Consider the following 72,089-nt stretch of genomic DNA (forward strand, 5'->3'; position numbering starts at 1 on the left):
TCCCATAATAATCATCTCATTATTAATGGCTGTTAAATTTTGCAATAATCTCCTTTTACTAGATTTCTTTTTGATGACAAAAATGGGAGTATTATGGGGAGATATGGAAGGTTGTATATGTCCCTCCACTAATTGTTGTTTGACCAGGTCATGGGCTGCTTGTATCTTTTCTTTAGTCAGGGGCCACTGAGGAACCTTTCTGATTTTTAAGTAATTTTTATTGTCTCGGTAACCCCTCCTGAAACCCAATCCATGTCTGTTTTTTGATCTATTTGTATTGGTGCCATTATACCTTGTCCTTGTTCTCCTAATCCTTTTTCTTTCTTAAAACCTTGTCTAGCCATAATAGTGGGCACATTTGAATTGATGTTATTTGTTAATGTTAGACCTAATTGATCTAGAACATCTCATCCCCATAAATTTATAGGAAGATGATCCAATACATATGGTTGTATAGTTCCTTCACTTCCTTCAGGATCCTTCCAATCTAATACCATAGCACTTCTATGGGGATTAGTTGCCACTCCTAGGCCTCGAATTGTTTGAGCACATGTCCTCACACTGAGAAAAAAAAAAATTCTTATTCAGATAAGCCGCTAACTATGTACAAACCTGTTCAAAAGTGAAAGCACATGATTAACCTATATTGTTTTACGTGTTAGTGCTTTGGCTCAAAAAAAAAAATCTACACATGTTGATTTAAATTGACTGGAATATGTAAATGTTGCAATCTAAAGATCAATTTTAGGGATAAGAAAACCAAGGTAATTGTAATGATGTTTTTGTGATCCTTGAGTTTCGGTTTCAGATATGGAGGTACCATGGCCATTCTTTTTCTTCCAGGGGTCATGCCTGTACCTTTCCTCTTGTATTCATTCCATGTCATTTCACACAGGATAACTTAGTTCTGAGGAGTCATTTTTTTTCTATGGAAAGTGTATATTGTAATTTGGATATCACTGGGGAGCTTTTGCATTTTTCAATTTTCAGTCTCACATTAAGATGTGTTGTGGGGAGCCACACTGAATGACCAGGACTTCCAGTCCTGAAGCAGGAGGCTCTGATCAGTCACTACATCTGTGGTGACTCGTGGGCCATTACTTCCATACCACAGGCCTAATTTTGGTATGAAACAATTAAAAACAATTTAAGCATTTTAAAAACGGAATTCAGGTACTGCCGGGAGTGATTGATTCAAATTTTTGAGAAGAGATTAAAATTGCTGTGCAATCAGAACATGCCATCCAGCTCTCTACAAGAGACTATCATGTTATTCAAGGGACTTAATTAAGGGTTTACTTCTAGGGAAATTGAGGGAGATTTATAGGAAGAGTACCTGCCTGTAACCCAATATCTCCAACAGAGATTAACTAATGCACCCAGCCCAAATTTCTGGAAGGGGCCCTAACCTTATCCTTAACCCAGAGAACAGGAAAAAAAATTAATTGGCTCACAGAAGAGACAATCTGTGTTTGTCGGTGACGCCTAACAGGGGAAAAGTTAAAATAGCCCACTTTTTAGTTGAGGAACAATTTCAGGCTGGTCATTTAGAGCCTACGCTCAGCCCTTGGAACACCCCCATCTTTGTAATTAGGAAAAAAATCTGATAACTGGAGGTTATTATAAGACCTAAGATCTATTAATTGTGTTATAGATCCCATTGGAGCATTACAATCTGGGCTTCCTTCTCCTACAGCTATTCCTTTAGATTATTATTTGATAATAATAGATCTGAAAGATTGCTTCTTCTCTATACCTTTGCACCCAGATAACTGTAAAAGGTTTGTCTTTAGTGTCCCAGCAATTAATTTTAAAGAACCAGTTAAAAGGTATTGCTGGAAAGTGTTGCCTCAGAGAATGTGTAACAGTCCTACCCTATGTCAAAGTGTTGTGACACAGGCTATCACGCCTGTGAGAGAAATTCCCTGATGCATATATTATTCATGTTATGAAAGACATACTTTTGTCTCATGCTAACCCAGATGTACTCTTAAAACTTTTTGCCCAATTAGGGATGTCACTCACAGCAATGGGTTTGTGCATTGCACCTCAAAATGTGTTAAAGACATCTCCTTTTCAATATCTAAGTCATGTGATTAAAGGACATACAATCCGTCCTCTAAACTTACAAATGAGAAAGGTCGATCTATTGTAGAATGAGCTCATTTATCTATTAAGCTACAATTACAAAAGCTACAAGGGGGAGATAGGATTAAGACTCCACAAAATAACCTCAATTATTCTCTGTTTTTAAAATTTTATAAGTTGTGACTCAGAAGGTCACACTGCAGCTGAGTGACCCGTCTTCCACAGCAACAGGCCCTTTAAGCTGAGTTTGCTGGAAGGACTTGCAGACAGGCCAATGGAGAGGACCAGATCCAGTGATCATGTGAAGCAGAGTTCATGCTTGTATTTTCCCAAAAGGTGCTTTTCCTCCTATTTGGGTACCTGAATGCATCATCAGGCATGGAGGACCTAGAACCAAGATTCAAATGACTGAATAGCAACCCACAGATGCCAGACCTGACTCCCTCCAACAAGTGGAACTCAAAAAAAAAAGAGAGGAAGAAAAATGGCCCAGAGAGACCCAATGGTGAAGCCACTATCATGGAAGGATCTGAAGGACTTGACACTGCAGTTGAACAAATGATTAGACAGCAAGGAAAAGTTAAATCTCCAACTATGATGCTCACTGCAGTAATAGCTCTATTGGGCCATCAGGTAAAGGGGAATCAGGAAGAAACTTACTGGACATATTTTCCAGATCCACCTCTAGTATACTGAGCAGTGTGGACTGGAGAATCCATCCCAGTGTTTCCTAATGACTCATTCATGATGGGAGGATTTACAGACACCCCTCTTACTCCCAACCATGTGACTGGATTTAATTATTCTGGCTATAGTGCCCAAATACCCTTCTGTTGGTCCCACAATAAATTGGTGGCTGTCCAAAAGTGTCATTTGAGGAAAAGTCAGCAGTTGGGGGATCAACTAATCATACTATTAATGGAGACTCAAAACCTTAGATCAGTTATTAAAATGGGACTTTCTCATAACCACTTATCTCAGAAGAACATCCACGAATACCTCAATCTCCTAACACTTCTGCAATAAAAATAGTCACCTTTCCTAAGTGGATAGATTATATAAGTACTTTTCCAGTACAGCATAAGGTGTGTAGAAATGGTGGGTATATTTTGGACTGGTCTCCTAAAATTGACAAAAGGCAGTTATGCAAGGGTAATGCCGTGAATCCTGGAGGATTTGTTAGTAACATCCTGACCTTCAGCAAAGGTGGTATTCAGAAAGATGTTTGGCACTTAATTGCTGCCTCAGAATTCTTACATTTTACTGACAAACTTTTACCAGACTTTGTAGGCAAGAACTGTAACAGGAAGGTTCTTGCTATAGCTTATGGGCCTGATTTCAATCTCCATATGTTTTAATTACAGGAAATGTAAAAGTTAAAAGGGAAGATGATTGATATGTTGTAACATGTAGTAAATGTAATTTAACTAATTGTATCACCAGAAATAATAGAGAAAAAGAAACGATGATGCTCCATCAGCCCTCGTTTGCCTTATTACCAGGAAATATTTCAGAGCCTTGGTAGGCTGATGCTAGTTTTCAAGTCTTACAAGAAATACACGCCCAGCTAGTGATACTTAAATTTGCTCTTGGACTCATAATAGTGGGAATTGTTGCCTTGGTTTCTTTTATTGCTTCCATGGTGGCCATATCTCAAATATTCAACATGCAAATTTTCTTAATAATTTGGCTCAGAACACTTCCAAGACTCTTCACAATCAAATAAATGTTGATGAAAGTATTGAGACTAAGCTAAATGCCTTAGAGGCTGCTGTCATGAATATAAATAATGAACTTTCTGCTTTGAAATTCAAGGAAAGACTTAAATGTCATGCTAGCTATAAGTATGTGTGTGTCACTGCTGCCAAATGCAATGTTTCTTAATGGTATTGGAAGAAGGTTCAAAACCATTTGTTGGATATTTGGTAGAATAATGATAACAGCTTGGATCTTTTGGAGCTACTTCATCAGATTCAAGATATACAAAAAAGCAAGTTTGATTTTTCAGATCCTACTTTTATAGCTGATCAAATACTTAAAGAATTAAACAGCTTTAACCCTGGAAAGATTCTTAAACACTCTGCATGTTTATCTTTGTATTGTTCTCATTGCTACTAATTCTCTCTTGTGTTGTAATTGTAGAATGTCGTGCCCCCAGAACAAGAATTTGGGGACTTGAAATAATGACCCATCACCTGCTTTTTCAAAGAAAGAAGGTGGGATATGTTAAGAGCCACTCTGAATGACCCACACCTTCCAGTCCTGAAGCAGGAGATTCTGACCAATCACTACATTTGTGGTGAGTTCGGCGTTTTCCCAGCTCAGATAGAGGTGGGTCTTCAGGTGTGGGTGTTACATGTGAGGGTTGAGTTACACTCACCTGTCCCTTGTAACCCTGCCTCTTCTGGCCTTTTTGAATAGAACTTTCTAAGAACAAGAGTCCTTCCAATAAAATCTCTCTTCTAAACGTGATCACTCTCTCTCACCAGGCTCTCATGACTTTCTCTTGCCTTCCCTTATGGGGAGCCTGAGGCTGAGAGTGGAGAAGCCATCCTGAAGCTTGGGGGTAAAGTGTGTCTGTGTTTTTTTTTTTGGTGTCCCTGGAAATTGACATGAGTGGTCTTAAGTTCAGCTGACTGTGAAGATTGGGGATGGCAATTTGTAACTGGGGTTCAGAGGGATTACGCGTGCACGTGCACACACACACACACTTGTGGCTTATATATATATTTTTTTAGTTGTTCAGTATTTTATTTTATTTTATTTTTTATTTTTTATTTTTTTTATTGTTGGTTGTTCAAAACATTACATAGTTCTTAATATACCATATTTCACAGATTGATTCAAGTGGGTTATGAACTCCCATTTTTACCCCATATACAGATTGCTGTGTCACATCAGTTATATTTCCATTGATTTACAAATTGCCTTTCTAGTGACTGATGTATTCTGCTGTCTATCCCATTTTCCACTATCCCCCCTCCCCTCCCCTCCCCTCCCCTTCTCTCTCTCCACCCCCTCTACTATAAATCGTTTCTTCCACTTATATAATTTTTCTCCTACCCCTCCTTTCCTCTTATATGTAATTGTGTATAACCCTGAGGGTCACCTTCCAATTCCATGCAATTTCCCTTCTCTCTCCCTTTCCCTCCCGCCTATCATCCCTGTTTAATGTTAATCTTCTTCTCAAGCTCTTCGTCTCTACCCTGTTCTTGGTTACTCCCCTTATATCAAAGAAGACATTTGGCATTTGGTTTTTAAGGATTGGCTAGATTCGCTTAGCATAATCTGCTCTAATGCCATCCATTTCCCTCCAAATTCTATGATTTTGTCATGTCTTATTGCAGAGTAATACTCCATTGTATATAAATGCCACATTTTTTTAATCCATTCATCTATTGAAGGGCTTCTAGGTTGGTTCCACAATATTGCTATCGTGAATTGTGCTGCTATAAACATCGATGTAGCAATGTCCCTGTAGCATGCTCTTGTTAGGTCTTTAGGGAATAGACCGAGAAGGGGAATAGCTGGGTCAAATGGTGGTTCCATTCCCAGCTTTCCAAGAAATCTCCATACTGCTTTCCAAATTGGCTGCACCAATTTGCAGTCCCACCAACAATGAACAAGTGTACCCTTTTCCCCGCATCCTCACCAGCACTTGTTGTTGTTGGACTTACTGGAGTGAGATGGCATCTTAGGGTGGTTTTGATTTGCATTTCTCTGACTGCTAGCGATGTTGAGCATTTTTTCATGTACTTGTTAATTGATTGTATGTCCTCCTCTGAGAAGTGTCTGTTCAGGTCCTTGGCCCATTTGTTGATTGGGTTATTTGTTATCTTATTATCTAATTTTTTGAGTTCTTTGTATACTCTGGATATTAGGGCTCTATCTGAAGTGTGTGGAGTAAAGATTTGTTCCCAGGATGTAGGCTCCCTGTTTATCTCTCTTATTGTTTCTTTTGTTGAGAGAAAACTTTTTAGTTTGAGTAAGACCCATTTGTTGATTCTAGTTGTTAACTCTTGCACTATGGGTGTCCTATTGAGGAATTTGGAGCCCGACCCCACAGTATGTAGATCATAGCCGACTTTTTCTTCTATCAGATGCCGTGTCTCTGATTTAATATCGAGCTCCTTGATCCAATTTGAGTTAACTTTTGTGCATGGCGAGAGAAAGGGATTCAGTTTCATTTTGATGCAAATGGATTTCCAGTTTTCCCAGCACCATTTGTTGAAGATGCTATCCTTCCTCCATTGCATGCTTTTAGCCCCTTTATCAAATATAAGATAGTTGTAGTTTTGTGGATTGGTTACTGTGTCTTCTATTCTGTACCATTGGTCCACTTGCCTGTTTTGGTACCAGTACCATGCTGTTTTTGTTACTATTGCTCTGTAGTATAGTTTGAAGTCTGGTATCGCTATACTGCCTGATTCACACTTCCTGCTTAGCATTGTTTTTGCTATTCTGGGTCTTTTATTATTCCATATGAATTTCCTGATTGTTTTATCTATTTCTACAAGAAATGCTGTTCGGATTTTGATTGGGATAGCATTGAACTTATAGAGAACTTTTGGTAATATCGCCATTTTGATGTTAGTTCTGCCTATCCATGAACAGGGTATATTTTTCCATCTTCTGAGGTCTTCTTCTATATCTCTCTTTAGGGTTCTGTAGTTTTCATTGTATAGGTCTTTCACCTCTTTTGTTAGGTTGATTCCCAAGTATTTAATTTTTTGGGGGGATATTGTGAATGAAGTACTTGTCCTCATTTCCGTTTCAGAGGATTTGTCGCTGATAGACAGGAATGCATTTGATTTATGCGTGTTGATTTTATATCCTGCCACTTTGCTGAATTCATTTATTAACTCTAATAGTTTCTTTGTAGACCCTTTTGGGACTGTTAGGTATAGAATCATATCGTCTGCAAATAGTGATAATTTAAGTTCTTCTTTTCCTATTTTTATGCCTTTAATTTCTTTCGTCTGTCTAATTGCTCTGGCCAGTGTTTCGAGGACTATGTTGAACAGAAGTGGTGAGAGAGGGCATCCCTGTCTTGTACCAGATCTTAGAGGGAATGCCTTCAATTTTTCTCCATTCAGAATGATGCTGGCCTGTGGCTTATCATAGATTGCTTTTACAATGTTGAGGTATGATCCTGTTATCCCTAATTTTTCTAGAGTTTTGAACATAAAGGGATGCTGTACTTTGTCGAATGCTTTTTCTGCATCTATCGAGATGATCATATGGTTCTTATTTTTAAGTCTATTGATGTGGTGAATAACATTTATTGATTTCCGTATATTGAACCAGCCTTGCATCCCAGGGATGAATCTTACTTGATCATGGTGTATAATTTTTTTGATATGATTTTGAATCCAATTCGCCAGAATTTTATTGAGGATTTTTGCATCTAGGTTCATTAGAGATATTGGTCTGTAGTTTTCTTTCTTTGAAGTGTCTCTGTCTGTTTTAGGTATCAGGGTGATGTTGGCCTCGTAGAATGTCTTTGGAAGTTCTCCCTCTTTTTCTATTTCCTGAAATAGCTTGAAAAGTATTGGTGTTAGTTCCTCTTTAAAGGTTTTGTAAAACTCTGCTGTATACCCGTCCGGTCCTGGGCTTTTCTTAGTTGGTAGTCTTTTGATGGTTTCTTCTATTTCCTCTATTGTTATTGGTCTGTTTAGGCTGTCTATATCTTCCTGACTCAATCTGGGCAGATCATATGACTTAAGAAATTTATCGATGCCTTCACTATCTTCTATTTTATTGGAGTATAAGGATTCAAAATAATTTCTGATTATCTTCTGTATTTCTGAAGTGTCTGTTGTGATATTGCCTTTTTCATCCCGTATGCTAGTAATTTGGGTTCTCTCTCTTCTTCTCTTCGTTAGCATGGCTAAGGGTCTGTCGATTTTATTTATTTTTTCAAAGAACCAACTTTTGGTTTTGTCAATTTTTTCAATTGTTTCTTTTGTTTCGATTTCATTAATTTCAGCTCTGATTTTAATTATTTCTTGCCTTTTACTTCTTTTGCTGTTGTTTTGCTCTTCTTTTTCTAGGATTTTGAGATGATATATGAGATCGTTTATTTGTTGGTTTTTTCTTTTTTTAAGGAATGCACTCCAAGCAATGAATTTTCCTCTTAAAACTGCTTTCAGTGTGTCCCATAGATTCCGATATGTTGTGTCTGTGATTTCATTTAACTCTAAGAAGTTTTTAATTTCCTCCTTAATGTCTTCTATAACCCATTGATCATTCAGTAACCTATTGTTCATTCTCCAAGTGATGCATGATTTTTTCTTCCTTCTTTTATCGTTGATTTTCAGTTTCATTCCACTATGATCAGAGAAGATGCATAGTATAATTTCTACTCCTTTATATTGTCTAAGAGTTGCCCTGTGACATAATATATGATCTATTTTTGTGAAGGATCCATGTGCTGCTGAGAAAAAAGTGTAACTACTTGATGTTGGGTGGTATATTCTATATATGTCAATTAAGTCTAGGTTGTTAATTGTGTTGTTGAGTTCTATAGTTTCCTTATTTAACTTTTGTTTGGAAGATCTGTCCAGTGGTGAGAGAGGTGTGTTGAAGTCTCCCATGATTATTGTATGGTGGTCTATTAGACTCTTGTACTTGAGAAGAGTTTGCTCAATGAACGTAGCTGCACCATTGTTTGGGGCATATATATTTATGATTGTTATGTCTTGTTGGTGTATGGTTCCCTTGAGCAGTATGCAGTGTCCCTCTTTATCCTTTTTGATTAACTTTGGCTTGAAATCTATTTTGTTTGATATGAGTATGGACACTCCTGCTTGTTTCCGCAGTCCATATTAGTGGAATGATTTTTCCCAGCCTTTCACCTTCAGTCTATGTATATCTTTTCCTATCAAATGCGTCTCCTGTAGGCAACATATTGTTGGATATTGTTTTGTGATCCATTCGACTAGCCTGTGTCTCTTAATTGGTGAGTTTAAGCCATTAACATTTAGGGTTATTATTGAGATTTGGTTTGTTTCTCCAGTCCAGGCCTCTGATTTCTTGGGACTGGCTTATTTCGCTTAGCATGATATTCTCCATTTCCATCTATTTGCTGGTAAATGTCATCATTTTGTTTTTCTTTTAGGCTGCATAATATTCCATTCCGTATATATACCAAAATTTCTTTATCCATTCATCTGTTGAAGGGCACAGAGATCCCCCAACCTTTGTTACAAAAATGCCATTGAGTCTGAAAAACCAGTCTGTACCTGAGAGCAAAGCCTGTCCAAGGAAGGGGCATGTCCCTTGTACTTTAAAAGACACACAGAGCACTCCTAGGCATAAATGCACCCTGCTGAGTTGTTTTTCTGCAAATAACAGGAGATATCTGCTGTGCCAGGTGTCCCTGACTCAGTTTAGGTGGGGACCCATAGCAACCCCCTAGCAGCCACCAATCAGCATGAGATAGGGAAATACCTGGGATGCCAGATGACCCTCCCAGTAGTTTATGGTGGTTGATAACATGTTGGGAAACCATGTAGTTCAGCACATACAATCCTCGTGGCCTAAACCAACCAGTTCAAATGAATCCCCCTCTGTACTAATAAATCACCCCTACCCAACTTGTTCCCACCAGTGAATGTGCTAATCTTGTTTCAGATTGTTTTATGATTTTCCCGCGGTGTGAGATGATTTGCCAAGAGATGCTATGACGTATGTGAAGTCCCTGCCTTCCCCAGAGAGTGTATAAAACTGCTGCCAACCCTGGGCTAGGGGCCTCTCAGCATCACAAGTTGCTGGATGCACATGGAGGACCAAGCTCGCTCCCAGTAAACAATTCTTTGCTGCTTACAAGGATCTTGGTCTCTGGTGGTCTTTGGGTGGTCCTGGATTTGAGCCTAACAAGTCTAGGAAAGATTATTGTAATAAACTTCAATTGGGCTTGAATTTTGTTAAATCTTTGTGAATTCTATTATTGTTTTGTAAAAGTCACATAAGTTTTTATAAATATATTTTTGAAATTTCCAAAAAAGTAAAAGAAAACAGTGCACCACAAATTGACATAAGGATTCAGTGTATTCTCCAAACTTAGAGAGAAATTGACAAGTTCCCTAAAACCCACACCAATTTGTGAAGAAAACCAAAACTATGACCCACTCTTTCAAATACATGACAAAACTCTGTGGTTCAGCACAGTGACATCAATTCTTACTGAAAAACTACAGTGAACAAACCACAAAGTTCTAGCCTGAGATTGGATTCTTATAAACCACTGGGAGTATTTGAAGATGGAATGATGCACACAACTGTGAACAATTCATTATAGTAAATGGACCAAGAATTTCAATGAGGACAGAAGTGTTTCTAAAATGATTCTAGAAAATTCAAAAGTTGTCCTGCAGAATTATGAAGCTGCAGCCCCAGCACCAGTCACACACTAAACATACAGTCATCCATGGTTAACAAATATATGAAAAAAAGTTCAATATCTCTAGTATTAGAGAAATGCAAGTTAAAACTATTTCCTCTCACTCCAGTCAGGAGGGCCATTCTCGGAAATACAAGTATCATTAAATATTGGCAAGTAGGTGGGGAAAAGGTTCACTCACCCATTGTGGGTGGGACTGCAGATTGGTGCAACCACTCTGGAAAGCAGTATGGAGATTCCTTGGAAAACTTGAAATGGAACCTCCATTTGATCCAGCTATGCCACTTCTCGATTTATATCCAAAGGACTTAAAAATCAGCACACTACAGTGACTCAGCCACAAAACTGTTTACAGCAACTCAATTCACAATAGCTCAACTATGCAATCAGCCTAGTTGCCCTTCAACAGATGAATGGATAAAGAAAATGTGATACACACACACACACACACACACACACACACACACGGGGAGGTTGAGGAGGGAAAAAATAAAAGTGTATTGGATTAGATAAAGGGAACTTATGGAAAGGGAGGGGAATGGTATAGGAAAGAGAGTAAACTGAATGGGACACATTTTTTATGTTCATTTATAACTACAGACCAGGGTAACTCCACATCATGTACAACTAAAAGACTGGGATCCTAAGCAGAATAAGTTACACTCCATGTATGTATAATGTGTCCAAATATACTCTGGTGTCATGGAACACACAGATATGCAAATACTGAAATTACTCGAATTATCAAGGCAAAAAACAAGAGGGAATTTTGGGGATCTTGAGAGAGGATAGATGTCTTAGAATCATAGTGAAGGTACAATCAGAAACCACATTTAAAAAATTTTTATTTTTTATTTGTTTTTCTTGGTATGGAGGATTGAACCTATGGGCACTTAACCACTGATCCACATGCCCAGCTCTTCTTTATATTTTATTTAGAGAGAAGATCTCACTGAGTTGCTTCAGGCCTCACTAAGTTGCCAAGGCTGGTTGGAAACTCGCAGTCCTCCTGCGCCAGCCTCCTGAGCTGCTGGGATGACAGGCATGAACCACTACACCAGCAAGAAGAGAAAATTTGATAAAGTTTACCTCATCAAATTGATAAGAATTTTCTCTTCAAACACAATAAAGAATGTGAAAATAGTCTCTAGACTGAAGCATTCCAAAATCTATGCATATTTCAGTATAACATGATTTTACTAATGAATGTTTTCCAAAGGTTATTGATATGCTCTGTGCAAATACCCCCATCTCTGAAATCTGGGGGATCTTAGAGTAGGTCTCCACTTGCTGCTCAGGTGACACAATCTGAGGCTAACAGGGACCCTAAGAACTCTGCAGCCGCGTGTCCCTGCAAGAGCCCGGCAGGGGGCGCCCTTCCCACAACTCCACCCTTCTCCTGCAGGATTTTTTTAATTGGAGGAGGAATGATGGGGTCTGACTCTCATTCATGCTTTCCCTGCAAGTGAGGATACAGAACAACTCCAAAGCTGAAACCAAGCCTCTTGTGGACAAGACATCAGGAAGCTAGACTCAGCCCCCTGAAACCTGACCCCTGGCCTCATTTGAATGGCTTCTCCTCAATAAAAGGGTTCAGCCTGTGTGTGTGTGTGTGTGTGTGTGTGTGTGTGTGTGTGTGTGTGTGTGTGTATTTTCTGAATCTCCTACTAGATCAGATGGCTGTAACTCGGGGATGCATTTGCTTATCGCAGAAACAAAGCCATCTATGTTCCTGGGATGGCCCCCCCAAATCCCTCTTCTTGTTCCTGACTATATAATTACAAGAAATAAATAGATGTATACACAAGGATCATCAGCTACATCACGTGACGTCACATGAAAGCGTTCACTCCTAGTTAAAACAAATTGAAATGAATCCAAAATATCTAAAGAACCACGTGGTTACATAAAGTTAATCAATTCTACTGTATTAATTATAGGTTATGCCTTATCTACAGAAATATCCAAGGACTTTAACTATATTTACATTGATATTTCTTTTCTTTTTTAAATATATATATATATATATATATATATATATATATATATATATATATATATATATATTTTAAGTTGTTGATGGGCCTTTTCCTTTTTTATTTATTTGTATGCATTGCCAAGAATCGAACCAAGTGCCTCATGCATGCCAGGCAAGTGTGCTACCACTGAACCCCAACCCCAGCCCTCATTGATATTTCTTTTTTATCAAGGTACAAGGATAATTATTTTTCAGAAATTATTTTCAGAAATCATTTCAAAGTGTAACCAGGAAAAATTCTAAAAGGAATTTCAACAGAGGAGAAGCACACATTGGAGGTCCTAAGAAGAAAGAAATCATTTTTGGGTAAACCAAGATCTTTATATTCTAGATTTTTATGATAAAAATATTTTCCTAAATAGAAATATATTTATATTATTAATTAGACAGATAATATAGAAATGTAAAAAAAAAAGATTTGTATGTACTGGAGTGACTAAAAGTTTTAACTGATTAATTCAAGGATATTTCAGGCTATTTCCCTGATTTTACTCTCTATGCTGATACTGAGCTAATATTTTTTGTTCATATTTTGACATGATAAAGACCTATTAAAATATTAAGTTTAATTCTGTTAAGCAAAGTCTTTATTGCCTAATGATTCTTATTGTTTAAGGCAAGGATTAATTTGGGTGAATAAATTCACATCCTTGATTAAACACTAAATACATTAAACTGCTGACTTAGATTCTAATTTTTACAATTCTCCTTGGAGACTAAATTTGATTGATTCAAAGACTGTCTATTCTTGCATATTTTGTTTGTTGAATCATTTTGAGATCTGGGAATTTTATTAGGACTGAGGTTCTCCAAATTAAAGTTGTACGTTAGTTTTGAGCAATAAAAGTTGCAAACCTTGTTGAAAATTCATGGACATGATAGAAGTTCTCTGACTGGACCTATTATCCATAAAAATATGGTAGGATTTATATAATGCTTAATGACATTTTTAAAAAGACAATCGAGAGACACCTATTTAAAGGATAATATTCTGAGACATGAAGATATTTTGAGACCTTCTCTCAGAAAGAGATTGAGGATTCCTTTTAAATTGTTAGAATGGATCAACTAGTATATATATATTGGGAAATTACAATAATCAATACAAGGTAAATCTGATCATTTAAATACTTGTACTACTATCCATAACTTAAACTGATGATACTATGGCTTATGCCAAGTCTTTACTCAATTTTATTAAATAAAGAAAAGGGGGAACACAGGACCCCAGAGGCACACACTAGATCTTACAAAATATTTAATTTTTTTCTTAATTGTAACATTGGGAATCTCAGGGCATATAGCTCAGTTGTTAGGGTGCTTTCCTCACATGCACAAGGCCCTGGGTTCAAACCCAGCACCATCCCCCCCCAAAAAAAATTTGAGACTGCTGCTGAATTTACTGAATCATGTTGACTGCTGCTGAATATGATTCAGTAAATTAAATCAGATTTGAAAAGATAGAATTTAAACCTGTCATCATGAAAATGACTGAAAAACCTGACACAGGAAGGTAAATCTTCCAACTGCAGATTTTCCAACCATGCAGCATCATGAGCTTGTCAGGTAAGCAAAAATTATGAAGAGACTTCTATGGACCCATTTCTCAGATCTATTTTTTAATTAATTTTTTTAGTTGTAGATGGAAACAATACCTTTATTTTGTTTATTTTCTCATGTGGTGCTGAGGATCAAACCCAGGGCCTCGCAAGTGCTAGGTGAGCGCTCCACCACCGAGCCACCACCCCAGCACTCAGATCCATTTTTAATGTACATTGTAGTGTGGACTGGAAATCCCACCCATGAAACTAGATTAATCCTACTGACTGTAGTGGCCAGTTATATGTCGATCCTATGGCAAACAAGTTGTCTGGGATTATATTTGAGGAAAAGAAACCATACGAGAAACCTAAACTAGACAATCATGCTGGCCCTTGGAAATTAAGACTCCTTATCTGGACCATTGTCCTAAGAGAAGGATTGTTGAAATAGAATTTTTCTCTACAAGCCAGTTATTTACATAAGGTATCCACCGAAGTAGGTTTGCCCTGATAATTCTACAATGGAAACTGGCATGTTTCCTACGTATTATTCCTGAGTATTATGCAAATGTCTAGTCAGGACCACACAAGAGGTCTAGAAATAGTGGATGCATTTAGGCTGGTCTCCTAGAATGGACAAGAACAATTACAGGAGGATGCCTGTCACCTGGAGGTTTTACTGGTAATACCCTAACCCTCATGAGATGGCACCCAAAAGGATGTTAGGATGTTTGTCTTCTGCCGTCAGAATATCTACATCACTGACAGACCTAACAGATTCCTTAAATGTGAGAATTAAGAGAAAGGATGATGACTATCCTGTAGCCTGTATGAATACAACTCATCTTAGTTATTCCCAGCTGATATTTCAGAGCTACACTCTGCTGAAGTTAAGATTCAGGTCTGAAACAGGTGCATGCCAGTTATCCAGACCTAGGCCATCTCCTGGTCTCATGAAGTGACCACTTTAAATATTATCCCTTGCTTCCATGATACAGTCTTTATGGCTCTCTTTCAAACTTACAACATAGGGATTCTCTTAACATCGGACTTAAATTCCTTCCAAGAGCTTTCATAGTCAGATAAATGCTGTTGGTAAAACTAGAACTGAGTTAAAATGCTCTAAAAGGCCACTGTGATAAATATTGTGACTGAGCCCTCTGTTCCATGGTTTGTGGAGAGGCTGAAGCGCCATGCCAAATGAAAATATCTATGTTACCATTGCAAAGTGCAAGGCTTCCCAATAAAATCAAGAAAAGATGAAGAATATTCTGATGAGTGTTTGGCAGAATACTACTACTACTACTACTACTACTACTACTACTACTACTACTACTACTACTACTAACCTGGATCTTCCAAGTTGGCTATGTCCCAGAGATAGTATGTTTTCTACTAATGCCTTTTGTGTTTCAATAGTAGATCATGATGACCTCGGACCAAGAATCCAGTGACAGAAAGATACAATTTCCCAATTGCCTTCAAATATTAAGGAAGAGGAGATATGTGGGGAGCCACTCTGAATGACTCCCCGCCTTCCAGTCCTGAAGCAAGAGGCTCTGACAGATCACTACATCAACCCCTGAAACTCTCTCTCTCTCTCTCTCTCTCTCTCTCTCTCTCTCTCTCTCTCTCTCTCTCTCTCTCTTTCTTGTTCTCTCTTTCTGTGAACCCTTACGGTCAGAGGAGACATCATAGAACCCAAAGAAAAAGGAATCAGGTAGCCAGGAGGGAGATCTGGGGCAAAGATGGGACTAGTTTGCTCATTACATTTCCTGATCTGGGTCTCAGGTGCGTAGAATTGGACATTGTTTTTATTTTTATTTTTCTAATGACCTCTACCTTTGGATAGGATCGCTCAGTCAATTCCCATATAATGTTACTGTTGATGTCGTTAGTTTTATATCTGCCCTTTTACATTCTATTTTCTTATGTCTTTTTGGAGGGAGGGTGGGGACTGGGGATTGAACGCAGGGGCACTCAACCACTGAGCCCCATCCACAGCCCTATTTTGTATTTTATTTAGAGAAAGGGTCTCACCAAATTGCTTAGGCCCTCACCATGGCTGACTCTGGCTTTGAACTCACGGTCCTCCTGCCTCAGCCTCACAAGCTGCTGTGACTTGAAGTGTGCACCACCAAGCCCGGCCCTCTGAACTACATGCCCTGAACTACATCTCTATTGCAAGTTTTATTCTGAGACAGAGTGAAGCTAAATTGCGGAGGCTGCTCTAGCAGGTTACTGATCTATTTTTGTTGTTGTTTGTTTTGTTTTGCTGTTTGTTAATGAAGGTTTCTGATTTTTTTTTTTTTTTTTAGAGAGAGAATGAACTCATTATAGAGCTGGGACCTCCTGAGAAACTGAGGCAGTGAAAAGACCCCCTTGAACCCGTGATTTTTGCAATCACATCAGAAAGTTTTGAGACATGTCACCCTGTAACAGGCATGAACTTCTTGAAGGGGAAGGGGACATTCTCAAGGGCGAGAGTGGGTCCTATCAGAAAGCAGACGGACCCTGTGCCTCTTCTGCACTCTAGTTTTATTGGAGTCCCTGGGAAATTTCCAGAGACTCCTGCCCAGGTGCACTTTTGACTTTTGACAGCAGGGTGACATCATACTTTCAAGACTCAACAGTCATGGCAACTCTGTCACCTTGGCCCACGCTGAGCCATTCTAATTGGATTCTTATCCAAAGAATTATCCTTTCTTCCAAAATCTGGTCTGTGGAAAGAGTCACAAAGTCTGTCCCCGCATAGTCACTTGGGTTCCTCTTAAGGGTTTCCTGCCTGCATTTCTCATGCAGATCACAGGTAGTTGGCTGAGGAATGTGACATCTCCTGTCCACTTGGGCCAGGCAGAGTTGCAGGTAAATTGCTTTTTGGAAAAGAATGCACATGCAGGTCAGCACGGTGGGCCCATTTTATAGGATTATTCTCTTAACCGTCTGTTCCCACCATTCTTGTGTGTGTCCCCTAAAAGACTAAGAGACACAGGTACAGAAAAAGCACAGCTTTCGCTGACAGTGTTTCAGGATGGAACATGTGGGCGAGCAGGCAAGTTGCAGTCAGCATTCTATCCTCTGGTTCACAAGGTCCCTGTTTCCCACCCCAGTTCCTCTTTGGCAAAGTACTATGGGGTGCACCAACTTCCAGATCTTCACCTTGGTTTCACTGTGTCCCACTGGGCTGTTTAAAGAAGCATGCTGCAGGGCAGAGTGGCACATGCCTGAAATCCCACTGGTTTGGGAGGTTAATGCAGGAAAGTTGTAAGTTTGAAGCAGCCTCTGCAGCTTAGGGAGGCCCTAAGCCACTTAGCCAGACCCTGTGTAAAAGTAAAAAAAGAGCTGGAACTTTGGCTCAGTGGCTAGGCAGCACTCAGTTAAATCCCTGGTATCAAAAACCCCACATATTTGTATATAAAGCAACACACCCTTAGTTGTCCCCGACTCCCTTTGTCCTTTTGTGCCGGGAAAGTCTTCTTGGGTTGAGTGCATCTTGGACCTAGACACTTTTGACTTTACCTAAATCAACAATGTTTCTTTCGCTCTTGGTCAGGGTGACCCCTCCTCTACCTCCTGTGGGTCCAGAGTGGTTCAGGTGCATGGACTCGGGATCTGCCACATCCACAGTCTGAGGCTGTACACGTGACTCTCCATTTTGCTCTCCTTGCCCTCAGGCTGCCTTTCTTATGTCTCAATTCTACATTTAAAGCAAAATACTGTATTCTCATACCCATCCATGTTTGGTATTTTATTTAGAGTCGGGCTCTCATTGAGTTGCTTAGCACCTCATTTTTGCTGATGGCTAGATTTGAACAGGCAATCCTCCTGTCTCGGCCTCCTGAGCCTCTGGGAGTACAGGCATGATCAATTATGCTTGTTCTCACCCTCTTATTTGTCAACTTCTTCATTGGATTGATTGTAGCTTGGAGTCACCATTTGGAGTTATTCTCTCGGGCCTATTACAGTTATGCTCACACCCACCTTTTTGAACCACAATAAAAGCAATGCTCAGTGGCAAAGTGCCTTGCCCTCCATTCAGTCTCTACCATGGGGGACAATAAAGGCACCTGGAATTCAATTCTCAGCCCTGGGCAACTATGTGTCCACTTTTCCACACCTGTAGAAATATGACTTTTTACCCAATAAGCCCCCCTAGTCCATGGGCAATATTGATAGGTAGAATGAACTTGGGCCAGTGAGCAGGATGTGAAAGACTTCACAAAGCCCAACTTAAGAGTAGAGAAAAAAATTGTACTTAATTTCCAAGAGGGGGATAGACATGACAGGCAGTATTGGCCCCAAGTGGCAATTTTTTATGGTTTATATGCAGGGTTAATGGGCCCAGCTGAGCAGGGTTTTGATTTCTTTCTGGTTAAAGTATCAGTTGAAACCCAGGATGCTGAGAGTGCTGGGTCAGCGCCTGGGGGTATGTTGCTTCCTAGGGCTTGTGGCTTTTCTTGAAAACCTTGACATGGAAAGAATACACTGGAGGGGGACTTCCTCCTGACAAAGTGAGGTCAGTCTTTGCAATAGACTGACATGCTTCCAGGGGGCAAGTGAGCGTGAACTCACAGACAAGTTATAAGACCACAGATGCCTGAAGCTTAAATCCTACAGATAATACTAAATCCTAGACTCAATTTCCCCTATCCATACATGCCTATGATTACCCATTCTACAAAAACCTCAAAGTCCTTGTCAGCATGTGAAGACAGGGTAAGGACAGGGTTTCCTTGTCTTCCTGGTGTAGCTGCACTGGTCAAAGTTTCTTTCCTGCTTTGCATCATAACCTTTTCTGTTTGGTTTTGGGTGAACACCTGACCAGACCTGTGGGGTCACCAGAGTCACGTCTCTGCAGAAGACTTCCTAACAGTCGAAGTAGAACATCGACACTAAGCACAAAGCACCCATTTTATTTCCAACGCACATTGCTGACCTAAAGGATTGCCTTCCTTCCTCCCCCACCCTTTCTGCTGGGAGGGAGCTTTGGGCATCAGAGCCAACCCCAGTTCCTTCCTTTCATAGATCAGGAGCCTCATCAAAGCAACAGAGGCCAGGAGGTGAGGAGAATTACTGAATAGTTTTCAAATTGTTTTCATTTTTAGATATTATATATGGGTCATATATATGATATCTTTAAAAAGTGTTTCAAAAATTTGGAGACTGTGTCTTTCTAAGTCACTTGAGGTCGCATCAGCTGGGGGAAAAAAAAAATATATATATATATATATATATATATATATATATAATATATATAATATATTATAGATAATATTCTGATTAGATGTACTTGGTGTGAGAAATATATATATTATATATATATATTATATATACATATAAATATATTATATATATATAAACCATATTATATAAAATATCTATTTTATATATAGAATATATTATATAAAATACATATTTTATATATAAAAATATATAATATATTATATGTATTTTATAAAAATATATGATATATATTTTATATATACAAAATATATAAAATATATGTATTATATATAATATATAATAAAATATCATTCTTTCTTTTTTAAGGCACTGGGGAATAAACCCAATGGGGCTTGACCCCGACCTTTGAGCTCCATCCCCACCCTTTTCATTTTATTTGAAGACATGGTGTCACTGTTTGCAGGTGCTGACCTGACCTTGGGCTTCTCCAGCCTCAGCCTCCAGGAGAAGCTGTGCTTTGTTTTTGTGTTGAGGTTAAACCCAGGGCCTCGCCATGTTCGGAAAGCACTCTATGGCTGAAGCCTAGCTCAGCGGCCTGTGTCACCTCTGTGGCAGAGGCTAAGCCAAGGTTTCCCACCTGGATTAGTTCCCAGCACAGCCTGGAAGCTACTCCTGAAAAGGGCTGGGGCCAGAATCTGTCACTCTACCCAATTTCAGCCTGTGATTGGATGATGTTAGCTGTCAGTCACGATCCAGAGGCGGGCCTGGAGGCCATCCATCTGGGTCGCTGGGGGGAACTGTCCAATCAGTGCGCAGAGGGAGGGGAAGGGCGGGCTTCTTCAAGCTTGCGGGCTTTTCTTCCTCACCAACTGGGCTACTCCTGCTCCAGGCCCCGCGTTCTCTGCTCCAGGGACTCAGGTGACTGTGCTGCCAGTGTTCTCGGGGATCTCGGGTGCCCGGAGGTTCCTCCAGAGGACGCCAGGTCACCAGAGAAGCCAAAAATGGTGAGTTCACTGAAGGTAGGCGGTCAGCACTTGCCTTGGAGCCCGGCGGGAGGGTGAGCAGCTGAGTGGCGCGCGGAGTTGCTGCTGTAGGGTGGCCCTGGGCCCTGTCCCCTGTCCCCTGGTTCCCTGGGTTTGAAAGGGAGGCTCAGGTCCCAGGTGTCCCCTTTGATCCCTACCTGTGGCCCACACTCACTTTTCCCAACGTGTAGGAAGCAGGACCATAAATGCACCTTCCTTCTTTCAGTGGAGCTTCACCCAGTGGAGGTCCTCCATATTGCAGGCGCCTCCTGCCTTCTAAAAGGCCACCTTCCCTCCACCTCACAGCTCAGCCAGACATTCCTTCTTCCCACGCGTTTCAAATAGACACAGTCTGCTAATTGTCATTATCGCTTGGTGAAATATTGGAAAGAATTAATCAATCTTCCTTCCCCCCTCCCTTCCCCCCTCCCTTCCCCCCTCCCTTCCTCCCTTCACCTTCTGTTGGAATCTGGGCTGGCCTCCAATTTGTGATCCTCCTGCTTCAGCCTCCCGCTTAACTGGGGTTACAGGCCTGTGCCAATGTCCCTGGCAAGAACAACACTTTTGAAAGCATTTGTTTTCTATTTGTGAATATTATCCTTGAGGGGCAAGAATAATCACTTAACACTTCCTTGTGTTTGGTCAGAATAACTGCTTTAAAGGGAATAAGGGGGTTGTTTATAGATCCCAGGGATATGGAATCCTGGGCTACATCAATACAGTATAACTGCTCCCTTTTCTGAGAGTCCATGATGTAGAGTCACACCAGTCCTATAGTTAGGTAAGCACACAGGGTAATAATGATGTAGGGACAAAGGAGGCAGGGCACTGAAGGTAGCTGTAAACAGTTTTATCTGGCTGCAGCCAGTCTCAGAGGGCACTGTTTTTGCTGTAATCAATCCATCCATCCCCTGAACCCCGAGTTCAGGTGGTTTCAGAATTTTATACCCACCATGTAAGGGGAGGGGCTCAGATTTCACATTGTAATACCGGGACCCCCAAATAACTCTCAGACCACACAGTCTCATTCCAGTTAAGCCTTTATTGCTGGCCAGTGTCAGACACTCTGCTCTTGAAAGAATGAGATGGTCAGAGTGGTGCCCCTGCCTTCAGTTGGCTCCATATTTAAGCACAAAAACCACAAAAGGGAAGTTTGGGGGTTCAGGCAACATAAGCAAGCCTGAAAGTTGTGGTTAGTTAGTCTCCAGTTGGCCCCATAGATCATTCTGTGTTCTTGGGGAATTTTCATGAACAAAAGATTACAAACTGCCCCACTCATGAGCTTTTTGAGTGTCATGGCTGAGTTCACAAAGTGGAGTCACCATAGTCAAGTTGTCACATCACACACATAAAAGCAGCTTTTTCTTTCTCTGTTCTGGCCAAGTTAACCCTTCAATGACAGCACCTGAGGAGGGGAGAGCTTCTCCCCTTTCTTTCCTCCCCCACCAGCTGTTACCATGGAGCCCAGTTGGTGACTTCTCTGAAACCCAGCTCAAGGCCAGAGGCCTTGTTTGCACATTTCTACAAACTACTATACTGGATACAAGTGTGTAAAAACTAGTAAGGGGGAGTCCAGCACCTGGAGTGCTGATTTCTTCCAGACTAGCAGCCCAGTAAAATAGGGCAACACAAAAATAGGAAGTTTATCTACACTGAACTTTTTTGTGGACACTCTTTTGTTGACAGTCCTAAAATTAGCCATGGTGAAGATTTCTGGAGAAACCCAGTTAAAATTTTCTGTGAAAAAAGGGGATGCCACTATAATAATGTCTGATTCCTTGACTGTCCTTCATCCCCAGCTCTTTTCAGTATGATTTTCAGAAAGGATCTGGCTATGGTGCCCAGCCTGGCCTGAAAGTTGTGATCCTCCTGCCTCAGCTTCCCAATCTATTGGGTTTAAAGGCATCGACAACCCCAGCTACAGAAAATAGTTCATTTTAACCCAAATATTAATTATCATACTAAGGAACATGGATTCAAGTTACCCTGAATGATGTGTGTGTCCCTCCCTGGAAGAGATTAAATCACTTTTTTTTCTTTCTTTTTCTTCTTTATGTTCCTTCCTTCCTTCCTTCCTTCCTTCCTTCCTTCCTTCCTTCCTTCCCCTTCCTCCCTTCCTCCCTCCCTTCCTTCCTTAATTCCTTCCTTCCTTCCTTCCTCATACCAGGGATTGAACCCAGGGGCACTTAAACACTGAGCCACATCCCCAGCCCTTTTTATATTATATCTTCTGACATGATCTCACTAAGTTGCTGAGTTTGGCTTTGAATTTAGCAATCCTCCTATCTTAGCCTCTCAAGCTGCTGGGATTACAGTTGTGTGCCACTGTGCCTGGCCTCCATGAACTTTTATAAAAGAAACTGTGTATCAGTGCATTAACCAATTGCATTGGTAGGAACATCAGATTGGTGGGGTACAGAAAAAACAAAGAAAATATCTTCTGTATGTCTGTTACTGCATTGTGAGCTTTGGTAGATTTTGGAGACGTCTGGTAAGGCGAGTGATATATTCTGAGAAGTTTTGAGATTGTGGTCCGATACAGAAATTAAGATGATTGGCTATTAAAGGGCTTAAGATAGCCCAAGATAATGTTTGCTCTCCATACAGAACCCTGCCTTTCCACCCTCATGGTGGTCTAGTTAGCCAAAGTCAAGTACTTTGAAGATTCTTTGATGTAGATGCAACTGTATAGAGAACTTGAGTTCACAGCTGTAAAAATCTTGTGCTTTTTCTTTGATCTTCCTTAGGTGTAGACACCATGTCAGATTTCTTTGGCAGAGGTTCCTTTTGGACACCTCCCAGAGTCCCATGTCCTTAGCCACTGTCCTCTCCTGGAGCTGCCACAGAGTGCCCACAACTGCCCTGTGTCTTGCAGGGTGAACAGAATTTCAGGCCCTGGGTCAGCTCCCCCTAGAGGGCAGCCTGATGTGTGGGGGGCAGGCTCTCAGGGAAGCTGCTAGGGCCCCTGGGCTAAGTAATCTCCTGGAAAAGGCCTCATCTAAACAGCTACTTCCTTGGGACCTTGTTTTTCCCAAGCTCTATTCCCATTGTTTGGAGACAGGTGGACAGTCGGCCTGTGGATGCTGGTGCTGAGGGTCAAGGTGAGCAGTGACTCCTGCCCTTTTAGTCTCTCATGGTGTGAAGGAGCAAAATCTCTCCTGGAGCATGAGGACCACCCACCCCAGTGCAGAGCTGTGCAAACCAGAAAAGCCTCATAGACTGGAGTCATGGTCCAGGTGCCTGGGAGGGTGATCCTGGATGCTTTCCATGAGCAAGACCAGGAGGAAGCATGTCCCAGCTGTCAGGGACCTTCCCTGCCCCTTTAGCCTGACACATCTGTGCTCCCTCAGCACCAAAGCTTTCTGTGTATCACTTTGAAATGATATGCTCACTTATCTGAGGCCCTGGTTAATTTATTCAGAGCCAAATGGGATGGACTATTATTAAAGAAGCAAGAGAGAGTTGGGTTAAAATCCACCTTTTTTTTTGTTAAAAATCCCAGCTTACAGCCAGATACAGTGGTGCACACCTGTGATCCTTCCTGCTCCAGAGGCTGAGACAGGAGTGTTGCAAATTTGAGGACAGCCTTAGCAACTTAGCGAGGCCTTATGCAACCTGGTAAGACTGTGTCTCAAAATAAAATATAAAAATGACTGGGGATGTGGCTCAGTAGTAATATCTCTGGGTTTAATCTCGGGGGCATCAAACAAAAAAGAAAAATAGAAAAAGGAAACATCTAATTGCCTAATTTACCTTTTGCTACATCTGAGCATGTGTAGAAAGTTTGTAAGATTCAGATTTGTCTTTTCAGTGGTTTCAAATTGAAATCCAACCCTCGATTCCAAAATACCACGTAAGATACAGAGAAACTCTGTCTTGCATTATTGCTGCAGAATTTGAGTCCAATTCTACAAAAATAGTTGCGGATAAATTTATGAATGTGATTTCATGGAAACTTGTGTCTGTCCTTCACAAGGTGATGAATTTGACAAAGGACAACAGTTTTTCACTGTTGTTGTCTGAACTTGGCAGGTTCATGCTAACTGTGTGGTTTTTGTTATCAGAGGTGCTTAACCACCAGCCCCTTTTAGATTCTTTGTTTTGAGACAGAGTCTTGCTACATCTTCTAGGGCCTCAGACTCCTGAACCACTGGGGTTACAGGTATGCACCACCACACCCGTCTTCATTGTAAATTTTAAGGACAATTTTGGCAATAGCTTGAATACCCAACTGTAATCATTTAATCACTGAATATCAGTGAAAGAGTAAATGACACCTGTTTTCTGCAAAGGAGAGATCTATGTGTCTAAATAATGGTGCTGATCCCCTCACCATGTCACCTAATTCCTGTTCCCTCCCAACTGCCTCCTCATAGGGCCAACCCTTTGGGAGCTAGCCTTTTAGCTTACGAAATTTGGGAGTAACACAAATGCTCTCTCTATTCTCTCTGTCTTGTACAACATTTTGTCTGGTCTTAGATACAGTTTACTATTTCCAATTTTTTGAAGAGTATTTTTTGTTGTGGCTGTAGTTGGACACCATACCTATTTATTTATTTTTATGTGGTGCTGAGGATCAAACCTAGGGCCTCTCATGTGCTAGGCAAGCAGTCTACTGCTGAGCCAGAATCCCAACCCAACTATTTAAATTTTTAGATGTAGTTTGTCTTAAGTTTACCTCCAAAATACAGTAAACCGGGCCCTAAATTTCACAGAATTTACTGAAACACTCAGTGTTTTTTCAGAGAGTTTAGATCATGGGAACATTCAGTCTTCTTTGTGAGAAAGTGTGGTGTCTTTCCACTGATTTTGTTGTGTTTTTATGCCTCTAATTGTGTGCCTTTTGTATTATAATAATTTTTATCTCTCATTACATGTATTTTACCAAGCACTACTCTCTAGCCCAAGAGAATTAGTATTGTAGACTGTTGTTTATTTATTTGCTTACTTATTGAGTGCTGGGAATTGATGCCATGGACTTGCTCATGCTTAGTTAGCTCCCAGAAATGAATTTCAATTTCTGAGCAACGTTCTGGAGGTGGGCACGTGTTTTACTGGGGAATAAACCTACAGGCACTTGACCACTGAGCATATCCTCAGCCCTTCTTATTTATTTATTTTTTCTTTTTCTTTTTTTTTTTTATTTTGTATAGTTGCAGATGGATAGAATACCTTTATTTTATTTATTTTTATGTGGTGCTGAGGATCATACCCAGTGCCTCACACATGTTAGCAAGTGGTGTGCCACTCAGCTACAGTCCCAGACCCCCTTGTTATTTTTGATGAAGACCAGTCTCACTAAATTTCTGAGTGTCTTGCTATGTTGCTGAGACAGGCCTCAAACTTTTGCCATTTCCGTGCCTTGACCTCCCTAGAGGCTGAAATTACAGGTGCACACCACTACACCAGCAGTTGGAATGAGTTTTGAAGACTTACCATCCAATTTCTTTCCAGATGAAAATAGTATTGAAAATCAGTTTTCTTGCTTTTGTTCATATTTTGAAATTTGTAACTATGACTCTTCCTCTTTGCTTTATTTTTTGCATTATTATGAAAAAAGGTATTTAGCATATCATATTGTTTCTTATGTATACATTTTTTAAACTTCATGGCTTGGTAGTTTATTTACTTCTTTATTAGATAAACTTTGTTTTTATGAGCAATTTTAGGCTTACATAGTTTTAGTCAGTGTTCTCTAGAGGAAAAGTATCAAGAGGAAGTATGATTATCAAAGGGGATTCATTAGATTGGCCTACTTGACCCGAAGGTGGATGTCCACAGTGGCCATCTGCAGGCTGGAGAGCTTGAGAAGTAGAAGCTGCAGAGTCCCAGAGGCTGAAGCCTCAGAACAAGGGGGATCAATGGTGCTGCCTTAGTCCAGACCAAAGATTCTGGAAACTCACTAGAGAATCACTGGCAGAGTCCACTTTGGGAGAGTGAAGAATTTTGTTCCACCCAAGACATCATCCTATTGGATGGTGCTGCCTAGCTTAAGGAGGTTCTCCAGTTTGGCTCACTATCCCATATGCCCATCATTTGTAGACACACCCTCATGGACATACCCAGAATCTCATTAATCATCGGCATCCTTTAATCCAAACAAGGAGACAATTAAATATGCCATTACACATAGTATCAAATACGCCTTCTCTCCAGCTGATAGTCTCCACTGTTTTCAACATATTGCATTGGTGTAGGGTGTTTGTTAGTTACGAGACCCGTGTTGAACATTTGATAAAGAGAATGGATGATGCAACATTTAGGATAAGCCAAAGTTCATCCTTTACTTTAGGGTTCCTCTTCCTTGTGATGTGATTGTGTGTGTCACGTCGTATACAAGATAATGTCATACAGAAGAGTTTCACTGCTCTGGGAATCCTGTGTTCCACCTGTTCATCACTCCTCCTCATTCCTTCCTCCCTCTCTGCTCCCTAAGTCCCTGGCACCCATCAGTTCTGCTAGTGCATCTATAATGTTGTCTTTTCCAGAATGTTCTTGACTTGGAATCTTACTGCACTTGGCCATTTCAAACTGGCTTCTCTCACTTACCAGTCTGCCCTTAAGGGTGCTGTATCTTTTCAGGCTGCAGAGCTCATTTTCTGGGTGATGCTCTTTGGTGTGGTTAAACTTCAGCTTGTCCATTCAGTATTGAAAGGTGCATCTTCCTTGCATCTAGTTTTGGGCCGTTGTGGATATGGCTGCTGTAGTCACTGCAGTAAGTGTTCCAGTGCCCATAATTTTCACATCATTTGCATAGACATTTGGAGTGTGATGACTTAATTGTACAGTTTTTTGCATTTATGATTAAGTTTTGCATTTATGATTATGAGCACCATTCATAGTTTTCTTTTCTATTTAATACTTTTCTTCATCCCTTTAATTTGGATAATATGGTAACTTATGCGTCAGGAAGACTTAGGAGGTGTTAACTCAGCTTCTATGTTCTGGAAACAAAGTAGAAAATTGGTAGCAGTTCTTATGTGTCTCATGGAAGCCTGTTTGAGATGTCAGAGCCTTGCCTTGCCTTTTTGGGAAGTAATTAGTTACTGAGTCTGTTTTTCTCAGCAGCCATGGGCTCATCTGTTTTGTGTATTTCCCCTTGTGTATAAGTTGTAGGAGATTGTCTCTCTCAAAGAAATGGTCCAGTTTCTGTAAGTTGTCTAATTTGTGTCAAGCACATATATGATAATCTGAAGTCCCAATGCATTGTTGACGATGACACTTTTAAATCTGTTTGTAGGTTTTCAGTCCTCATTGTTTTCTTTAATATTATTGTATATTTTACACTTTTAATTTCTTTCTTTTTATGTGGCAGTGAGGATTGAACCCAGTTTCTCCCAAGCACTAGGCAAACTGTCTTCCACTGAGCCACAACCCCAGTCCCTGTCTTCTGTATTCTTAGCCTTTTGTCAGTTAATCAGTGATGCTGACCTTCATGAAGAACTTGATTTGTAGACTGCGGATTTCCTGAGTGTTGTTTCATCAACACTTTCTCTGTTACCTACTGTTGAGAGCCACAGCCGAAGAGGCCCCAGCAAACTTTCAGACTGCTAGCTGATGATTGGCTCATAGCGGCCCCAGCAACTTCTAGCTGATTGGCTCCTCTGCGTTGATGCTCATTGGGCTGTTTGCCCGCCCTTTCAGTCTACGGAGCTGCTCATTCAGGGACTTTTTTGGCTCCGCCCATGTGACCCAGCCAATCAGCCTCAAGAGCAGGAGGAGTGCGGGAGGTTGAGACGCTTGTGGGAAGTCGGTGGAGGCAGTTGGACTCTGAATGTTTTTCCTGAGGAGCTTTTTTTGTTTGGCCTTTGTGGTTATAAAAATAAAGTTTGTTTCTTTAGACAAGTGGCTCCTGAATTGTGCACAGCCAGACTGCGGCATTTGGTGGGCCACACGGGGAATGACTGAGGGTAAGTGATAAGGTAAACTGCTTCCCCTGAGGGCAGGGTGAGAGGATGGGTAGCCATTTTAAGACTCTTCTTTTATTTTGCTTCACTTTTGTTTTAAGTTGCCTGTCCCTGGAGTTGAGTGAGATGGAAGAAAAACCGCTCACATCTGAGGAAAAACTATTTACGTCTGAGGAACAGATAGGGAGAAAGGACGGATGCACATGTCAGGAGGATAGAAAGGCTATAATGATTTGTTGTTGTTCCATTTTTATTTCATTCTATCTTGGTTTTGTTTGGCGTCATCTTGTTGGGTTGTATTATAGTAGAAATATGGGATCAGAAATTAGTAAAAAACAAACCGAAAGAGTGTTAAGTAAATTGTTAGAGGAAGGAGGCATCCCAGTAAAATCAAGAGCAGTCAGGGCATACATTGATACAATACAAAAATGTAGCCCATGGCTTTTTAAGGAGGAGTTGTTGAATATATCACAATGGAACCATCATGGTGAAGATTTAAAAAGAATAGAAAAGAAAAGCCCAGGGACTCTGCCAGTTGACACATTGCCATTGTGGATGTTCATATCTTGTTTGCTTAGTCCAAAGGCCTCTTAAGCTAGTCAGAGAAAGAAAGTGTAAAGCAGAAAAAGCCATCAGGGGAAAGTTACAACAGGAGACTGCTAATAACAACTTTCTATCACCAGAGGGTGTAAGTGTCCAACCAACAGCACCACCTCTACAGGAGACTGCTACTAACACCTTTCTATCACCAGAGGACATAAGTGACCAACCATCAAGGCCAATTCCATATGCTGGGAGGAACCCAATCCCCGCAATAGATAGTTGGGATCCTGAGACAGGATCTCAAATATTAACATGCTCTGTATTTGAGGCAGGAGGGCAGTGAATTCACCACACATTAAATTTCAAAAAAGCGAAGCAGCTAAAAGAGGCTGTAACAACCTATGGTCCTCAAGCCCCCTTCACTGTAAACATGGTTGAATCCGTTACCAACTTGAACATGACGCCAGCAGATTGGGCTAATATGTGTAAAGCTGTGCTAAATGGAGGACAATACCTGTTATGGAAGGTTGCCAATGAGGAATTTTGCAAGGAGATGGCTAGGCAAAATGGAGCAGCTGGTTATCCTCAGAGAAATCTAGATATGTTGTTAGGAAAGGGACCTTATGAGGATCAGCAGCAACAAATTGCATATGATCCTGTTGTATATGCACAAATTTCTGCAGATGTGGTTAGGGCATGGAAGACATTACAAGGGCATGGAGGTTTACAAGGTCAATTATCTAAGGTAATACAAGGAGCTAATGAACCTTATGCTGAATTTGTAGATAGGCTTATTCAAACAGCTACCAGAGTTTTGGGGAATAAAGAACAAGCAATGCCATTCATAAAACAACTGGCTTATGAGCAAGCTAATCATTGATGCAGAGAAGTCATTAGACCATGGAAACATGAAGATTTAAACACATATATTAAATTATGTAGAGACATTAATGAACAAGGGCAAGTCGTGGCAGCTGCAGTAAAACAGGCTTTAGATGCCAGAGACATTAATGAACAAGGGCAAATCGTGGCAGCTGCAGTAAAACAGGCTTTAGATGGCAGGCCAAGAACATGCTACAATTGTGAACAAACAGGACATTTTAAAAGGAATTGCCCCATAGGAGGAGGGTTTAACAAAACTAGGTATCAAAGGAGTAGAATACTGGGTATTTGCCCACAATGCCATAGAGGGAAACATTGGGCTAATGAATGCCGTTCTCAAAACACCATACATGGTACTCCATTATCAAAAAATGAACAAGGACCAGGTGTTTATCCATGATATCATGGAGAAAGGCATCGGGCTCCATTGCCAAAAAATGGACAGGGGGACCCAATGCTCCGCGGCCCAAAACCACAAATATACGGAGCACTGGAGGAACCCAGCAACCCCATCAGGGTAGTGCCCAGGACACATTGTCCATCAGATCCCTCATCAGACAAACCAGAGGGAGCGCAGGGTTGGATATCTGCGCCTGCCAGATCCGTACTAACTTCAGAGATGGGAGTTCAAATCATTCCCATAGGGGTAAAAGGACCTCTTTCCAAAGAAACAGTAGGCTTATTATTGGGATGCAGCTCTTCTTCTCTAAAAGGATTTATGATAAGTCCTGGGGTAATTGATCCTGATTATGAAGGCGAAATAAATATTATAGCCAGTCCTCCAAAGGGTATATCAATAATTTCACCAGGAGATAGAATAGCACAGTTACTAATAATACCCAGCCTACATGATAAATTTTCCAGTCATACTGTAGAAAGAGGTTCCAAGGGATTAGGCTCCACAGGTGTAGATTGGGCTATGCTTTCTTTAAATTTAGATTCTCGCCCCATGCTAAAACTAAATATTCAAGGACATGAATTTAATGGGCTACTGGATACAGGTGCAGACCTTAGCATCATCTGTCGTCAAGAATGGCCAAAACATTGGCCATTACAACAAGCCACTCAAATGCTTCGAGGCCTAGGAGTGGTGACTAATCCCCATAGAAGTGCAATTGTATTAGATTGGAAGAATCCTGAAGGATGTGAAGGAACTATACAGCCCTATGTATTGGATCATCTTCCCATAAATTTATGGGGACGAGGTGTCCTAGATCAATTAGGTTTGACATTAACAAATAACATCAACAAAAATTCACCCACTATTTTGACTAGACAAGGTTTTAGGAAAGGAAAAATATTAGAAAAACAAGAACAAGGTATAGCAGCACCAATACAAATAGATCAAGGAATGGACAGACATGGGTTGGATTTTTCAGAAAAGGCCACTGAGACAATAAAAATTACTTGGAAATCAGAAAGACCAGTATGGGTTCCTCAGTGGTCCCTGACTAAAGAAAAGATACAAGCAGCCCATGACCTGGTCAAACAAAAATTAGCAGAAGGACATATAGAAGCTTCTGTATCTCCACAAAATACTCCCATTTTTGTCATTAAAAAGAAATCTGGTAAATGGAGATTATTGCAAGATTTAAGAGCCATTAATAATGAGATGGTTATTATGGAACCTGCTCAATCGGGGATTCCTCAATTGTCTGCTTTGCCAAAAACTTGGTATGTTTTAGTTATAGATATTAAAGATTGTTTTTTTTTTCAATTCCAATTCATCCTGAGGATAGTCCAGGTTTTGCATTTACTATCCCTGCACTAAATCATGAAGGTCCTGATCAGAGATATGAATGGAAAGTACTCCCTCAAGGGATGGCTAACAGCCCAACTATGTGTCAAATTTATGTTAACAATGTAATCCAGCCACTTAGAAATCAAAATCCTGAACTACAAATATTTCACTATATGGATGATGTATTATTAGCACACAAAGCTAAAAACACATTGCTAGAATGTTATGCCACACTTACAAATTTATTAAAAAATTATAATCTAGAGATAGCAATAGATAAAGTACAATTAAATTTTCCAATTAATTATTTAGGAGTTCTATTATCCTCAACCATGGTCCGTCCACCAAAAATTCAAATAGGAGTAGATCAACTGAAATCACTTAATGACTTTCAAAAGTTATTAGGAGACATAAATTGGATAAGGCCTTATCTAGGTATTCCAACAGGAGAACTGGGACCTTTATTTGATATCCTAAAAGGTCCATCAGATCCAAATTCACCCCGAATGTTAATGCCTGAAGCAAGAAAGGCATTAAAAATCATTGAAACATATATGGAAAATATGCATTTGGATAGAATTGATATAAGTTTGCCTTTATTATTTATTGTACTACCAACAAAAAATATTCCTACAGGAGTATTTTGGCAAGAAGGTCCATTATTATGGATACATTTATCTTATTCTCCTAACACTATTCTTACTAGGTATCCTGAGGCTGTAGGACAATTAATACTCAAAGGAATAAAAGCAGCAAAGGGAGTGTTTGGAATTTCTCCCAATAAAATTATTACTCCATATACTATGAATCAAATTGATGAGTTAGCTAATGAGTTAAATACTTGGGCAATAATCATGTGCAAATCTAATGTTTCATTTGATAACCACTTACCATCTAATCCTTTATTGTCCTTTGGTCATTGCATCCTGTAATTTTTCCAAAAATGACAAGGAAAACACCTATCATGAATGCTCCAAATATATTCACTGATGGGTCAAATAATGGTACAGCAGCAATAGTTACACCTGATCAAACTTTTACATTTTTAGTACCCAAACAATCAGCTCAAAAGGTAGAGCTGAATGCAGTATTACAAGCTTTTGTGATGTTTAGAGATTCTGTATTTAATTTATTTTCCGATAGTCAGTATATAGTTAATGCTATAGTATCCCTTGAAGATGCTGGTAGGATTTCCCCTTCCTCTACTGTTTTCTCTTTGCTTTCCACTATACAAAGTCTAATCTGGGACAGAAAAGATCCATTCAGGGCACATACAGGATTGCCTGGAGCCCTTAGTTTGGGCAATGATTTAGCAGATAAAACTACAAATGACATACATATTTTCTCTACATTAGAAGAAGCTATAAATGTTCATAAAAGGTTCCATGTCAATGCTAATACTTTACAAAAGCATTTTAAAATAACTAAGGAACAAGCTAGACAAATAATAAAACAATGTCAAAATTGTGTGACCTTTTTACCACAAGTAAATCTTGGAGTCAATCCTAGAGGACTGATACCTAACCATATTTGGCAGATGGACATCACACACTTGCCAGAATTTGAAAAATTAAAATATTTGCATGTTACAGTTGATACTTCTTCTGGATTTTTGGTGGGATCCCTTCATGCCGGAGAAAAAACTAAAGATGTTATAGCTCATTGCTTACAAAATTTTGCCACTGTGGGCGTTCCAAAACAGTTAAAACCAGATAATGCTCCTGGTTATATTTCTACCTCTTTTAAACAATTTTGCTCAACATTTAGCATTACTCATATAACAGGAATCCCATACAATCCACAGGGACAAGGCATAGTTGAAAGAGCTCATCAAACTATTAAAATCTACTGATTAAAGCAAAAAGAAGGAATTGGGAAGGGGTATATATTCCCCAAAGTTAAACTTAAAATAACCCTTTTTACTCTAAACTTTTAAAATTTGGATTCATCAGGGCTTAGTGCTGTAGAAAGGTATATGTGTCCAAAAAATGTACATAAGCCCAAGGTACTTTGGAAAGATATTCTAACAGGACAATGGAAAGGTCCTGACCCAGTAATTGTCTGGAGTCGGGGGGTCTGTTTATGTGTTTCCACAGGGAGAACAGCAGCTGATTTGGATTCCAGAGAGATTATCTAAAGCGATTTCTTTTCTTTTTTTTTTTTTAGAGAGAGAGAGTGAGAGAGAATTTTTTAATATTTTTTTTTAGTTCTTGGCAGACATAACATCTTTTGTTTTTGTATGTGGTGCTGAGGATCAAACCCGGGCCACACGCATGCCAGGCGAGCGTGCTACCGCTTGAGCCACATCCCCAGCCCTAACTAAAGCGATTTCTACAGACCAAAAAGAAGATGATTTGGCTCAAATCCATAACAGCTGATATCCAGAACTCCAGTTTTGCTACCCTTACATCTGCGACAGAACCAGGATGCTTTTTTCAATATCTATTTTAGTATTGCCCTTTCCCACATCATGAAGTTCTATTTTGTTTTTCTGAGCTCATACAGACCTAGGTTAATGTTTTGCTGATCAGTTTTATTTTTTGACTATAGAGTTTTTAAACATTACAATGGAGATTTCACCTGTAAAAAGTTATAAGGCCTTTATTATTATGTTATTAGTTGTGTGCACACTTGTGTTTTATGTTGTATGTTTGTATGTACGTATGTCCATATATCATATATGATGAGCGCTCATGAAAAAATGGATCCAAATATTCTTTTTTTCTTAACGTGATTTAAATGGTTTATTTTAGATTGGGTAAACAACTGTTGAGAATTGTTTTAATATGTGAACAAAAAAGGAGGTTAACAGATCTGTTTGTTTACTTTCACCTTTCCTTTTCATTATATTTAATAATTCTCTTCAAGATAATGTAAATTGTTAAGAAAATTGTTTTCTTTTAGTGTCTTCTGGAATGTTACATAATTTTTTCTTTAGCCATTATTGCCAGAATTCCTGTCTTCATCCCAGTGCCAGTGAAGACAACGTAAATTGTTAAGAAAATTGTTTTATTTTAGTACCTTCTGGAATGTTACGTGATTTTTTCTTTAGCCATTATTGCCAGAATTCCTATCTTCATCCCAGTGCCAGTGAAGACAAAGATAAAACCAATCTACAGCTTCTGCAATAGCCATCACTGAACTGCTTGCAGAACTTGCCTGGACTATGTATCACTTGTATGCATTGTGAACTCACCTGTATGCATTGTGAACTATCTGTTGGTGCAGCGACTTGTGGTAGTGTTGGGGTATTTTTGCTGATGATGTTATCGGTGGTACAATTTTTCCAAAAGGAGCCGTCAATTGGCTTGGTGTATCTTCCTCCCTTCTGCTTGTCATGATCGTTCAGCTAAAATTTGGGTGCCAACAGAGTTGAGGAAAAGAACCTCACCCCCCCGCTGGTACAAAGACCTATCCACAGGTGTGGCTGTATACTGGACCGGTAGTCAGTGACGTGTAAGATCCAATTGCAATGGTACCAACCTAAGATAACGGGTAAGGACCATATGTACTATTTGACAACCTAAGGCAGGCACGGTCCCTAAGCCACATGCTTGTTGTTTAAACAGAGAGGGGGAGATGTTGAGAGCCACAGCCGAAGGGGCCCCAGCAAACTTTCAGACTGCCAGCTGATGATTGGCTCACAGCGGCCCCAGCAACTTCTAGCTGATTGGCTCCTCTGCGGTGATGCTCATTGGGCTGTTTTCCCACCCTTTCAGACTATGGAGCTGCTCATTGGTGGACTTTTTTGCTCCACCCATGCGACCTAGCCAATCGGCCTCAAGAGCAGGAGGAGTGGGGGAGGTTGAGAGGCTTGTGGGAAGCTGGTGGTGGCAGTTGGTCTCTGAAGGTTTTTCCTGAGGAGCTTTTTTGTTTGGCATGTGTGGTTCTATAAATGAAGTTCGTTTCTTTTGACACGTGGCTCCTGAATTGTGCCCAGCCAGACTGCGGCAACCTACCTGTGGTTAATTTAGGTTTACCTTGCTCTTCTTTCTCTGGTTTTCTTAAGCAGCAGTTTTATTGGTTGCTTTTATCTGTTCTTTTCTGAAATGTGTGTGGGATGACTTAGATACCAATACAGCGCCACCTCTGGTGTTCTCTATGAATTTCCTATGATGGACTTTTACATTTTTTTATTTCAAAATGGTCACCTTTTCTCTTGAGTCACCTCTTTGTCCTGTATCTTTTCAGAGCCCTGTGTTTCATGTCCCTTTCCCTGGAGGCTTTTCAGTTTCTTCTGATCTGATTTCTGCTTTATCTCTCATGTTCTTTGAGATTTCACTGGTGGTGCATGGGATTTCACTGGTGGTGCACTTGTAGGGGTGTGTTTTATGTCCTGTAGAATGTTGCTGTGACCCTGAGACCTCAGTGTGCTTCCCATTTGGTTGAAGGTTTATGAAGCCCTCCTGTCTGCATCATTTTCCTGACAGAGTTGGGCTGATGTCTTTGAGGGTAATTGTGGGTTCTTCATTGTTTGGGGTGGTTCTGTATGGTTTCAGTCCTTGAGTATGCCTCTGTGTAAGTGGCAGGGACATTTTCTTTTTGTCTGTTCCATCACTGTGCAGACATCATAGCATGCTTACAGATGTGAATGGTGGCCTCTTTCACACGCAGACTGTGTGGGATAGTTCAGAATTCTGGGCTACAAACGTGTTGCTTTACCACACACTGGAAGAGCTTCTGCCTTAGGTTTGTTTGCACCACCATTGCTACAGGCACAATGAATCTCTTTCACCAGACAGCCATTGCATATGTGGCCCAACCTTGATCAAAATGTTCTTGAGCACAACATTGGTATGTGTCTCATGACTGTACATTATGGTAGTGAACTGGCTCCCGTTAAGAAGAGTTTGACAATCATTGGACATTCATTGTTGCTGTGAGACTTAGAAAAATAGTGCCTGCTGTTTATTAAGAAGATTGTTTTGAGAGTTATAAAACTTTGTAAGGCTGTTGTTTGGACTAGGTGACATTTTTTTTTTTTTTTTTTTTTTTTTAGAGGGAGAGAAGAGAATTTTTTTACATATTTTTTAGTATTCGGCAGACACAACATCTTTGTATGTAGTGCAGAGGATCGAACCCGGGCCGCACGCATGCCAGGCAAGCGCTCCCGCTTGAGCCACATCTCCAGCCCATGGTGACATTTTTGGGTTATAATGTTATTTCTACGACACGTGCCAGCTTTCCACTTACCCCATTCTGCTTTGACAGTAACCACAAGAAATTATCAAATTGCTGTGTTTATTAATAAATAAATTAAATTAATAAAATAGAGAACTCATGTTTGTTTTGGTCATATAATAGTAAGCTAGTTGACTAAATTTGTTCTGGAGTAAAGTACCTGCAAACTTCTAGTTGTTCTTAGTGTAATCACACAGAATGAGTTAATCTCCAGTTAACACATTGTGACCACCTGTGTGAAATGTTGTCTAAATGTTGTCTATGAAGGAATCTCCTTAGTGACCCCATGCCCAGAGGGTGGGAGTGGGGGCTGGTTCTAGGCATTTCTTTAAGTATGGAACAATAGACTTTCAGAGGAAACAAGACATCAGTAAATACCATGTTGCCTATATTAACTTTGTAGGTATAGAGAGCCACTGTAGTTGGCAGAATCTCTCTCAAATGCTTAGTTTCATGATTCCTGCATTTTTCTACTCATCACCTTTCATTTCTAAATATAAGTACTATCAGAAGTGCTTATATTAGCTCTGTACCACACAGGACATTTCTAGGACATGTATTTGAGGTGAAACCCTTAAAGAAGTTAGGAGTCATCTGGGAGCCTGTCTTACTTCCTGTGAACTCACCAAAGGAAGGGTATGATGTTTGCCTTCTGAGTAGCCAATTTCTAGTGTTGGAATGGGTGTAAGAAATTGAGTGCAGTAAAGATTTGATGGACCAAATCATGGAATTAATCAGGAGGCCAGGGAATCATGTGAACATCATGCATGTTGAGTGCAGATTTCTCATGCTGTCATTCTCTCCTGGCCTCCACTATACATTTGTGGGATATTTTAGATCTCAGTGACCTTTGAGGATGTGGCTGTGAACTTCACCAAGGAGGAGTGGGCTTTTCTGGATACTTCCCAGAAGAACTTTTACAGAGATGTGATGCTGGAAGTCCTCAGAAACCTGGCTTCTATAGGTAATAATGTTGGTTTTAAAATTAATCAAATAGAGAACTCATGTTTATTTTGGTCATTTATGTAGAAGGTGAAAAGGAAATCAGTTGGTTAATTATTGAAGCATAAATGTCACCTACAATTTGGCAAAGCATTTCTAGCTCCTAAATATTCATAAAGATTGTTATGTTCTCTCATTTTAGGAAACAAGTGGGAAGACAAGACCACTGAAGATCAGATTGAAAACTCTGGAAGCAACCTAAGGTAACTGTACTCACAAGAGGAATTCGTGAGGGAATGTGAGAACTGTCATATAATTTTTAAAGCAAACCAACCGAAGAAGTATGCATAGGGCTGGGGATGTGGCTCAAGTGGTAGCGTGCTCGCCTGGCATGCGGGCGGCCCGGGTTTGATCCTCAGCACCACATACCAACAAAGATGTTGTGTCCACCAAGAACTAAAAAATAAATATTAAAAATTCTCTCTCTCTCTCTCACTCTCTCTCCTCTCTCACTCTCTCTTTAAAAAAGAAAAAAAAGAAAAAAAAGAAGTATGCATGATTTGAAATGTATTTATTCTTATAATATTTTTTACCAGAAATATATACTTATCTGTAACAGGTATTCAGTCTTTTCAAAGTATTTGACATGCAAAAAGTACTATGAAATTGCCTATGTGAATATGACTATGTGAATAATAGCCATAGAGAAGCTGTGTTGCAAAGGATTGTTTCCTTTCAATCTCTTTATTTTCAGGCAACTTTAACAAGTCAGAAAATCTAGCCTTTACCTGATGTTAGTAGAAATGTAAAGACCTATAAATAAATAGAAAACTGTGAATGAGTTAGGTATCAATTATGTGCTGGTCACTTATTCTTCAAAGAAGTCCTATGGTAAACTTCAAACTTTCCCCACAGAATAGTGTGGGGAAACCTTCAAATCGATTCCAATTCTTAATCAAACAAAGAAAAATTTTAATAGAGTAAATCCATGTGACTTCATTATGTGTGCAAAAGATTTCATATGTCCTTCATTCCTTCATAGGCACATCACATCTCACTCTGGACACAAATACTACAAGCATGAGGAATGTGAAGAGAAGCCATGTGAATTTAAACAATATAGGAAATCTCTGGTTTCTCTCAAAAGTGTTCACACACAAATGTTGTTGCAAACTGGAGATAGACCATATGAAAGTACAGTATGTGGGAAAGTCATCAGTTGTTCCAATGACATTCAAAGACATGAAGAAACTCATACTGGGTTGCAACCCTATGAATGTCAACAATGTGGTGAAGCCTCTTCTTCTCTCCCAGGTGTTCAAAGACACATGATAACACACAGTGGAGGTAAACCTTTGCAATGTGAAGTATGTGGGAAAGCCTTTCATTTCTCCTCTTTATTTAGAAGACATGAAAGAACTCATTCTGGAGAGAAACTCTATGAATGTAAACAAGATGGACAAAACTTTATCTCACACACAAGTCTTCAAAAGCACAGGATCACACACACAGGGAATGCACATTTCAAATGTAAGGTATGTCGGAAAGACTTTGCTTATCCCAGATTACTTAGAATACATCAGAAAACTCACACTGGAGAGAAGCCCTATGAATGTAAGCAGTGTGGCAAAGCCTTTGCTACATCTCGTCAGCTTCATAAACATGGAAGAATACATACTGGAGAGAAGCCCTATGAATGCAAACAATGTGGAAAAGCCTTTGCTACATCCTATGAGCTTAAAGGACATGGAAGAACACACACTGGAGAGAAGCCCTATGAATGTAAGCAGTGTGGAAAAGCCTTTGCTAGATCTGGTGACCTTCACTCACATGGAAGAACTCATACTGGAGAGAAGCCCTATGTATGTAAGCAGTGTGGAAAAGCCTTTGCTAGATCTGGTGACCTTCACACACATGGAAGAACTCATACTGGAGAGAAGCCCTATGTATGTAAGCAGTGTGGAAAAGCCTTTCCTACATCCCCTCAGCTTCATGCACATGGAAGAACACATACTGGAGAGAAGCCTTATGAATGCAAACAATGCGGAAAAGCCTTTGCTACATCCCCTCAGCTTCGTGCACATGGAAGAACACATACTGGAGAGAAGCCTTATGAATGCAAACAATGCAGAAAAACCTTTGCTACATCCTCTCAGCTTCGTGCACATGGAAGAATACATACTGGAGAGAGGCCTTATGAATGCAAACAATGTGGAAAAGCCTTTGCTAGGTCCCATCATCTTAAAGGACATGGAAGAACACACACTGGAGAGAAGCCCTATGAATGTAAGCAGTGTGGAAAAGCCTTTGCTAGATCTAGTTACCTTCAGATTCATGGAAGAACACATACTAGAAAGAAACCCTTTGGATGTCAACAATGTGGAAAAACATTTGCTTCATCCCGTCATCTTCACATACATGGAAGAATGCATACCGGAGAAAAGCCCTATGAATGTGAACAATGTGGAAAAGCCTTTACTTCTGCCTCTTACCTTCAGATACATGGACGAACTCATACTGGAGAGAAGCCCTATGAATGTAAGTGGTGTGGGAAAGCCTTTACTCATTCCTCTCACCTTCACTCACATGAACAAACTCATACTGGAGAGAAGCCCTATGAATGTAAGCAGTGTGGCAAAGCCTTTGCTAGAACTGGTGACCTTCACAGACATGAAAGAACTCATACTGGAGAGAAGCCCTATGAATGTAAGCAGTGTGGCAAAGCCTTTGCTAGAACTGGTGACCTTCACATACATGAAAGAACTCATACTGGAGAGAAGCCCTATGTATGTAAGCAGTGTGGCAAAGCCTTTGCTACATCCCGTCAGCTTCATAAGCATGGAAGAACACATACTGGATAGAAGCCCTATGAATGCAAACAATGTGGAAAAGCCTTTGCTACATCCTATCAGCTTAACAGACATGGAAGAACACACACTGGAGAGAAGCCCTATGAATGTCAACAATGTGGAAAAGCCTACACTACTGCCTTTTACCTTCAGATGCATAAACACACTCATACTGGAGAGAAGCCCTATAAATGTAAGCAGTGTGGCAAAGCCTTCACTCAGTCCTCTTACCTTCACTTACATGAACAAACTCATACTGGAGAGAAGCCCTAAGAATGTAAGCAGTGTGGCAAAGCCTTTGCTAGATCCAGTGACCTTCACAGACATGGAAGAATGTATACTGGAGAGAAGCCCAATGAATGTCAACAACATGGAGAAGCCTTTGCCACATCTTGTCTGCTTCACACATGTGAAAGAACACATACTGCATAGAAGTTGTATGCATGAAAACAATTGGTAAACTCTTCTGTTATTACTGTTTCACGCATATACATGTAGGAAGTTTACTGGAGAAAAACCCTTTGAATGTGAAATATGGTAAATCAATATTTCATGTCATCCTCAAAGACAAGAGAGGCTCACACTGCTGAAAATGTGTGTGTGTGTTTGTGTGTATGTGTGTGTGTGTGTTTGAGAGAGAGATCGATCAATCAATCAATCCACTGGGGATTTAGTCTGGTGGTGCTCTACCACTGAGCTACATTCCAGTTCCTGTTTACTTTTTATTTTGAGACAGGGACTTGCTGAGTTTCTTAGGGTCTTCCTAAGGTCCTGAGGCTAGCCTCCAACATTGATTATTCAAAATCAGCCTCTTGAGTCTCAGGAATTAAAGGCATACACCACCACATCCAACTGAATAACTCTTTAAATGTGAAAAATATCACAAATCATTCCATTTTCCCTGTTGCCTTCAAAGCCATTTCACTCACATTGAAAAACAAACCCTCTGAATTTGGGGGATTTGCAACATTCTGTCAGCTTTGTTTCCTTTCTTATATATGAAAACACTCATGCAGAGAAGCCCTGTGAATGTGAGAAATGTGGGAAATCTTCTAGTTTTCTCATTTTTTCCTAAGGCCTGGGAATATTGTTTTGGAATAAAAAGAATAAATCCTATGCAAGTAAGAAATATAAAGGGTTCAGCCATTCTAGTTTTGTTCAGTTGTATGAAAGGACTCATACTGTAGAAAATGCTGAGGATAAGCCATGTGGGGCAGTATTAAGCTTTCGGAGTTTTCTCCAAAGGTATAAAAGAATTCACATCTGTGAAAATCCTTTTTCTATCTTTAAAAATTGCAGTAACACTTTCAACTTTCCAGGTCCCTTTGAACAGCATTTAAGAAATCACACTGGAGAAAAGCTCTGTATGTAGAAATGTGGTGAGAACGTTGCTTGTTTCAGATCCATTTGAACTTGTTCACACTTGAGGAAAATTTTATTTTATTTCATTTTATTTATTTATTTTTCGATAACCACTGTAGGTGTGTGAAAATGGTGTGTGTGTCTTCATTTATTTTTTCTTTCTTTCTTTTTTTTAATCTATTCAGAGGTAACAAAATTGCACCCTGGGTTTGAGAGGAGCATTGCATCAGCATGAAGATTTGAAAGCTACATGTTTTTCTGGGTTAAGTCTCTCTTATTGTTAGATTCCATTTTCCTGGGTTAAATCTCTCTTATTGTTAGATTCCATTTTCCTGGGTTAAATCTCTCTTATTGTTAGATTCCATTTTCCTGTATTTTAAGTCTTTTGTGTCTAATGTTTCATTACATATTGAGTAGGTTAGTTTAGGCCTCTCCACTCCAGCCTTTGGTACAGATTGGTGAAACAGCTCTTCTGAACTTCTTTCCTCTCTTTCTTTGTTCAGATTTCACCCAGGAGTGCGCTACCACTGAGTTTCTCCACGGTCTTTTTAATTGTTATTTTTTGAGATGGGGTGATGCTGGCAGCTGGGACCATAGGAATGTGTCTGTGTACCCTGCGGCTGGCCTCTTCCTTTTCCTTGATTGCTTATTGATCTGTTGATGATTCTGGGACCACCACTCTTGTCACTTGTGCTTGTTCTAAGGCTCATGTATTGTGCTGTATGGAGGCACATTAAAGAGCATTATAAAATAATGTCATTTGTGTATATTGTTTAGAGAGGCACTTTCTCAAAATATATTTTGCCCTATACTTGAGTTGCTTTCTCTTTTCTTTTCCCAGTTCTGGGGACCGAATCCTGCCTTGTGCATGCTAGGCAGGCATTCTAGCACTGAACGCTCCGTAGCTCAGGCGGTGAGTTTGCTGCTGCTGTGAGTGTTTACCCCACTGATAACCACATCAGCAGATGTAGCTCTGCAGGTGTTTCCTCCACAATTGCAGCTAATCTCTTCCTTCTTAAAGGTCTTTTATACCGGTGAATTTTTTTTCAAAAAAAAATTACATCCAACTTAGGTTTTCTCCCCATGAATAATACTTAGGTGGAATATGCCAGAAAACCCAGGCTTGATTTCTCTCTGTGTTTTGGAGTACCTCAGTAGCCCTGGAAAAAAATTGTGTGATGGTTTTCTTAATACACACTACATTACCAAAGGCTTGGTAAGGAGCATCCGTCTGATGTCCTAATATAGTGACACTCCCTTCTCCACAAAATAATCTTAAATAAGCTTATCAAGAGACCTTCACCATAATTTTCTTTCAACAGAATGTCAGGAAAAGATTTTGCAAAGATCTCAATGTGGGTTATAACACAGACTTCTGCTTTTGTGGCAAAGCTTGGAAGACCTCTGACCAATCTTTCAATTGGTACACAAAGCACTTTCTGTGAACTAATCAAAACAGCAACAACAACAAAAACACACCTTTTTGTATACCCCTACAAAAAATATAAACCTCCATCCCTGTCCCACTGGATGTAAATGAAGATCAATGAAATTCCAAGCAGTGATCCAAAAAATATTAAGTGATACCCCTCAGAACCCTGCAGCTAATCAATGTGCTCCTGGAACATTCCTTGGGTGTCTAGCCTTATGTGTCCTACATCACTAATAAAGCTGCAGCCTCCAGTCAGGTGATATTGTGCAGTACTTGCTGTGGAGAGGGCTGTTTCTGCTCAGGCTAAAGGATTTAGTTACTTGTCCTAAGGATTCAAAGACTCCTGAGCAAAACCTCACCCACAACCTATTCAGGTATCATGGATCTTGTGTGATCATTGGTAAGAGTTCCTTACATACTTGTGGCCAAATATTGAAGTTTGCCACCATGCCAAAGATGGGTTGATTGTCACTACTATCTCTGTTCCAGCCTTTTGCTGTGTCTCGGTGTTCATTTGGAGTGGAAGGCCAAAAGAGTGCACTGTGGCCCTTCTGTTTTTGATAAATACAGCCTAAGCCATCCAGAAAAACTTCTTCTTTAAAAAATAGTTTTGAATGCTTCCCAAGATTTCCAAAACCTTTCTTTGCAGCTAATGAGTCAGTGTGGCAATTTCCTAGTTTTACGTTTTTGATTTAGTAGAAATATTGCATAGAGGTGTGTGAGCACTTGACGCAGTCTGGATTTTTTTGTAATAAATTCAAAGGCAGTAGTTGCAGGCTTGCTCCTGGGCAGTGTGAGGGACTGGAGTGAATGCAGCTGTCGTGGGATGTGGGCATTCTTTGTAGGAGTTCAGTCTTGGTGAGGACATCAGTGCAGGAATCAACACTTTTAGGAGGGCTCCAGAATCTCCTGACAGGACCTGCCTGTCCCTTTTGGACAATAGTGTTGGCATGTGAGCTGGCAGGTGGATGGCTACCTTCTGATGGATTTGGGTTTGTAGCTGAGCAAATAGTGAGAATGTACAATGATTAAATGAGAATTAAAATATTCTTTGTCATTCCAAAGACATAATTTGGGGGCCAAACATAATAACAAGTAACCTCTTGGACCTTGAAGCACATATTTTCCTTCATGAATGCATTTTCTCACAGACTTTTATAGTGTGATGCTTATGTGAAACAAACTGAGATAAACATGGAGAGGTTTATTTAATGGTACAGTGTACTAGAAGTTTTAAAGACTTGCAGCAGGCTTAGATTCCACTATTGTTAAAATTTTATGAAAGACTCTGAAATTCGCAAAATTCTTGAGAATCCCCACATGCTGTGGCATACACCTGAAATACCAGTGGCTCAAGATTCTGAGGCAGGAGGATGGTGTTTTTTTATCACTTTTTTTTTAAAGAGAGAAAGAATTTTTTAATATTTATTTATTTATTTTAGTTTTCAGTGGACACAACATCTTTATTTTATTTTTAATGTGGTGCTGAGGATTAAACCCAGCACTCCACGCATGCCAGGTGAGCACACTACTATTTGAGTCACATCCCCAGCCCATCTTTTAATTTTTCTTAAAAATTTATATATATATATATATATATATATATATATATATATATATATATATAATTTTTTTTTCTAAGGATCAAACCCAGTGCCTCACACATGCTAGGCACATTGTCAACCACTGAACCACAACCTTAGCCCAAGGGTTGTGATTTGTAAGGTGGCCTCCCTGGAAAACAAGTAGTAAAGAACTCAGTGATACCGTCTCTAAGAAGTAACTCAAATAATAAATAAAAAAGAAGGCTGGGAGGTGGCTGAGTGGTTGAGTGCCATTGAGTTCAATTCCCAGTACCTCCAAGAAAAATGCATTAGGAACCAAGTTTTAATAAACCATATTATGGGTGGATGGTCTTGTCCATTATATTGTTTTCTTCTTTGGATTCTCAGGCATGATTTATTAATTCAGGAACTCTGTAAAATTCACCATTTCAATAAAAATCAATTGTATGGTTTTAAAAAATAATAATATAGCAAGGTCCATGAGGAGAAGCTTCCTGCTCTAGGAACCCTCAGTAATTGATAGTCATCACAAGTGGCCATAATGTCCTTATCATAAAGAGTTTGTGAAAGCTTTTTTTGTGCAGGAGTCTATGAAGGTGCTAAACGTGCCTGTCTTTTCAGAGACTTTTGGTGGAGGAATTCCTGTTTTATAGATGATGTCATTGGGGAGCTCAAGTGAAACTGATAAGTGAAGAACACGTTACCACCTGGTCCAGGGCAGTCTAAAAGGTGTCAGATTTTCTTGTCTTTAAGGAGTGTGTCAAACAACCTTGGAGGAGGATGTCAGCAATTTATGATGTGCTCCTGCAAAAAACGTGATGCTGTGAGTCTCTGCTCAGGTCATTTGTGAAAAGCTGATGAGTAGTCTGAAAATTTATTTGATCCTGTTAGTGATAAGGACAATTTGCATTAGAATGCTATTGAAATAGAGAAAACAGAAAATATTGGCCAAATCTGAGGCCAAAATATATACCAGTTGTTGATTAGATAGGATTAGTAATTTTCATTATATTTGGTATTGGGTATTGATACTTACAGACAGGTTCACCATTGGAACTGGTGAACCATGCGGTTGACTTAGCAAGGAACTTTGTGCCTGAGAATAAGATCAAAGCTGAAAAGTCTCCCACAACAGAGTCTCCCCCATGGAGAGCATTGCCATAGCAACCAGGCATCCTATACATTCGCATAGAAACTTTTCCAGTCACCAAGTATGCCACTGCCATTACATCATTAGAATCCTCCATCTCAGACACTTGTCTCCCAATCACTGTCACTGGTCTCCTCAGGGGATTGAACCCAAGGCTGCTTTACCACTGAGCTACACCCTCACCAAGCCCCCCCCACTCTTTTTTCTTTCTTGAGACAGTGGTGGACTTGGTTGCCCAGGCTGACCTCACAATCATCTAAAACTGGAGCAATGTGGTCTCTGAACCGTTACCCCAATGGCAGTCACATTTGCTGGGAACTCAGCTGAAGTGTGTTGAGAGCCACAGCCAAAGGGGCCCCAGCAAACTTCCAGCTGCCAGCAAACTTCCAGCTGCCGGCTGATGATTGGCTCACAGCAGCCCAAGCAACATCTAGCTGATTGGCTCCTCTGCAGTGATGTTCATTGGGTTGTTTCCCTGCCCTTCAGACTGCCAGCTGATGATTGGCTCACAGCAGCCCCAGCAACATCAAGCTGATTGGCTCTTCTGTGGTGATGTTCATTGGGCTGTTTGCCTGCCCTTCAGACTGCCAGCTGATGATTGGCTCACAGCGGCCCCAGCAACATCTAGCTGATTGGCTCCTCCACGGAGCTGCTCATTGGGGGACTTCTTTGGCTCCGCCCATGTGACCCAGCCAATCAGCCTCAAGAACAGGAGGATTGTGGGAGGTGGTGAGGGTTGTGTGGGGGTGAGAGGCTTGTGGGGGAGAGGCTTGTGGGAAGCCGGTGGTGGCAGTTGGGCTCTGAGGGTTTTTTCCTGAGGAGTTGTTTTGTTTGGCGTTTGTAGTTCTAAAAATAAAGTTAGTTTCTTTTGACAAGTGGCTCCTGAATTGTGCCCAGCCAGACTGCGGCAGAAGTGGTTCAATTAAAGTAACGACTTTGTAATTCTATAGGATGTGACTACTGTTTCCAACCCATTCTACCAGGCCTGGTAGAAATTTGCAAGTCCATTTCTAAGTCTCCAGATCATAAGAAAAAATTTTTTTTTTCAAATTTTCACAGATGGACCAATATCACACAGACCCTAAGTACTTGGTAATGAGGGTAGGGATTATGGGAAACTTTTTGGAATTGTGTGGATCCATCCTGCCTTCTGATTTGTCTTCCCTATTTTCTCTCTCACTCATTATAGTACAAGGGGTTCTTAACCACTAAGCCACATCCCCAGACCCTCTTTCATCCCCATGACAGTAGAATGCAGGTATATACACTTTGGTATATTATACTTGGATCAGATATCATTTCTCATTTTTCTGAGTGTACATGTTGCAGAATCATATTAGTCATGTAGTCAAATATATACATACAGTAATGATGTCTGTTTCAATCTACTACTATCTTTCCTATTCCCACATCCCTCTCCCCTCCCTCCCATCACTTCCCCCAACCTAATGTAAGGTAAAGCTATTCTGCCCCAGTGCCCCCTCCCTCCTGAATTAGCATCAGCATAATAGAGAAAACATTTGTCTTTGATTTTGCGAGACTGGCTTATTTCACTTAGCATGATATTCTCCAACTCCAACCATTTACTAGAAAATGCCATAATTTTAGCCTACTTTCCACCTGACTAATATTCCATTGATTGTATATACCACATTTGCTTTATCCATTCATCTTTCGAGAACCACCTAGGTTTGTCCATAGTCCAGCTATTGCAAATTGAGCTGCTATAAACATTCATGTGGCTGCTGAGGAGGTCATACATGTGAAATTATTTTTTAAAACAACAAGTTGCTGAGTAGGAGAAAATATTTTACATTACATATTTAATTATTTCATAGTATTCAGACTATAAAAGGAACTCTAGTGACTCCATAATAAAATGATCAACAAATTAAAAAATGAATTCCGAATTGTGAACCCCTCAGATATTTCTGCTACTCTTTATGGTGTTTTCTGAGAATGATTTTCAAAATGCTAATTGTTACTTTTTGCTCCCAGTCATCTGGAAGTTTCTAGAGAAAGTTTCTAGTCATCTGCACTAGGCCTAAGTTCCAGTGGTTTTGCTAACTTCTGTTTCTGGAAGAATTGTTTCTCTCTCAACTCAATTATAGGTACCAAAGAGGAAAACAAAACAAACTACCAATAGACTCAATCATATTTGAGCACTTTCTGAGCCCTGACCTACCCTTGTTCACCCCAATAATAATTCCAGGCCTTCCAGTTGTTTTCAGAAGTAGTTTCTCCGTGTACTGAGCATCTAAAATTAGTGACTTCTGTCCAGGGAGTATATCCTAAACATCGAATTTCTATAAGCAACAGAGACTGAGCATGTGCAAATATCCATACATTACAAATAGTTGGATTTGCATTGTTTGTAACTACTTCCAAAAACTAAAATTTGCAGCAGTAGTGTTAAAAATGTGTTAGGAATCACAGATTCCTGTTTCACCACAGAAAATACAGTACACTCTTCTTCTAGCTACTTGACAGCCTGGAATATAACACACTTGCCTCAGAAATTTAATGCATCAGTCAAATGAAAACTTTCCTTCACCCTAAGCAGTCTTGTCAGAATGCCTATGATAAAAATCTGAAAGATAGGGGCTGGGGTTCTGGCTCAGTTATAGAGTGCTTTCCTAGCACATGGGAGGCACTGTGTTCAAGCATCAGAACCACATAAAAAACAAATAAATAAAATAAAAGTTATTTGTCTATATGACTAGTAAGTAAATAAATAAGATATTTAGAAGTAAAAAATAAAAATCTGAAAGATAGTAGGTAATCCAGAGCATATGAGCATGGATATAAAGATTCACTTGTAAAAATGCTGGTGAGAATATAAATTGAATAAAGCTATTTTTGAAAATGGTATTAAGGTTCTTCAATAAGTTAAAATAAAAATGTCATATGATTCAGTAGTAGTAATTCTGGGTATGTATCTAAAAAAAATTGGAGTCATTAGATAATAGAAAAGACTATATTTTCATTGTAGTATTTTTCACAGAACCTGGTAAAAGAACTGAAGTACCTTTAAGGTAAATGGTAGGTTGTTCATGGTGCCATATACCTGTATTCCAAGCAGCTTGGGAGGGTGAGACAGGAGAATCATGAATTTAGAGCCAGTCTCAGCAACATATCAGCCAGCCACTAAGCAAATCAATGAGATCTTGTCTGTAAATAAAATATAAAAAAGGAGCTGGTGATGTAGCTCAGTGGTCTACTAGCTCTGATTTCAACACACAGCATAATAAATAAATAAATAGTCTCAACACATTGACACTATGCTTTATTTTCCAAGAAGCAATTTACTTGCACCCTTTTTGGATTAACTGGACAAGATGTGTTACATTCTTTAACAACCTATTATCTGCAGGAGAAATGCAGGTTCAAAATAATGTTTGTAAGAGGAACGCAAGTTACACTAAAGGGGAGACTTTCATGATCTTGTTAAAGACCAGATTCTGGAACTCAGGGAAATAAAGATAATTCCTACTAACCATAAAATCTGCAAGAGTTTATGATTAAGAATTCAATTATAAATCATGAACATGAGGCTAGTTAACCTAAAGTTTTCATGGCACTGGATACTTGAGAGTTTGATATTATCCTGTTGTCAGTCCAAAGTCCAGAAGTTTACCTTGGCAGGATTCTTTAGAATCTTTTCTTGGATCTCTAATAAAATTGGAGAGAAAGAGAGCCATGCTCTTCTCTTTACAGAGAGGGCACATTCTCTCTCTTTAAAGTGTCACCTTTTTTCTTCACATCACTTCTAATAAACTCATTGTGTCTGCTTTTTTCTCATGTGAAATGTTCTCAAAGAGAAAGCAAAATCTATAAACTGTCATCCAGTTCTTGGAGGAAAAATTAGAAATACTGCATCAATTTGAAATATAGCATAAAAATAGTTGATAAGGCAAAGAGGGAATGCTGTCATTAAAATTGTGAACAGAGCTGAGTGCAATGCTGCACTCCTGTAATCCCAGGGTCCTGGAAGGCTGAAGCAGAAGAATCATGAGTTCCATGCCAGCTTCAGCAAGGGAGAAGTGCTAAGCAAATAAGTGAAACATCTTTCTTTAAATAAAATACAAAATACTGCTGGGGATTTGGCTCAGGGGTCGAGTGAGCCAATAAGTTCTAGAATGACTTGTTATCCAGTGAAAATTAATTGACCCACCATAGGCTGGAACACGAGATTCGATCACAAGTTCCACAGAAGTCATATGGAAAATATCTGGTGTCTTATAGATAATGAGGTTAAGTCGTTTTTGCACCCTCTGTCTGACAGGGTCACAGCATGGGGGATGCCATGGCAGAGCTACACCATTTTGAAACTGAAACCATGGGTAAGGTTAAATGTATTGTTTATGATACTCATGATATGGATAATAGGGTATACATCAATCAATAATAAAAGTACATGTTGATGGAAATGGCAGGAAAATTCCCAAACTGAGACTGAAGGTACACTTAAGACATGCCTGGAGATGTGTTTTAATATCTGTCAGGACACAAACAGTAGCGTTATTCCTCAGAAATTTATGAAGAAAATATTACAAATCCCAAGATTCTTGAGAAAAACTTAACAATTTGCACTAAGCCCCACATTCTAAATCTACAATCTGTGCAACATACATTTCCCCCCACTAACAGGCCCTCCTTTGCCTTACACAGGAATTCATGATAAAAATGGGAAACACATTGTTAATATTAATGGTAAATGGGTTGTGTTGAAGAGCCTGCTCTTTTGTTAAAGATTACAAAAAAATTAAAATAGTTGTATTTTGGAAAAGTATCAAAGAAACTCTTAAAGAAAGCAGTTAAATAGGTCATATGAAAAAGAAAATTACCTTTGGAATCAAAAATAGAATAATATAAAATTAATATACATATATTTTAGAAGCACTTCAGAAAATTGCTTTTAAGTAATAGGCTTTAACTACTTTAAGTGTTTTATTGGGACTTTACAAGTAAGAAATCTTACCAATAATCATAGGTATGCTTTAAAGTTAAAGGTTAATGATATAATTATACATGTGCTTTAAAGTTAAAAGTTAATAATACGTTAAGATACATGTAGTCGAGTTGTGTAGTCTAGCACTTATTGATTGAGGTGAAAATGTAAAAGCTTAATCATGATTGGCAAAGGTTACAGGAAAATATTTTAAACAATGCACTCAATATCTTAGGTAATTAATATATATCTGAAAATATTGTAACTCTTAAAAATTATGTAAATCAAAGAAATTTTGAGCTTTGAACCTATCCATTAACTACATGAAAAAACACTTGTAAAAAATGTTTAAAAATAAAGGCCCCTCTAGGGGCAGTGGGTACTTCTGAAGGCTGCTCATAACTTGCAACTATAGTACTGTCTCCTCTTCTTTCACCTAAGCCACTCATCCTTCAGGATCCCTGGATCTCTGGTAGCTAGGGCTTGACCTAAACAATGGAGATTTAATTTTTTTTTCTTTTAAATTTAATGTTGAGTTTGTTGATGGGCTGTATTGAAATATATATAAAATCTGTGATTTGCACTCATATTCTCATAGTACCCCATACCAATGGGGGGGGTAGACATCATAATCCTACCACTATGCTCAAGGCAAAATTGCACACAAGTCTGTTTTTTTTTTTAATTTTTGTCAGGTATGGTGGCACACACCTGTAATTCTATTTTTTTTCTTTTTTCTTTTTTTTAAAGAGAGAGGGGAGAGAGAGAGAGAGAAAATTTTTAATATTTATTTTTTTAGTTCTCGGTGGACACAACATCCCTGTTGGTATGTGGTGCTGAGGATCGAACCTGGGCCGCACACATCCGAGGCGAGCGTGCCACTGCTTGAGCCACATCCCAAGCCCCATAAGTCTGTTTTTAATTGCTTATACTCCAGAGTCTAGAGATCTGGCACCCTCCATCTCTTTTTCATTTTTATCGTTAATACTAGAAACTTTAAATTTTATTTGTACTTTTCAAGTACAGCATAAGGTGTGTAGAAATGGTGGGTATATTTTGGACTGGTCTCCTAAAATTGACAAAAGGCAGTTATGCAAGGGTAATGCCATGAATCCTGGAAGATTTGTTAGTAGCATCCTGACCTTCAGGGAAGGTGGCATACAGAAAGATGTTTGGCACTTAATTGCTGCCTCAGAATTCTTACATTTTACTGACAAAGCTTTACCAGACTTTGTAGGCAAGAACTGTAACAGGAAGGTTCTTGCTACAGCTTATGGGCCTGTGTTCAATCTCCTTATGTTTTAATTACAGGAAATGTAAAAGTTAAAAGGGAAAATGATAGATGTCTTGTTACATGTCATAAATGTAATTTAATTAATTGTTTCACCAGAAATAATAGAGGAAAAAGGAACATTGACACTTCATCAGCCCTCCTTTGTCTTATTACCAGGAAATATTTCAGAGCCATGGTAGGCTGATGCTGCTTTTCAAGTCGTACAACAAATACACATCCAGCTAGCGCGACCTAAGTGTGCTCTTGGACTCATAATAGTGAGAGTTGTTCGCTTGGTTTCTTTAATTGCTTCCATGGTGACAGCTTTGGTGGCCATATCTCAAATATTCAACATGCAAATTTTCTTAATTATTTGCCTAAGAATACTTCCAAGGCTCTTCACAATCAAATAAATATTGATGAAAGGAATGTGACCAAGCTAAATGCCTTAGAGACTGCTGTCATGAATATAAATAATGAACTTTCCACTTTGAAATTCAAGGAAAGACCTAAATGTCATGCTATAAGTAAGTGTGTGATACTGCTGCCAAATGCAATGCTTCTTAATGGTATTGGAAGAAGCTTCAAATCCATTTGTTGGATATTTGGCAGAATAATGCTTGGATCTTTTGGAGCTGCATCATCAGATTCAAGATACAAAAATGTAAGATTCATTTTTCAGATCCTACTTCTTTAGCTGATCAAATACTTAAAGAATTAAACAGCTTTAACCCTGGAAACATTCTTAAACACTCTGCATGGTATATTCTTGTATTGTTCTCATTGCTACTTATTCTCTCTTGTGTTGTAATTGTAGGATGCTGTGCCCCTAGAAGAAGAATTCAGGAACTCAAAATAATGACCCATCACCTGCCTTTTCAAAGAAAGAAGGACGGATATGTGGGAAGCCCTTCTGAATGACCCATGCCTTCCAGTCCTGAAGCAGGAGGCTCTGACCAGTCACTACATTTGTGGTGACTTGGGTGTTATTCCAGCTTAGATAGAGAGATGGGTCTTCAGACGTAGGCATTATTCATGAGGGTTGACTTACCCTCATGTGTCCCTTGTAACCCTGCCCCCTCTGGCCTTTTTTGAATAGAACTTTCTAAGAACAAGTTACTCCAATAAAAGCTCTCTTCTGAATGTGGTCACTTTCTCACCAGCCTCTCGTGATTTTCCCTTGCCCTCCCTTTTGGTGAGCCTGAGACCAAGAGCAGAGAAGAAGTCCTGAAGCTTGTTTAAAGGTAAAGTGTGTCTATGTTTTATTTGGTGTCCCTGGAAATTCACAGGACTGCCCTTAAGTTAAGCTGACTTTGCAGGTCGGGGGCAGCATTTTGTAACTGTGTGGGGAGCAATTTTCCTGACCTGCATGGGCAGCAATTTGTAACTGGTGTTCAGATGGATTACATACACACACAAACACACACACACACACACACACACACAAACACACACACAGTGCTTATATTTTTCAAGAGTGAAAGCTAAAGCAAAAATGCCCCTGAGATGACTAGATATCCACAAGAAGAAAAAATGTATTTGGATATGTACCTCACATCATGTACAAAAATAAAATTAAAAAAAGGATCAAAGTCCTTTGTGTAATAGCTAGAAGCATAAAAGTCATAAAAACAGTTGAGGAAATTTTCATTACTTTGGATGTGGTTATGGCTATATAATATTTGTATTTATTTTAATCTCGCCACTCAGAATAATCCCCATTTAAAAGTGGTATGATTTCATGTCAAAATAAAACTTAATGTTACGTGTAACTGAAATTCACTAATAAAAAAAGTAAAATTTAAAAATGAACAAAGGTACTGGAGATGTAGCTCAGGGGTAAAGCACCCCAGAGTTCAATTTTCTGTACCAACAAATAATTATTAAAGGAACAAAGATATTTGTGAATGTAATAGGCTTAATCTTGACTCTGTTGATACTTCTGTGTGTTCGGTGAAAATGAGAACCATTTTCATGATAATTCATAACTTGCTAAAAAATATGACCACCAAATTATTATATTTCTCTTTTTTGTGACTCAACAATGCATTCATGACTACATGAAGAAGCGACAAGTATACAGATGTTATTTGGGGTCAGAAGTTAATTAGTTAATATTTCTTTTACAGCCCTTTATCTAATATGATTCCACACAATGCTATTGATCATTTGGCTCCAGAGGAGTAATCTTTACTCTTGACAAATTTCAATTTTATTTAAGTCTATAGATTAAGAAAAATGGATGTCCAGTTTTGACTTATACAAGGTAAATGTGGTTGGAGTTTTCAGATAGAAGTCCCCACTGGGGACAGTGAAATTTCAAATAGTATATATGGAAGTCTAGATGAAGTCTATAGTTTAAAAAAAAACATATTGGCTAAATTATAAATATATTTTTCTTTACCCTTCACAAAATTTATTATGCCACATCATAAACCTCATATCTAAAATCCTGTAGATACTTTCTAAATATGTGGCATTATAAGCAGTATCTTTTGGCACATGCCTATAATCCTAGCAGTTTGGGAGGCTGAGGCAGGAGGATCACATGTTCAAAGCCAGACTGAGCAATTGGTCTCTAAGTAAAATTTTTAAAAGGGCTGGGAATGTTGCTCAGTAGTTAAGCTCCCGTGGGTTCAATCCCTGGTACCAAAGAGAAACAAAGAAAATTTGTCTTTTCTAAGAATCCATTGTTCAATGCAGGGTTATGAGATTTTTACATGTTTTCTGCCAAGAATCTTGTAGTCCCAATTCTCATATTTACACTTTTCTTCCATTTAAAAATTTAATATTTTTTTTTTAGTATTTGGCACACACAACATCTTAGTTTGTATGTGGTGCTGAGGATCGAACCCGGGCTGCACGCATGCTAGGCGAGCGCGCTATCGCTTGAGCCACATCCCCAGCCCCTTCCATTTAAAATTAATTGTGTAAAGTGTGAGATAGTGTTTGAGATCATATTCCATAAATATAAGGATCTATTTCTAAATTATATTCCATTTACTTTTTTTTTTGCAGTAATGAATTTGAATCTAGAAACACTCTACCACTGAGATTTATCCCCAGTTCATTATTTCTTTGGTTTTGAGACAATATCTTGCTATATTCCCAAGGGTGACCTCAAATTGTCAATTCTTCTTCCTCAGTCCCTTGAGTTGCTGGTACTATAGGCATCCACAACCATGCCTGGAATATTATTCCATTTAATCATTTTGTAAGTGTGACTCAGTACTGATTACAGTAACATTTTCAAAATAGCTTTGATGAAGATGTACTATATATACACAATAAAGGGTCTCTGCATGGTATTTTAACACATATGCCACATCCACTGATGAAATCCCTTTCTCATTTCCCACCTTCACTCTTTAACCTTTAAAAATCACCAACCTAAATTCAGGTTTAGCCTCCCCCACACGAGGGACAGCATGCATTGTTTGTATTTATGTGTCTGGTTTTGTTTCATTTTACCACTGTACCCTCAAATTTCATACAATTGGTTGCAGGTGGCAGGATTTCATTTTTATGGATGTATGCATACATATATGCCATATTTTCTTTATCCATCTGTCACACAATTCCTAGGTGATTCTATATCTTTTCAATTGGGATGTGCCTCAATAAACATGGGCATCCAGGTATCAGATGAAGGTTTCATTCTTGTTCATTACATACTCCCAAGTGGGATACCTGAATCACAAGGTAATTCTATTTTAGTATTATTTGGTTGAGATACAAAAGACTTAACCAAAGCCTCATGTGCTTGGCAAACATTTGACAATTAGACTACATCACAGTGACTTATTTTATTATTATTATTATTATTATTATTATTATTATTATTATTATTATTATATATTTGAGGGAGCATTACATTAAGTTTCCTATCCTCGCAGCAAATTCAGGATCCTCCTCCTGTGATCTCCCAAGTTGCCAACTTTACAGGCATTTATCACCATTCCTGGCCTCCAGCGTATTTCTTTTTTATTGGAGACAGGGTTTTGCACTGTTTGAACTTGAACTTATACAAGCTGGCCTTAAACTTGTAATCCTCTTTCTTTAGCTTCTTAAATATATGGGATTAGTCATGTGCCATGATCACAGCTATTGTTAATTTTTTGAGTAATATGCACAGTTTTTCATATCAGCTACCCAATTTACTTGCACACACCTGTGCCTAAGTGTTGATTTTTTTCTACATCCACATCGTGTTTGTCACTTTTCTAATTTATCCATTCTTACTGGGATGTGATGATACCTCATGTATTTTTTTTTCTTGTGGTGCTGGGGACTGAACCCAGGGCCTTGCACATGCAAGGCAAGCACTCTACCTACTGAGTTATTTCTCCAGTCTTCCTCATTGTATTTTTTATTTGCATTTTCCTGAAGGCTACTTATATTGAATATTTTTCTTCATGTTTGCTGGAACTTTTTGTTTCTTTTGAAAAATTGTCTACTTCGTATGCCCACTTGAATGGCATTACTTAGTTTTTGATTGTTTGTTTGGTGTTATGATTTTTTTGTTCTTTACATATTCTAAATATGAAGATTGTATCAAACACATACTGGGCAAAGATTTTCTCCCATTTTATAAGGATTCCCTCCCCCCTTTTTTTCTTTGCTGTTCATCAACTTTTTAGTTTAATGGAATTTTTAATTTTTACTTTTTGTGATTTCAAAATTCTGTCCAAAACATTTGTTGTCCTTACAAGAGTCTTAAATTGCTTTCCCTTGTTTATTTTGTAGTTTCACAGTCAGGTCTTTTAGCACTTTTGAATTTATTTTGAACAGGGTGAGGAATAGGTATCCAGTTTCTTTGAGTACTGAAAATTTATAATGAGCTTTAAAATTGGGATGTATGAGTCTCCCAGTTTTGTTCTTTATATTTTTATTGAAAACAAACAAACAAACAAACAAACTGTATTTGGTATTTGAGGTTGACTGAACTTCCATATTCACTTTAGGCTTATTATTACATCTTTTTCAAAAATGGCATGTGGGAATTTTGGTAAGATTTACATTGATATGTAAATTAATTTGCATTTTACCATTTCAGCAACATTAATCTTATCAATAAATAGTCAATGCCTATTTATTCTTTTAAACATTTTCTATAGTATTTTCTGCTTACAAGAGATATTTGTTTGTTAATTTTTTGCTATGTATTTAATATTCGATACTACCATAAATGGAATTTTTAAAAGTAATTTTGCTTTTAATATTTATTGTTCAGCTACAAAAATTGTATTGATTGGTGCTATATCCTGCACAAATGCTGAACTTTTTTATTTAAATCATTCTTTCGTAGAGACCTTAGGATTTAATTCACACAAAGCTATCTATCTGTTTTTAGAGTTAGATATAGATTGATAGTTTCACTTCACATTTCTAATATGGAATTTTGTTGTTGTTGGGTACCAGGGATTGAACTCCTGGGCCCTTGACTCCCGAGCCACATCCCCAGCCCTATTTTGTATTTTATTTAGAGACAGGTCTCATTGAGTTGCTCAGCACCTTGCTTTTGCTGAGGCTGGCTTTGAACTCACAATCTTCCTGCCTCAGCCTCCCAAGTCACTGGGATACAGGTGTACACCAACCATGCCCAGCTCTGATATGGATGTTACTATTGTTTTTTTTTACTGATTAAATCTCTTATTAAGTCTTTTGAGATTTTCTATGTCTAAGTCAGTTTTGATGGATGTTATGTAAAAATTTGTTCACATTCAATTGTTCATAATATGCCCTTAAATTTTTCTAATTTTTTTGTGGAGTCTGTTTTTGTGGTCTCACTTTTTTTTGATATTTATTAACTTGAGTACTCTCTCTCTCTCTCTCTCTCTCTCTCTCTCTCTCTCTCTCTCTCTCTCTCGCTTGGTTAATTGAACAATCAATTTTGTAAATCTTTTGAACAATCAAGTTTGTTTTCTTAATTGTTTTGTCTATTTATTTTATGCTTGTTCTATTCTTTATTAAAATTTATCCTCTGTGCAATTTGATTACAGCTTGCTTCTCTTTGTCTAGTACTGTGTAAATTTAGGTATTTGTTTGGGCAGTTTTTATTTTATAATGTAGGCCTTTGTGGTTATGAATTTTCTTCTGAGGGCTACTTTAGCTGCATCTCATCAGTTTTGGCATGGTTGCTTTCATTTTCATGTTTGATTTTCATTTTTATCCATTTAAACGAGTTTCTATTTTTTTCTTTTTCTTCTTCCTAAAGAGTTCACTAATTGCTACATGTTTGTAAATTTTAAAATTTTCTGTTTTATTAACTTTAGTTCATTGTAGTTACAAAAGATACTTGTCCTAATTTCAGTGCTTTAAAATTCATTGACATTTTTATGGCTTTAAAATGGCAAGTTCTGCATAATGTTTCCTACACACTGGAGTAAAATGTGTATTCTACTCTTCGGGGCAGAATATTCTATAGAGTCCTCTAGACCTAGAAGGGCTATACTGTTGTTCAAGTCATTTTGTTTTGTTTTACATGAACTTTCTGCTAGACATTTCATTCATTCTTGAAAATGGGATATCACAAATTATCCACCCCTTTTTGGAGAAATTTTTCTTCCTTTAATCCTGATAGTTTTCACTTCACATATTTTGGAGCATTGTTTTTTTGACATGTATACATTTATAAGTTAGTTTGTGAGATTGCCCCCTTTATTGATATGTATTATATATTTTAATTTTTATCATAAATGTGCATATGTATTTAATATATAATTTAATATATGTAATTACGAGTATATATCATGTTCTTGCCTCTGTCTAACAATTTCTGTTACAGCTGATTTTGTCTGACATGTGCATAGCCCTCCAGCTGTTTTCTTTGTTGTTTTTTATTTGTTTTTACTTGTACTGGGGGTTTTACCCAGGAGCACTTTACCACTGAGACCTATCCCCAGCCATTTTTATGTTGTATTTTGACGTAGGGCCTCACTGACTTTCAAGGAGCCACCTGTGAATTACTTGGGGGTCGTCTATTTATCTACCTAAACTATTTTCTTGTTTTTACCTTTTCTTCTTCCTAAAAATACACTGTCTAATTGCTACATGTTAGCAAATTTTAAAATTTTATGTTTTTTTAACTTAATTTTATTGTAGTTATAAAAGATACTTGTCCTAATTTCAGTGCTTTTAAATTTATTGACATTTTTATGGATTTAAAATGGGAAGTCCTGCACAAGTCTGTTGGGATATTTCCTTTTTCATCATGTATGCTGGTAATTTGAATTTTCTCTCTCCTTCTTTTCATTAGCATAGCTAGGGATCTGTCAGAGAACCAACTTTTTGTCAAGGTTGAATTGTTTCTTTTAATTCAACTTCAGTTCTAATTTCAATTATTTCTTGCCTTCTACTGCTTTTGCTGTTGATTTGTTCTTCTAGGGCTTTGAGATGAAGTATGAGATCAATTATTGACTTTTTATTCTTTTAAGGAATGAACTCCATGCAATGAAGTTTCCTCCTAGTACTGCTTTCAGAGTGTCCAAGAGATTTTGATATGTTGTGTCTATTTTCTTGTTTACCTCTAAGAATTTTTTAATCTCCTCCTTGAAGTCTTCTGTAACCCATTGTTCATTCTATTATACCAAATTTATTCACTCATTTAACTGCTTATAGAACTTGAAATAATTCAAGTTTGTCTTTTCACGAGGTGGAAGTGTCACTTTACATGTCTCCAAACATTAATATTTTATGAATATTTTACACATTGAGAATGTGTCATGGATGATACTTGAAACTAATTGTACTGGGGAGTTCAATCTATCTCATGGATAGAAAGCAGAGAGAATAGGAACCAGACTTTTTTAAAAGCTTTTTTACCAGTCTTTTTGTCTCCCTTGTGCACAATCTCCTTATGAGAATATCTTTGACAACTCTGATTTGCATCTGAAATTTCTGCCAATTTCACATTCACTGATGGCAGAAAAGTTAGGAGTTGGGCTTTTATTCATTGCTTGGATTATGACATATATCCTTCACTTCACTCTGATATGGAATATATATACTGTTTTTAGACTTATGTATTTTCCTCTGAATTAGATAATACAAAGTACCTTATTCCATAATTAAAGTCACTCTCCTACATGACAGTCAGTTCTACTAACTCTTAATTCATATTAAAAACTGAATAATTGTTTGGTCCAAGTTCTATTGATCTAAGAATTTTTATTTCAGGAGCCATTGACATTCGGGGATGTGGCTATTGATTTCTCTAAGGAGGAATGGGAATGCCTGGATCCTGCTCAGCAGAATTTATATAGAGAAGTGATGTTGGAGACCTACAGCAACCTAGTATTTGTGGGTGAGCATAAATTTCCTTCAAAATTCCTAATTATCATTATATAGTTTTCTTCCCTTGAAGTATATCGTTTGGGAACTTCTCCACAAGAATGTGTTGCAGATTTATGCTTTCAATAAAGAAGATGTTGTAGTTCTTGGTGCTGACAAGACAATGTTAATGATGTTTATTTTCATCCTTAATGTTTTCCTTTGCTGGCATGATATATATCTTTCACTTGACATATGGTTGACTTAGAGGAATGCATTGATGTCAAATCCTGTGGCCCACATATAGTAGAGGACATAGTTGAGGTAGAGGAGGAAGTCTAAATTCAAAAAGGTTCATTGAGACATTATCCAACAGAAAACATATTTTAGAAGCTTTGAATTTTTTCTCTTGTTATCATAGAAAAACCTGTCCTGTGTTTTGTGCTTTAAAATTATGTAGTATCCTGCTTTTCCTCCAGTAATATTTCCATACATTCAAATTAACAACAAAAAACTCTCCTTGCCTTGTGAGTGTCAATATTATCTGACAGCTCTTCCATAATTTAAAAAATATTTTTAGTTGTTAATGAATTTCCTATTTATCCATATATGAAACTGAGAATTGAACCCAGGGCCTCACATATGCTAGACAAGCTCTTTAACACTACTCTATAACTCCTGCCCTTCTTCCATTATTTGCAGGAAAGTATTGCACATTTATGGGGACCTCTAGGTCCACCCATTGTAATACATTACTATCATAAGTCAGTGTCTCTAATCTTATTTGTATATATTTTTCACTAAAATTTCCTTATCACTGTTCTTTCTGATATGTGTAATGGATTTTTTGTGAAATTATCGCCATGGAATGAATGTCAAGTTGGACAAAGACTGCTGTTTTGAGAGATGGTGTAAGTTTTATTTGAGTTAGAGGATTTGAAAATAATACATCTGTGGATATTTACAATTTGGTTGGTTTTTTTTTCTCTTTTTTTAATTGTGTACAGTAGGTTCCATGTTATAGCCTGGGTTTCCTCATATAAGTTAATTGCTTCACAAACTAAGATATGTATGATTCTTCTTTGTATTGCCAAAATATTATATGTGCTTTTGCTTGTATAAATATTAAGCCTCTTTTGTGCATGACTTTTGTATTTTATCTTGATTGGCTTTTCATTCTGCCCATGTATGTAGAAATTGAAGTTTTCTATGTGTAATTGTATTGGGGATTGATGGCTGTGATACTCTCATGCTGAACTACACCCCGAGTTCCTTTTCACTCATATTTGGAGAGAGGTTCTCACTAAGTTATTCAGGATGTCTTGAAATTGCAATTCGCCTGCCTCAGACTTCCTAGTAGTTGAGATTACATGAATGCTCATCATTTGTATATTGATGAGCTTGTTCTTATTTCAAGGATAAAGACCACATTATTTGAAATGTAGCTTTGAGAAATGTTGCAATTCTCTTTATCTATTAATTTTCAGTGTAATCAAAACCACAAAGTAAAACTTACTGTCTCCAAAATTGTAAATATACAGTTCAGTAACATTAATTCAAATTGTTATGCAATATATCTCTACAAAGTTTACATCGCAAAAGAAAAAAAAAACCCACAATGCCTAGGAAGCAAGGGCTCATTTCTGTCTCCTCATCACAAAACTATTCCCTTTTGTTCAGAAAGCTTCTTTTTTAGTTGAGAGAGGTCATGTTCGTAGAATTCTGCAGTATTCTTTCTGTGGCATTTCAGTTAACCTAGTGTACATACATTTTGTAAAATATATAATTAGAATAAATTCTTTGACTTCAAAGTTCTGTAGTTTTATATTCCAATATGGCTCATCATTCTTTTCAAGGGATATTTGGTTTGCATCCCCTGGGATGGCTCCGTTGAATAATAATGTAACAACACTGGTGTGCAATGTTTTTAATTTGCTATTGATGTGAGGGCTTATTGCCACACTCACTAAGAACTCTGTCTACTGACTCCATGTTTGCATTTACCATTAAATTCTATAAGTTTTAGTATATTTTTTTAGCAGGGAAATAATGTTTGTAAAGTATGAAGTATGTAGCAAATGTTTTTACTCTTAATTCAGAACCTAGGGAAAGGTTCCTTTTCTCTCTTTTGCCTCTTTTCAAAGTTTTTTTTTTTTTTAATTTAAAACGTCTTCTATGTCCTATAACTGTCTTAAACTCTGTTTTGTGTACTATAATTTAGACAGCCCAGGTTTTGTTCGATCACTTTTGTATGTGTCATTATTATATCATTTTGCTTTCAGTATGTGTGTGTTCTTAGATTTAGAGTATCCTGTAGACTACCTACAGTTGCAATATTTAGAGTTAATTCAGATATCCAAGTTTTGTTTTTATCAGAATTTTGTAATCTTGCAGTTGCCAACAAAAAAATCTAAAAATGAAGAATCTCCTACTCATAATTTGTATGAGTATCAACTTGACTTCACTTTATTAAAAAACTGAATATATTTATATGTCCTTTTAAAATTATATTATTGTTACAGGTGTATATGCCTATTAACAGTATTGTTGCTATGCTTTTTTCTTTCAAATTCTATTGCAAAATTACATGTTTGGAGACCCATCATTACATTAAAATAGAATTGTTTTTTGCCAAGAAATAGTTAAAATTTCATATGACTTATGATGCTGTGCACTTACATTTTATTATGGAGGATTACCTGTAGTAATTTTTGGAGAACAGATCCAGTGATGATGATTAGTGTGTGTATTTTTATATGTTTAAAGTCTTCATTTTCCTTCTCTTTTGAAAGGTAGTAGCTGTGAATATAATGTCTTGGTTGATAATTTTATTCTTTCATCCCTTGAATATAGAGAGACTCAAATTCCTTCCTGTGTTATGAGGATTCGACTAAGGATTTCACAAGTATATAGTTACACATTTCTAGGTGACCCATCTTTTTCTCTTGGATGCTCTCAGTATTCTGAGTTTTTAAACTTGGATTAAAACCTACTTTGAGTCTTTACAACTTGGAGAAAACTGAGCTGCCTGGATGTTTCATTTTTCCTATTTTCTGAGATGTGTTTATTAGTACTGGAAAGAGAACTTAAGGGCGATTTAGCACTTTGCATTTTTTACTTGGTCTGGCCTTCAAATTTTGATGCTCTAGCTCAACCTCCTATGTTGCTATGTACAACCACCCCTGACTCTTTCAGACGTTTTCTAAATAAAGTCTTTAAACATACATGTTCTGCTTATTACTATTAACAATTCTTGACTAATTTTTATTCTGTTTTTTTGTGTGTGGGTTTAGTTCAGTAATCTTCTTTTAAATGATAATTGACTATTCCCTTTCAGTAATTCCTAATTTTGCTTACAGTTGATTTAGCCATGTTTTCGTCTGTTGGTAAGCAGGAAGCCCTTTTTGAACAGTCCCCAAATATTCACGTTTCATATATTTATATTTTAATGAAACAGAAGAAAGTTGGTAGATTTAAAAAATATATTCTGAAGGAGGAAAATCTTTGTGTAACACAATGTATTTTTGTCTATTATATTACTCTCAATAGTAATGTACTCATCTTGGATACTGTGAACACAAAGAGGATTAGGAAAATTTTCAAAGTAATTTTCTGTGCGTATTTTTATTTGATTTATATATTTCAACAGTAATGATAGACTTGGATTTAAAAAACCACTCCCCTGTTGTTATTTTTTTGCTGTAATTTCTTAGGTTTTCAAAATATACTCAGCCCAGTACAGTAAGGAAACATGTTTGTTATTTTATTTATTACAGCCATGACTTCTCATCATCCTCGAGAAATTTTACCAGAGCAGGGAATAAAAGAGAAGGAAGATATGGAAAGTATGATTTTGACTATTTACAACCAAAAAAACAATGGGAAAATATAGGTGAGAGTAAATTTCAAAAGTTGTATTATAATAGACAAAATCAATCATTAGTCTTTATTTATGATAAAAATTTTATGGTCAAAAGACACCGGAGAAAATTAATATCTGAAACAAAATTTCAATGTATTCCAATTATTTTGAGGAGTTTTATATGTATTTTAAGAATAAATCCATAGCCATTTTTGAACTGAAAGGCAAAGTGGAAAATTTGAAATCTAGTCCATGCATCAGTTTTTAACTTGGCCAATTATAAAAGTAGCACTGAGTTAAAATTCCAATCAAACATTTGCACAGAAAAGATATTTCTAAAAGTGAACTTTTTGGGAGTTTTTTTATAAAATGTCCATTTTTCTGAAACAAAAGATGAATTTCTCTTTGTGCCCAAATGGACAAAATATTAAAATTTGTAGAAAAATTTCTACTTCCCCACTATTGCTCAATGACAATTCTGATACAGATTTCTGGAAAGTGCACTATATAGATACAGTGCAGAGCTTGCTTAATACAAGAGAATATATAGAGAAAGAGAGCCCGATAAGTATAGAAGGTATTGAGCAGGCAAATGCTTTGATATATTTTTTAAACACAGCAGATACTATGACAGTGATAAATTCTACAAATTTAAAGAATGTGAAAAAACTTTTAGTGAAAAGTTACAACTTGTTAAGTATCAGAGGATTTATACTGAAGGAAAGACCTGTAAATATAAAAAGTGTGGGGAAGCCTTAAAAAGTTTTTCAACACTTACTCAACATTAAAAAATTTATTCTGCAGAGAAGACCTACCAATGTGAAGAATGCAATGCACTCAAGAACTTTACTCAACATCACAGTGTTCATAAAAAAGATATGCCATGCAAATGCAAAGAATATGACAAAACTTCTAATGAAAGCTCCAATCTTATTTGTCACCAGTGGACACACCCTGGAATGATGCCCTACATGTGTAAACAATTTTGCAAAGGTTTCAGTCGAAAACCAAGCCCTAAAAATTACCACAGAATTCATACTGGAGAGAAGCTCTTCAAATGTAAAGTGTGTGGCAAAAGTTTTAATACAAACTCGCATCTTGATCGCCACAACAGTATTCATACTGGAGAGAAGCCCTACAAATGTAAATTGTGTGGCAAAAGTTTCAGTCATAAATCATCACTTACTCATCACCATCAAATCCACAGTGGAGAGAAGCCCCACAGGTGTAAAGAGTGTGGCAAAGCTTTTAATAGCATCTCACATCTCTATTGCCACAATAGGATTCATACTGGAGAGAAGCCCTACAAATGTAAAATGTGTGGCAAGAGTTTTACTCACATATCATCACTTACTCAGCACCAGCGAATTCACACTGGAGAGAAGCCCTACAGCTGTGAAGAATGTGGCAAAGCTTTTAATAGCATCTCACAACGTATTTGGCACAAAAATATTCATACTGGAGAGTAGCCCTACAAATGTAAAGTGTGTGGCAAAAGTTTTGATACAAACTCACATCTCTATTACCACAACATGATTCAATCTGGGGAGAAGCCCTACAAATGTACAGTGTGTGGCAAGAGTTTCAGTCAAAAATCATCACTTACTCAGCACCAGCGAATCCACACTGGAGAGAAGCCCTACAAATGTAAAGAATGTGGCAAAAGTTTTAATCAAAAAATAATACTTACTCAGCACCTGAGAATCCACACTGGAGAGAAGCCCTACAAATGTAGAGAATGTGGCAAAAATTTTAATAAACAATCGTCACTTACTTGACACCAGAGAACCCATACTAGAGAGAAGTCCTATAAATGTGAAGAATGGCAAAGCTTTTAATATTGAAGATCACATCTTACTAAACATTATAGATTTTATACTGGAGAGAAGTTTTACAATGAAAACATTGCATCAGTGTCTTTAAGGATGAATCAACACTTATTTCACAGTAGTTCAACACTATTTCACACCAGCGATATGATAGCACAAAAATTATATAAATGTAAAATAGGTGACAGAGTCTCCAATAGTTGTTCACACCCTACTCAACACCTCAGAATTCATACGAGTGAGAGCACGTGTGGAAAAATTTTTGCAAAGCTTTTGGCCATTGATCAAACATTTTTAAAACACTGGAGGATTTATAGCATATAGAAACACAAGAATGTGTCCAAGTCTGTATTCAAATTTCCGATATTTTTTAATTTATGACCTAATATCTGTAGCAAATGTGGAGTAGCATTTTTCCAAAGTGTGTACCTTAGATAACAGGAAAATATTTACAAAACACCTTGACAAATATAGAGATTGTAGTAAGTTTCTTATCTATAGCCCATCCCTTGTAGTATTTGGGACCTAGGTGGAAAAAAATCATTTAAATGTAGAAAATGGGTAATTGCTTTTGACATTTGCTGAAAATTTTCTTAACATCTTTAGCAGATATTGTAGAAATAAGGAAATACAAGTATAGAATTGTGAATCCCTAAAAGGATATAATTTTAGTATAAATCAACAATTACTAAAGAGTCTCATTTTTCACAACTGGAGAAATAATAATACTCAGAGTTGATTATTTCAGAAGGCTCTTAAGATTTATATGAAATTTAAAATTTAAATTTTTAAGAGCCTCTTAAACTTAGGGGCACTTAATCAGAAAACCACATCCTCAGATTTTTTTTTTCATTTATATTTGGAGATAGGTTTTCTAAATTGTATAGGGCCTCACTAAGTAATGGAGCCTGGCTTTGAAATTGCAAAGCTTCTCACATCCCTAGGGTCAAAGCATGGTCCACCATGCAAGTTTTACAGAGCGTTTTTACTTATATTTCATTACAGATGCAATTTGTTGCTAAATAAAGTGTGAATTTCTTAATGTTAACCTTGTCATGCATTTAATGATGTTATTAGGTCACACAACACGCACTGTTCACTTTGCTAATGGATCGATGCAATAGTAAAACTTTCTGTTGGGTAAATAATGCTATAACATCTCCATTAATTATTTCATATGTTTAATCAAGTATTATTTGGATAATATTATTTATTTAAAATATATACTCTCTTGTGTGTAATCATGGGAAAATTAAGACAGTTATAGGAAGGACCTAGGGATACTAAAATAATGCCCAGATATCCCTAGTTTGAATTATGAGTTTAACATTTCACCTTATAGAGTAGCAGTACACCCTAAGGGATCTACAAGCTCCCAATCAGGGAGAGGAGAAAGACCCAAGAGACTAGGAGCCAATGTGCGTATTCAGGCAATAAAGGAGGGTTGCTGAAGGGGAAATATTCTTAATGTTTCCTGGGGAATCCACATGGTCCATAGGCCCATCCTGACTCTTGGACTGAAGAAACCATGCAGTTCCTCATGAATTCTATGACGTTCATCACTGAGGTGACTATACTCGTCTCTAGTGTAGGAAAAACATCAAAATGTGGGACCACTTCTTTAGTTTTGGATACCCAGTAGAAAAGTGTAACTAGAAACATGTAAAATGATGACTGTGAAAAGAAAAAGACATACTATAGGAGCATTTATGTCCCCACATTTTTTATTTCATTATATATTTTGATTTTGTAGACCCTTTGGTTCTACTTAATAATTTACAATATAATATTTGCTATACTTATTGGATTATATGATAGATAGCATGTGTCATGGTCTCCCAGAACCCTCTGCAACCCAGTAATTATAAGTTACTATAAACTAACCATGTCCCTCCTCAGATCTTATAGCTCCAAGAGCCCATGACACCACAGAGAGAGAAACACTATTTTGATTGAAATAAACCTCTAGACTCTCATCTACAAGTCCTGTTCAGAAAGTAAAAACACAATATTCTCTTCATATGTGAACCTTTTGGGTCAACAAAATACCACCCAAAAACATTTCATTTAACTTTATTTGGGAAAATAAATATTGAAATATAAAGATAAGTTCTAGGAGAATAATATTCACACCATTCTTTATTCCAAAGGGTAAATATCTAGGTTTCATGCTTATCTCCACATTATTTTATGCAGAAAAATGGCTTCATTTTACATATGAGAGTTTAAACTGTTTATATGGCCAGGAGGGAAGTTTCAGTCTTAGAGGTCTAAGGAAAATACTAAGTATCTTCCCTTTTCTTGATTGAATGATGTCTGCAATCTTTGATGAAACAGCTAAAGAATGCTGACTTCTCAATGCATCTGGCTGGGTGGCTCACTCATTGGAATCCCAATTTATTTAGTCATCTCAAGGCTATCACTCCCTCCTCTAGGATCTGACCTGTTCTTGGGAGGACTTGGTGTTCTTCAGGGGATCACCAGTTCATGCAAGATGTTAGAATGATGTTTTATTTGTTCTAACTTGTATTTATTTGGCCTCACTTTCAATAAAAGTTAGAACAAGACTTCAGACTCTCACCTGTGGAGAGGATGCTCTGCCCAGCACTTCCCAGTCAGGACCCTGAAAAGCTCTTTGGGACTCCCCAGTACATAGGTACAGTGGTTGGGTTTTCCTAGTCTGGCAATACAGTTGCCTGTGTCTTTCACTTTTGCTTTCTCTCTTGTTTTCATAGTATTACTCAAGGAAACATTGTCTTGTGTGAAGAGAGTGTCTTCCTTATCTATTGGATCTGACCTGCAAAGTTGAGCAGCTGCCCAGAAACTGAATGTCACAAACACATGTATGTGTTATCTAATCAGTAAGTAGTGTATCTTTCAACTGCATGATATTTTATTGCATGGGGAGGAAATTGAGAATGCTTTGAGTGCATACAGCACTATTAATAGTATAACACTGCTATGTAATGTTTCCTCTCTGCTCAACTTGTTAGTATTGTTCTTTTTTTTGACAGAATTCATGTTTTATTTTAACATTTTATTTTATTTTATTTTTTATTGGTTGTTCACAACATTACAAAGCTCTTGACATATCATATTTCATACATTAGATTGAAGTGGGTTGTGAACCCCCAATTTTACCCCAAATGCAGATTGCAGAATCACGTTGGTTACACATCCACAATTTTGCATAATGCCCTATTAGTAATTGTTGTATTCTGCTACCTTTCCTATCCCCTACTATCCCCCTCCCCTCCCCTCCCATCTTCTCTCCCTACCCCATCTACTGTAATTCATTTCTCTCCTTGTTTATTTTCCCATTCTCCTTACAACGTCTTATATGTAATTTTGTATAGCAATGAGGGTCTCCCTTCATTTCCATGCAATTTCCCTTTTCTCTCCCTTTCCCTCCCATCTCATGTCTCTGTTTAATGTTAATCTTTTCTTCCTGCTCTTCCTCCCTGCTCTGTTCATAGTTGCTCTCATTATATCAAAGAAGACATTTGGTATTTGTTTTTTAGGGATTGGCTATGTTCTACTATGTTCACTAAGCAAAATCTGCTCTAGTGCCATCCATTTCCCTGCAAATTCTATGATTTTGTCATTTTTTATTGCTGTATAGTACTCCATTGTGCATAGATGCCACATTTTTTTTATCCATTCATCTATTGAAGGGCATCTGGGTTGGTTCCACAGTTTAGCTATTGTGAATTGCGCTGCTATGAACATCGATGTGGCAGTATCACTGTAGCATGCTCTTTTAAGGTCTTCAGGGAATAGTCCGAGAAGGGCAATAGCAGGGTCAAATGGTGGTTCCATTCCCAGCTTTCCCAGGAATCTCCAAACTGCTTTCCAAATTGGCCGCACCAATTTGCAGTCCCACCAGCAATGTACAAGTGTACCCTTTTCTCCACATCCTCGCCAGCACTTGTTGTTGTTTGACTTCATAGTGGCTGCCAATCTTACTGGAGTGAGTTGGTATCTTAGGGTGGTTTTGATTTGCATTTCTCTGACTGCTAGAGATGGAGAGCATTTTTTCATGTACTTGTTGATTGATTGTATACCCTCCTCTGAGAAGTGTCTGTTCAAGTCCTTGGCCCATTTGTTGATTGGGTTATTTGTTATCTTATTGTCTAATTTTTTGAGTTCTTTTTATACTCTGGATATTAGGGCTCTATCTGAAGTGTGAGGAGTAAAAATTTGTTCCCAGGATGTAGGCTCCTTATTTACCTCTCTTATTGTTTTTCTTGCTGAAAAAAAAAACTTTTTAGTTTAAGTAAGTCCCATTTGTTGATTCTTGTTATTAACTCTTGTGCTATGGGTGTCCTATTAAGGAATTTGGAGCCCGACCCCACAATATGTAGATCGGAGCCAACTTTTTATTCTATCAGACGGAGAGTCTCTGATTTGATATCAAGCTCCTTGATCCATTTTGAGTTAACTTTTGTGCATGGCGAGAGAAAGGGATTCAGTTTCATTTTGTTGCATATGGATTTCCAGTTTTCCCAACACCATTTGTTGAAGATGCTATCCTTCCTCCATTGCATGCTTTTAGTCCCTTTTTTTTTTGGTCAATTGCAGAGTATTAAGCTGATAAAAGGAAGCACACCTGGGCAGGGGGTCTCTGGTTTCTGGAGGAGGCAGGATCCCATTGCCTGGGATCCAGGGGACTGGTGAGAACCAGGGAGAGCACCCAGGGTGGCCTTGATCTGCGCAAGGCTGTTATCCTGTAGCCACTGCAGGCATTTCTCTCAAAAGGAAAGAAAGAAAAAAAATGTCATACGCCTGTCATTGGAGCGTCTAGGGAGGCTGAGGCAGGAGGATGGCGAATTGAAAGCCAGCTTCAGCAAAAGCACCTTGCAAAAGCAAGTCAGTCAGACCCTGTCTCTAAACTTGAAGCTAGGGCTGGGGAAGGGGCTCAGAGGTCGAGTCCTCTGAATTCAATCCCCAGTGGCCAAAGGGAGAGGGAGCCCGGGTGTAGCTGGGGTTTACCCAGGTCTGCTCTGGGGGTCTCTTCTGTGCTGATCTCCTTATTCTGCCTCCAGCTTAATGTGGGCTCCAGACACAGATTCCACTTAGCTGGAGAAAAGTCAGCTCTCATGCTGCCAACCCGGTGGGAACCTCCTCCAGGGTGCCTGCCAGCCCACCCCCTTCCCCACCCCCCGTGAGCCTCCACCAGCGCTGGCCATGATGCACTGGACAGTTCCCACAGGGCAAAAGGCCAGTTCTGCTTGGAGAATTTTGCACAGATGAACAGAGGACAAGTCAGCACCCCGAAGACGCTCTGGGTGGTCTTATTATAGGAGGAGGCCCAGGTGGTGAAACTTTCAAGAAATGACTTCAATTTCCTAACATCAAAACCCAACAGAACTTAGAATTCTGGTCACCCTAACCCTAACCCAATGTCCAGACCTCAAAAGGAAAAAAAAAATAGCTGCACCCAAACCCTGCCATTCTGGCCTCCTTCTTGCCGCTGTCACTCAAAAAGAAGGTTTTCTGGGCTCAGGCTGGGGAGAGCAGAGACTGCCTGACGCCCTGCCCAATCAGAAGCCCCTGTGCTGAGCGCTGTCCAATCCTGAGCGCAGCCAGCGAACAGGGGGTAGGCCTCCGCGCTCGGGATGGGATTTCTTTTTCCCAGGTCTGCGCAGTTGGCCTCCAGGCTTCGCTCAGTGCCCGAGATCCTGGTTGGCCCTGCCATGCAGGGGCTGAAGCTCCCCAGGGCAGGCTTGTCAGCTGGGCACCAGGAAATGGTGAGTGTGCAGTGGCACCTGGTTTCTGGACAGGGAGGCTTGGGAGGGAGGCGGGGCAAGGAGGCTATCAGGTGGGACCCATTGTGGCGGAACCTGAGTTGGCCAACCCGAATCCGGGGCTCTCTGCGTCCACAGGCCTGAGCCCACTGGGGACAGCGCCCCTCATTCCCCTTGGCCAGCCGGGTGGAGAGCGTGACAGTGGCGGAGACACCTCCAGCTTCCCCATCCCCTGGGGCAGCCTCAGCCCCTGCTCCAGTCCTAAGTGGCAGGTGAGCTTGGCTGCCCAGGGTCTTTCTGTTCTGTGGTGATTGACAGGTGGAAC

At 38.6% G+C, this 72,089-nt stretch overlaps 1 protein-coding gene across 1 annotated transcript; it reads left to right on the forward strand.

Moving 5' to 3' along the window:
• Positions 1-19,986: 19,986 nt before the first annotated feature.
• Positions 19,987-45,360, forward strand: LOC308640297 (uncharacterized protein; the record flags this gene model as incomplete). Its single annotated transcript, XM_081312247.1, has 5 exons — positions 19,987-20,259; positions 37,369-37,495; positions 37,676-37,736; positions 38,516-38,820; positions 45,266-45,360. 5 exons carry the CDS (start codon positions 19,987-19,989, stop codon positions 45,358-45,360), a joined length of 861 nt encoding a protein of 286 aa, XP_081168373.1.
• Positions 45,361-72,089: the final 26,729 nt, after the last annotated feature.

This window comes from Spermophilus citellus (assembly GCF_964194105.1).
Source record: "Spermophilus citellus genome assembly, contig: SCAFFOLD_228, whole genome shotgun sequence".
Classification (NCBI taxonomy): domain Eukaryota; kingdom Metazoa; phylum Chordata; class Mammalia; order Rodentia; family Sciuridae; genus Spermophilus; species Spermophilus citellus.